This window comes from Lygodium microphyllum, chromosome 29 (genome assembly GCF_053477565.2).
Source record: "Lygodium microphyllum isolate KBCC chromosome 29, Lygodium_microphyllum_v1.1.10, whole genome shotgun sequence".
Lineage (NCBI taxonomy): Eukaryota > Viridiplantae > Streptophyta > Polypodiopsida > Schizaeales > Lygodiaceae > Lygodium > Lygodium microphyllum.
Window position 1 is genome coordinate 105,842,969 of NC_141163.1, and position 72,089 is coordinate 105,915,057.

A 72,089-nucleotide genomic window follows, 5' to 3' on the forward strand; every position below is an offset into this window, starting at 1 on the left:
CACAATATCAAGAGACCTATCATCTCCAAGTTTGACTGATCCAGATACAGTACAGTAAGAGTGAAACCACTCACGGTAAGGTGTCACATGGAAGGACGCACCTGAATCCAATAACCAGCGCTGTGCATACATACTAGGTGTCTCAATCAAGTGTGAGGCATCAGAAGAACTAGTTGCAAGTATGAACTCATCACTACCATCGGAATCCTCGGTCTGCGTGACATTAATTTATTCAATCTTGACACTGGACTTCGCAGGTACTATGCTGCGATCAGAGGACTTTTCCTGCACTTTCTCTTTCCCCTTATCCTTGTGCTTCTCATTGCGCAACTCATGACACTGTGGTCTGATATGGCCCTTTTTCCCACAATGATGACAAGTGACATTAGCGTTGCGCCCATGCGACTTTCCACGAGATTTAGACCAACCCTTCTGCGAGTCACGGCCACAGCCATGACCATGATCATTCTTGTCATTCCTGCCTCTAATTGTCAAAGCATGTGAAACACGAGAGGCATCCAAGTTTTTGCGATTAACCTCTTTTGCAGAAGAGCACTCTCAACATCATTCAGTTTCAAAGTAGCACTAGAGGCACATAGGGCAGTGCGGAATACATCCCATGACTCATTCAGAGTCCCAAGCAAGAAAATAGGAGTTACTTCCTCTCCAAAGGTGATATCCTGCGAAGTCAGGTTCTTCAGTATAGCATGGAACTGGCTCAAGTGAGCAGACATAGTCGCATTATCCTTCATGCGCAGATCCATAAGCTGCTTCAACCAGTACATCTGACTCGCCGGACTTTTCTTATCATAAAGATTCTTGATCTTATTCCATAGATCCCATGCACTCTGTGCTTCCTCAAATACATTATAATGTACCTGTTTAGTGAGAGATAATACAATCATGGACTTGCATAGCTCATCAAGTTCAAGCCATCATCATTGTCCATAGTTTCAGGTTGCTCCCCGCTCAACCGAAGTGGCTTAATCTGAGATTTCTGCACCAAGACCTGCCAAATTTGACTCTTCCAATAAGAGTAGTTGGTACCATCCAACTTTGTGATGTTAAATATGGCATTATCAGTCGAATAGGACACCATAATGCAGGCTGGAAATGCACAGACAATGTAAAATTGCTGGTTGTTTTACTGCAAAAAATGCCCAAAATCCACTAAAATGAGCTCCAAATGGCAAGAAAAGTGTGCCAAAAGATGTTGCCCACTTAGTAATAGGTGTGGTACACCAAATCAGGATATTTCAGCATAAAAAATACTGCTTTGATACCCGTTGAAAGGTGAGAAGGATCGAAGCTTGCACGCGAGCTATAGCGGGAGAGCAAGAGCGAGAAAGAGAGAGACAAGAAATGGAAACTCCAACAGTCACAATGTGTGACCGGGCCTTCCTTTATTTACTAGTCACTAAAATGAATGTAACGAATAAAGTGACGTGACGGGCGCCCGCCACCTGCAGTGTGCAGTGGCGGGTACTGTCAGTGTAGTAATACACGGGGCGGCACGGCGAAGGCGCCTTTACCCCAACGTGGCGGGTACTGTCAGTGTAGTAATACATGGGGCAGCACGGCGGAGGCGCCTTTACCCCAACATGTATCCAGAGAAGCCATTTAGAAAATTGTAGGCCTCTTTGCCCGCCACTCTCTCGAGCATGTGCTCAATGTATGGCAATGGGTAGTTGTCCCTCTTAGTGGCAGCATTCACCTTCTTGTAATTGACTCACACCCTAATCTTTCCGTTTTCTTCATTACAATGACTATGGGTGATATCTAGTCTGTGTGCTCAATTTCGTAGATGAATCCCGCTCTCATCAACTTGTCGATCTCTTCCTTGACCGTATGAGCGTGTTTTGGATTCATAGGGTATGGACGTTGCTTGGCGGGCATTGCATTTGGCGTCATGGGTATGTTATGAGTCACTACACTTGGATCTACCCCCTTGAGTTCTTTTAAGGACCAAATAAACATGTCTATATACTCTCCTAAGAGGGCAATGAGACTTGTCTCCTCTTCCTTCGTTAGGTCATCGGCAATAAAGATAGGTCAGGGTGTTTTCCCTTCCTGGGCTAGGTTTACCTCCTCGACTTTGGCAGGTCCCTCAATGGGTTCACTTACTTACCCTTGACGTTTGGCATCCGACAGGATTACTACCCTATCACCCTTTTTAAACTTCGTGAATCTCTTAGCAAGGTCCTATGGTTTTCATTGTTCATCCGCTTGCGCATCCTTAGACTATTCTGCCCTTTCTTCTTTCAACCGTCTGCGTCTCAGGTGGACGGGTAGGCTCCCCTTGGTACATCTTGTCTTGGGAGGCCTTGGTATTTGTGGGTCACTCTCTGAACTCACTTCCGACTCAGAATCGAACTCCCATCTTCACTAAACAAGGTAGTCTCCCCTATTCTAAGCACTGACGTGGTACCTGGTTGGGTTAGGCTTGCTTGATCTATGGCTCTTATATGTTCCAACCAAATGAGGTCATAATCCACGCGCATGACCCTTTGCTCTATCCTGAAGATGTTCTTTCTCTGTGGCATGGAGTCTTCCCGTATATGTTCTATCTCTCATCCTTCGGTGTTATATTCTATGGTATCTATCTCACCCTCACTCTCATAATAACTGAAGAAGCGGCAGTCCTTGTATTCATCATCGAAAGCATCTTCGTCTGACTGATGTCGTCTCCTAGGTCTGGATATGTCTCGTGTCTTTGATCGGGGACTAGGGCCCAATTGTACTTAAGGTTTAGGCATGCACCCTGGTCCATTTCCACCTTGGTTCGTTTAAGAGATCTTGGAGTGGCTTGAAATTTGCTGCTGGATTGCCAGCCCGCTTGCTAGTCAAATACTCTAAAATCTCTTGGATTTCCCTCCTATTGGTTGGCACTTGGAAAGTGACAGGGTTGGGTCTTCTACGAAGGTTTCTTACCATCATGTAGATTGGTACCAAGGGTGCACCCTTGGGCTCGGCAATCATTTTAATGGTCTGCTCGTACTCCTCATTATCTGAGAACGACAGGTCGATGGTAGCAAGAACATGCATCCAATCTCGCTCGTCTTCAGGACATGGGATATACTTAGTCAAGGGCCCATAGGATTTCTTGATCTAGTAATCACCCTTAAGCATCGCGGAGATGGCATCGAGTGAAAGGTGAGAAGGATCGAAGCTTTGCTTGGAAGTGAGCTATGGCGGAGAGCAAGAGTAAGAAGAGAGAGAGAGAGACACAAATGGGAACTCCAACAGTCACAATGTGTGGCCAGGCCTTCCTTTATTCAAACGGGTCACTAAAAGAATAAAGAATAAAGTGACGGTGACAAGCACCCGCCACCTGCAGTGTGCAGTGGCGGGTACTATCAATGTAGTAATACACAAGTAGCTAGGCAAAGGCACCTTTACCCCCAACAACCTCCCACTTAAAGGTGAATCTTCCCCAGTGAGAAGTGAAAAGAAAAAGAAAAGATAGTACAATGTACACATGTACAACAGGATAAGAAAAAATGTCATCTCATCCAACGCCCATCAATCTCCTGAGGAGGGCAAAGCGCTTAGTAGTGAGGCTTTTCGTGAGCAGATCTGTAAGATTTTCATCAGTGGAGATCTTGACAAGGTCAACAGACTTGTCCTCCACGACCCCACGTATCAAGTGATACCTCACCTCAATGTGTTTTGTCTTCGCATGGAAGACCGAATTCTTGGCTAGCTAAATAGTACTCATAGAATCCAAATGCAGGGTAGATATAGTAGCAATTCCAAGGTCATGAACCAAACGGCCCAACCATATGGCCTCCTTGCAAGCCTCAGTGGCCGCAATATACTCGTCCTTAGTGGTAGAGAGAGCCTACACTTCTGAACCATGGATATCTAAGAAACAACACCTCCATCATAGGTAAAGACATAGCCGGAAGTGGACTTCCTACTATTTGCATGTCGTACATAATCAGAGTCTGTGTAGCCCACAACTCCTGTATCCTAGTTACTATAGCAAATACACATATCTGTTGTGCTCTTCAGGTATCTCATGATACCCTTTACGGCATCCCAATGCTTTTTTCTAGGTGTAGCCATATAACGTGACACAACACAAATTGCAAAGGCAATATGTGGACGAGTGGCTATCATGGCATACATCAAACTACCCACGGTTGATGCATAAGAGATCTTGACCATCTCAGCCCACTGCTCATCTGTTTGCAGTTTGCGGATAATCGGCTTATGAAACCTTCACATAAGAAGGTAATGGATAGCCAATAGGCTTTATGTCGTGCATGTGGAAACACTCAAGGACTTTATGAATGTACTCCCTTTGTGAGAGGTAGAATAGTCCCTGATGCTTGTCGCGCTTAATGCACATACCAAGAATGTGAGAGGCCTGTCCCAAATCCTTCATCTCAAAGCTCTTCTTCAGCTGAGATTTAAAAACATCTAGCTCATCATGAGCTTTCCCTGCTATCAGCATATCATCCACATAAAGTACCAAGCTAAGCAATGAGCCATCGCGGGCTTTCTTCGTATAAAGACACTGATCCATAGCACTTTTGATGTAGCCCTGTGATTGCATAAAGACATCAAACTTATGATACCACTCCCTAGGAGCCTGCTTCAAGCCATAAATACTTTTCTTCAACTTGCACACTAGGTGCTCCCTACCAGGTTCTGCAAAGCCCTTAGGCTGCTCCATGTATATCTCATCATGCAAATCCCCATGTAAGAATGTAGTCTTAACATCCATCTGGTACAAGTCCAAGTCAAGCTATGCGACTAAGGCCAAAACCAAGCGTAGGGTGGTCATCTTAACCACAGGAGAAAAGACTTCATCAAAGTCAACTCCATGCTCTTGTTTAAAACCCTTAGCAACAAGTCTTGCCTTATAAGCTAGCTTAGGGTTTCCAGGGGTACTTTTCACCTTGTACACCCATTTGCAAGGCAAAGCCTTCTTGCCTTGAGGCAATGTAACCAAATCCCAAGTCATATTCTTGTGCTAGGATTCTATCTTAGACTGCATAGCCCTCTCCCATGAGTGACTGTCACCCCTACGCATAGCCACATCATAGGTGAGAGGCTCTCCTACATCTGTAACCAAGGCATAATGCATCGAGGGCTCAAGTCTATTAGGTGGACGTCTATCTCTAGTAGACAGGCTCTGCGACTAGTCCAACACCCTAGCCATGTGTACCAACTGCTGTTGCAGGTTGTCCAACTGGTTGTGCAGGAGTACGTGGCTCCTCCTGGAATATAACCTTGCGTATCTCTACCACCTTCTCAGGTTGTTTATGCATCTTGTCTTCATTGAAGACTACATCATGGCTGCAGATGACTTTCCACGCTTGCGGATCCCAGAGGTGGTAACCCATCGGCGTGCATCCCCATAACCAAGGAAAATGCATTTGACACTCTTAGGATCCAACTTAGTACGCTTGTCTTTGGGCACATGGCAGAATACCTCACATCCAAAGATGCGTAGATGCACATAAGATGGAGGTTCCCAGTCCATACCTCCTCTACAACTTGGAAATCCAAACCACTAGAAGGTGATCTATTTATGACATGCACAGTTGTACTGACTGCCTCAACCCAAAAGCTCTGTGGTAAGATTGCATGGCTAAGCATACTATGTACATGCTCTTGGATGGTTCTATTTATCCACTCAGCCAAACCATTCTAAGGTGGGGTATAGGGGGCAGTCAATTGACGCTTAATACCCCTCTCGTCACATAGTTGCTCAAAAGCACGTGACACATATTCTCCCCCATTGTCAGTCCTAAGGCATTGCAGCCTATGCCCAGTCTGGTTTTCAACAAATGCAAGCCATCTCTGAAATACAACAAAGACATCGGACTTAAGCTTAATGGGGTATGTGAGGTGCCTGCCCATCGGCATTCCAGGCACTCTTTTAGCGGTCTATCGAGAAACAAATTTAAGCGCCGCTGCCTGGCACTCCCAAGGAATGTTTTCGAGTTTTGTCGCCTAGGGTTTTTCGAATCCGCCTCGCAACGGAACATTCACGACCGAACCCACTAGGATCGACCTGAAATTCGGGTTCCTAGTTGTCAAGGTCTCCTATTAGCATTCTAGCATCGGGTTTTGGACATCCTACTTTACGCAGAGATACCCAACCCGAAGCAGATCTATGCCGCACTTGGTTCAAAGAGAATGGGAAACGAGAGGGATGTGTTGCTCAACCTCTCTGCCCATAAGGCATAGTCCCATTCTGGTCCCCTAAAACAGCATGAATCGGGTTCTAACCTATCAATATCTAAAGGTCGAATGACGATAAAAACTTGTGAGAAGCCTCCCAGTTCTCTGGGACCACCCTGCCATAGGACGGACCCGTCGGGGGTTCCGCCCACCCGCTTCCCTTAATAGCTTTAGTTTTCTAATTAGGTCCTACCACATTTATGTGTGACACTTAAAATCAGCTTCATTAATTAAGCCTTTTAGGGAACAAGATTCGTTCGCGTAAATTATAGCACAGACACGAAAACAGAGCAAAGCAATCTATTGACAAACAAGATCAAACAAGTTCCTTAACTTATCTTCAAGTTAATCTTTGTCTCCCGCCCATACAGGAGAAATTATGTTTCGCTTCTGTCCAACAGAAGTATCCATTCTGCCCTGCAGAAGTAACTGGTCCAATTCACATGGCACCAAAACTCAATCCTTTATCTAGAATAGGATCTCCCAACATGCCCAGATGTTGGGGGCCACGGAGGTCTTTAACTCCATTCTTGACCTAGCAAGGGGTGTCCAGAGCTCCAACTGACCCACAAGCTGTCTAGGAGCGAAACATCATTCCCGTGGTTGGCCTTTTCACCACTCCACCTTCGGCCCATGAATCGAGCAGTGCCCTCTCGGGTTACTACGCGGTGCGACCATGGAGGTGATCCACCCGTACAATATATCCTTCCTTAATTAAATCCTTTAAGAATCAAGCACAAACAAGGCATTCAGCCTAATATCATTTTCCAAGAAAACATTCCTTTATTTCCATGGCGTCTTGTCATCACAGACCCTTGCCATGCATTTACCATAAATCACAAGCACTTGGAATAATCATCCAAACAATAACTAACAACCAGTTGAATGTAAAAGCATTTAGGATATTGTTTGATCAATCAACAAAACCAATTGCATTCTTTCCAAACAATGCAAGAATAGACGATATAACATTTCCATCGTATATTTGCTCTCTCCCTTGGGATCTAAGAGCAATACCATGCAAACATGTTCTTAATACTTCCTTCCTTCGGCTAGGGCATATATTAAGGGTTCAAACACTATTCATGATGTAAGTTCTATAGGTCACTTACCTTAATTGATAACCCAACCCTGAATTTGGATTGGCAAAAGTCATCCTTATCCAACGGATCTCAAGACATCCTAGTTTTAACCCTTATGATCAATTTCTTGTACTAGCTCTTAGTCAAGTCATGAGGCAAATAGAAATTTATCCTCATATATCAAACATGTTATAGGCATAACATATAAATACTTGATAAGATAAGTGTGAGATGATCTCAAGTAATTAGACTCCAATAGGCCTCGCATTGACCTAGAATCTAGTTTTTCTTAATATTTGGCCTGTTAGGCTAAGTACTTTTGAAGTATCTAAACTTTAAACTAGTACTTCTCTATTCATGATTCTTAATGTCATATTCTCTTAGCAATCATGCTAGTTATAACCCTTGACTATACTTTAATCTAGCGCTTGTATGCCCAATCTTTTAATGTCGTTCTTTTGACGACTATGCCATTCATAACACTTGATTGATTCTTCCTTGTAATTGCTCTACTAGCAAATACGTCATATGTAACTGGATGCAATTATCTATCCTTGTTATATGCACTTCGCAAACTCCATCTTCCGAATAGGTGAGATGAAATTTATCCTTTCCCATTACCTATACTCGTGCAATAGTATGGGGCCTAACGTATCTCATACGAGAATCAAAGCAAGCATCAATCAATTTGAAAATACATTACTTACGACCGGAACCGTAGTTGGATTGATAGTGATGCCTTTGCCCGAAGCCTTGTTGTTGGTTGCGGGATTTTCATCCACACGCGACATTCCTTGCTTGGAGGACATCGTCCGCAGGTAAACTCAAGAGATTAAGAAGGTGGAGTAGATTCAAGATGGGAGAGCGTAAGAGAAGATGGTTAAGTCAAGGCTCGAGATAGAAGGAATTGAGCTAATTCTCTTCCTTGCAGCCTCTCGGGGTGACTCTTCTCTCTCTCTCTCTCTCTCTCTCTCTCTCTCTCTCTCTCTCTCTCTCTCTCTCTCTCTCTCTCTCTCTCTCTCTCTCTCTCTCTCTCTCTCTCTCTCTCTCTCTCTCTCTCTCTCTCTCTCTCTCTCAAGCTCTTCCTCACAATCTCTTGGAGGAGTATCCTCCTCTCTACCTCTCTCTCGCAGCCTCTCAGGGGCTCCTTTTGCTTTTTATGCCTCTCCCATGCCTCATATTTATAGTGAATTAGAGAAGAGGGCTTGTGGTTGAGAAGTGGAGCTCTTTGTGGAGGGGGATCTTGGAAAGATCAGTGATCTGATGCTCAGATCATAAATCTGATGGTTCCATTGGCTCCGAAAGGGGGGTAAAACCCCAAGACACTTGACACTTGGTTAGAAAGCTCTTAGTTCACTCCTTCTTCTTTTCTCTGTTGGAAGTGCTGTCTACTGCCTGTAAACTGCGATCGCGGCGCGCGCGATTTTGCCAGTCACTTTTCTTTATTTTTCTTTTTATAAAATCTTCAAACTAACTAAAATATCACTTGTCTTTTTTTTAATGACATCCAATTCCATATCGTTTTTTTAGGATAATATCTAAAATATCTAAAATATACTAGCTTTGCCCAAAATCTAATATTTTTAGACTATCCAAACTATGCATATTATCCTAGTGATTAATATAACTCATAAGTTTTATTCACGTTGTAATTTACGTGAAGGGTGACTACGGTCCTTGCCAATTCGAGAAAAATATCGAATTTATGACTCTTGATTTTTTTAAATAAAATATTTTAAATTAAATAAAAATTATCAATAATTAATGTTATTTAGTTTTTACCTTAGTTAGTCTTGAGTTAGTAATATTACTAACTTATTAATTGACTAACTAACTTACGAACCAACCAACTAACTTTTATTGTGCGGAGATATTACATCCTCCTCCCCTTAGAGAAATCGAGATGTCCTCATCTCGAGAGAAACAGGGGATATCATCTTGGAATATGTGGGTTATGGAACACCACGCTTCTACTGCGCTACTCTGATCTCTCATAGACATATGGTCTTTTTGAAAAAAACAACCTATGGTATTTGATATATTTGAGTCTTTGTTACAATAGAAAAATTATTGTAGCTACATCTCATGGATATCTTCTTGGTTTTTCCTAAGCACTTGGTATATTCTAGATCACTGGAGCTTGTATGGCTTATTTCTTGTAAGCTGAAGTTCTCTTCGAGTTCCATTGGGACAATTGATATAGTTATGTCCAATGTTGTGGCACTCAGAGCATCGATGTTTAGGGTGCTTTGGACATTCCCTTTTGAAATGACCTAACTCCCTGCAATAGAAACATCGCAGAGCTTTATCACTTGTGGTCACAAGATTCTTGGTTGTCCTTGGCAGGATTTTCTTCTTTAGACCAAAGTGTTCTAGGATTCTTTTAGCAGATTGGAGTGGTCCTTTATCTTGGAAACTACATTTCCAGATTGTCCTGCCCTTAGTTCGGGACTGAGCTCCATGGACAATTGGCTTTGCTTGTAATACTAAAGAGTAATTCCAAGCTTCGACATTCTGGTAAGACCCAATCTATATTAGTTGGGAAGAAATGACTTAAGAAAAATTCATTGCACATTATAACTATCATTCCTTGCCAGAGTATCTCTAATCATTTGCAAGTTCTAGGCTCAAAATAGACGCAACTCATATTACTCAAGTTAACTATAGTTACAAGAGTAAAGTTTATTCCAATACAAGTTGTATTTCATGTCGACAAAATTTCTAGGATTTCTAATAATCCTAAAGTGGTGTAGTAGGTTCTAAGTATTCGTCTTCATCTGATTCCTCTATATATCCGAAGGGCAGTCTACTTGGACATGTCCTAGCTCGTTGCAATGGAAACATTGACGGTAGGGACATCTCCTACGGATGTGCCCTATCTCTCCACATGTATGGCATCTCTTACCCAGATCTCGGGAGTCATCTTTACTAAAATTTTCCGATTTAAATTCTTGGACGATTGGATTCGCTCGGAGTAATGTCTTGCAAGTCTGTTGGACGCATTGCTTCAAGACGGTGGTTCAGAGGAGTGTTTAGGCCATGGCAAAACTTGGATACTTGCTGCGCAATATCCATAGGTGGTGCGTATTTTAGTAGGGTTACAAACTTTGAGTAGTAAGCTTCCAAAGTTAATTCTAGTTGCTTTAGCTTGAAGAATTCATTCATCTTCAAAGTCTGGTAGGTTGGCGGAAGGTATCATCCGCGTACAGCATCTTTCAGCTGAATCCAAGTAACAGCGGCTTCAAAAACACCTTGATCTTTGCACCATTGCTTCCACCATAATCGAGCCTGGCCAACTAACTTAAGTTTGGCTATCATTGCTTGATTGGTAGAGGCAGTTCCTGAAGCAAAGAAATAGTCATCCATCGACTCAATCCATATCTCTGCCTCTGCTGCAATGTCTATCCCTTCTCCATCAAACTCGGGTACCTTAATTTGCTTGAGAAGGAATTTCTTCTCTTGCATGTCAACATTCGTGGGTGCAGAAGGTGCCTAACAATCAAGCCATACTGCTTAGATTATTCTGTTTAGGATATGTCATTAATCAATCACGTATCATTACAAAATTTCGCTCTGATACCAACTGTGAGGTGCCTGCCCATCGGCGTTCCAGGCACTCTTTTAGCGGTCTATCGAGAAACAAATCTAAGCGTCGCTGCCTGGCACTCCCAAGGAATGTTCCGAGTTTTGTCGCCTAGGGTTTTCCGAATCCGCCTCGCAACGGAACGTTCACGACCGAACCCACTAGGATCGACCTGAAATTCGGGTTCCTAGTTGTCAAGGTCTCCTATTAGCATTCTAGCATCGGGTTTTGGACATCCTACTTTACGCAGAGATACCCAACCCGAAGCAGATCTATGCCGCACTTGGTTCAAAGAGAATGGGAAACGAGAGGGATGTGTTGCTCAACCTCTCTGCCCATAAGGCATAGTCCCATTCTGGTCCCCTAAAACAGCATGAATCGGGTTCTAACCTATCAATATCTAAAGGTCGAATGACGATAAAAACTTGTGAGAAGCCTCCCAGTTCTCTGGGACCACCCTGCCATAGGACGGACCCGTCGGGGGTTCCGCCCACCCGCTTCCCTTAATAGCTTTAGTTTTCTAATTAGGTCCTACCACATTTATGTGTGACACTTAAAATCAGCTTCATTAATTAAGCCTTTTAGGGAACAAGATTAGTTCGCGTAAATTATAGCACAGACACGAAAACAGAGCAAAGCAATCTATTGACAAACAAGATCAAACAAGTTCCTTAACTTATCTTCAAGTTAATCTTTATCTCCCGCCCATACAGGAGAAATTATGTTTCGCTTCTGTCCAACAGAAGTATCCCTTCTGCCCTACAGAAGTAACTGGTCCAATTTACATGGCACCAAAACTCAATCCTTTATCTAGAATAGGATCTCCCAACATGCCCAGATGTTGGGGGCCACGGAGGTCTTCAACTCCATTCTTGACCTAGCAAGGGGTGTCCAGAGCTCCAACTGACCCACAAGCTGTCTAGGAGCGAAACATCATTCCCGTGGTTGGCCTTTTCACCACTCCACCTTCGGCCCATGAATCGAGCAGTGCCCTCTCGGGTTACTACGCGGTGCGACCATGGAGGTGATCCACCCGTACAATATATCCTTCCTTAATTAAATCCTTTAAGAATCAAGCACAAACAAGGCATTCAGCCTAATATCATTTTCCAAGAAAACATTCCTTTATTTCCATGGCGTCTTGTCATCACAGACCCTTGCCATGCATTTACCATAAATCACAAGCACTTGGAATAATCATCCAAACAATAACTAACAACCAGTTGAATGTAAAAGCATTTAGGATATTGTTTGATCAATCAACAAAACCAATTGCATTCTTTCCAAACAATGCAAGAATAGACGATATAACATTTCCATCGTATATTTGCTCTCTCCCTTGGGATCTAAGAGCAATACCATGCAAACATGTTCTTAATACTTCCTTCCTTCGGCTAGGGCATATATTAAGGGTTCAAACACTATTCATGATGTAAGTTCTATAGGTCACTTACCTTAATTGATAACCCAACCCTGAATTTGGATTGGCAAAAGTCATCCTTATCCAACGGATCTCAAGACATCCTAGTTTTAACCCTTATGATCAATTTCTTGTACTAGCTCTTAGTCAAGTCATGAGGCAAATAGAAATTTATCCTCATATATCAAACATGTTATAGGCATAACATATAAATACTTGATAAGATAAGTGTGAGATGATCTCAAGTAATTAGACTCCAATAGGCCTCGCATTGACCTAGAATCTAGTTTTTCTTAATATTTGGCCTGTTAGGCTAAGTACTTTTGAAGTATCTAAACTTTAAACTAGTACTTCTCTATTCATGATTCTTAATGTCATATTCTCTTAGCAATCATGCTAGTTATAACCCTTGACTATACTTTAATCTAGCGCTTGTATGCCCAATCTTTTAATGTCGTTCTTTTGACGACTATGCCATTCATAACACTTGATTGATTCTTCCTTGTAATTGCTCTACTAGCAAATACGTCATATGTAACTGGATGCAATTATCTATCCTTGTTATATGCACTTCGCAAACTCCATCTTCCGAATAGGTGAGATGAAATTTATCCTTTCCCATTACCTATACTCGTGCAATAGTATGGGGCCTAACGTATCTCATACGAGAATCAAAGCAAGCATCAATCAATTTGAAAATACATTACTTACGACCGGAACCGTAGTTGGATTGATAGTGATGCCTTTGCCCGAAGCCTTGTTGTTGGTTGCGGGATTTTCATCCACACGCGACATTCCTTGCTTGGAGGACATCGTCCGCAGGTAAACTCAAGAGATTAAGAAGGTGGAGTAGATTCAAGATGGGAGAGCGTAAGAGAAGATGGTTAAGTCAAGGCTCGAGATAGAAGGAATTGAGCTAATTCTCTTCCTTGCAGCCTCTCGGGGTGACTCTTCTCTCTCTCTCTCTCTCTTTCTCTCTCTCAAGCTCTCTTTCAAGCTCTTCCTCACAATCTCTTGGAGGAGTATCCTCCTCTCTACCTCTCTCTTGCAGCCTCTCGGGGTCTCCTTATGCTTTTTATGCCTCTCCCATGCCTCATATTTATAGTGAATTAGAGAAGAGGGCTTGTGGTTGAGAAGTGGAGCTCTTTGTGGAGGGGGATCTTGGAAAGATCAGTGATCTGATGCTCAGATCATAAATCTGATGGTTCCATTGGCTCCGAAAGGGGGGTAAAAGCTCCAAGACACCTGGTTAGAAAGCTCTTAGTTCACTCCTTCTTCTTTTCTCTGTTGGAAGTACTGTCTACTGCCTGTAAACTGCGATCGCGGCGCCGCGATTTCGCCAGTCACTTTTCTTTATTTTTCTTTTTATAAAATCTTCAAACTAACTAAAATATCACTTGTCTTTTCTTTTAAATAACATCCAGTTCCATATCGTTTTTTTAGGATAATATCTAAAATATCTAAAATATACTAACTTTGCCCAAAATCTAATATTTTTAGACTATCCAAACTATGCATATTATCCTAGTGATTAATATAACTCATAAGTTTTATTCACGTTGTAATTTACGTGAAGGGTGACTACGGTCCTTGCCAATTTGAGAAAAATATCGAATTTACGACTCTTGATTTTTTTAAATAAAATATTTTAAATTAAATAAAAATTATCAATAATTAATGTTGGTTAGTTTTTACCTTAGTTAGTCTTTAGTTAGTAATCTTACTAACTTATTAATTGACTAACTAACTTATGAACCAACCAACTAACTTTTATTGTGCGGAGATATTATAGGGTAAGCCCAGACTTTACGCGAAAAATCATCAATGAACGTCACAAAATACTTTGCACTATGGGCCCACAGACATGCGAATGTACCAATGCCAAGGGATCACTCATGCGTGTTCTACCAAACTTCTTATGCATATTCCTAGTCTGCCTGCCATAAAGACAATGCTCACATGAATCAAAACATGCATAGTCAAGGGTGGTAAGTACTATAAAAACCACAAAGCATTTTCATTCCCTTCAAGGACATATGGCCCAAACGGGCATGTCAAAGAGATACATGTGGGATGGAGCCCATTGACAAAACGTGATCAACAGAGGATCCATCAACTACAAGAGCATAAAGGCTACCAGCCTTGGCACCTCTAGCAAGCACAAGTCTACCACGGGTGATCTTCCATGCAGAATCCCCAAAAGATACATGAAATCCAGCATCATCAAGCTACCTTGCAAACATAAGACTGCGTGTAAGCATAGGTACATGACGTATATCTTGTAACAGAAAAGTACTGCCAGTAAAGAACTATAATCGTACATACCCAATGCCAACAATAGCAAGTGACATGACATCACCCAAGCGAACTGAGCCAGAGAGTGCGATAGGAGTGGAACCACTCATAACCGCAAGGTGTAACATGAAATGAAGCACCAGAATCCAAAAGCCAGCATTGCACATACATAGAGTGAACCTCGGTCAATGGCGTAGCATCACAAGAACTAGTTGCAAGTATGTACTCCCCATCGAAGTCATCAATCTGCATGACATTTATCTCCTCGATTTTCACACTGGATTTTGCAGGCATAATGCTGCAATCAGAGGACTTTTCTTGTACTTTGTCTTTCTCCTTCTCTTTGCACTTCTCATTGCGCAACTCATGACATTGTGGGCGTATATGACCCTTTTTACTGCAATGATGACATGTCACATTAGCATTTCTCCCACAAGACGTTGCGCGACTTACCACGCGACTTAGACTTAGACTTCTGCGAGACTCTGCCACGACCATTCCCATGGTCATTCTTGCCATTACCATCTCTGCCTCTAACAGTCAAAGCATGCGACACACGAGAGGCATCCAAGTTCTTACTGTTGATTTATTCATGCAGAAGAGCACTCTCTACATCAGGCAAGTTCAAATTAATAGCAGGAGCACATAAGGCAGTGCAGAATACATCCCATAACTCACTTAGAGTCCCAAGCAAAAACAATGGAGTAACCTCATCATTAAATGTAATAGCGTACGAAGTCAAGTTCTTGAGAATAGCATGGAATTGGCTCAAATGAGTAAACATTGTCATATTCTCCTTCATGCACAGATCTATAAGTTGTTTCAACTAATACATCTAACTTGCTGGACTTTTCTTGTCATAGAGGTTTTTAATTTTATCCCAAAGCTACCAAGCACTCTATGCTTCCTCAACCACATTGTAATGCACCTGTTCAGTGAGAGACAAGATGAGGGTGGTCTTGCATAACTCATCAAGCTCATCCCATTCTTCATCAGTTATCGTTTGAGGCTACTCGCCATGCATCCTTAGTGGCTTTATCTACGATTTCTGCACCAATACCTACCAAACTTGGTCTTCCAATAGGCATAATTCATACTATCAAGCTTAGTGATGTTGAAGATAGCACTGTCAATGGAAGAAGAACCCACAATGCAGTCCAAAACAGTGCTGACAGTTCAAAACTGCTTGTTGTTTTCTACTATAAACAACGAAAAATACCACCAAAACCAAGGCAAAATGACCACGAAGTGATAGTTAATGATGCTACCCACCAAGTACCATCAAAAGTACATGAAAGCAAGATGTTTCAGCATGAAAATTCCACATCAGTCCATACATAACTGCTTGCTGTAATAAATTACAGCCAGGTTCAATGAGAGCAAACTGTAGGCAAAATCAATGCACCAAGTCAACCATTGACTATCAAAGCATAACCAGCATCAAGTGGGCATAAATCAACATATGACAGTCATACGGACATTGAGCAAACACCCAAGCATGTCAAACAAATCCGTCAGTAAGCCGACACACCCCCTATGTAGTAGGGCAAAATGTACACAACACTGGCACGACCTGACACAAAGAGGTGTATGCTCAAGAAGTGTGAAGCCCAAATTAGCCCAAGTACATGTATGCGAACCACGGCATATGAACCATGCAACATCCAAGTGAAGAAGATCCCAGTCTCGGAAGACTTAAAGCTCAATAGCATAAACCACCTACTCAATGTCTGTCAAACATCCAACGATGCTCCCACTAGCACAAAATCCATATGGATCAAGCCAAGAAGCTCAAGAAGGGTGTATGAGAGCACTAGCGATGAAAGATCCAAGACCAGACATTAATAAGACATCATGAGTATATAGGCTCTGTAGTCTCCAATTAGAGCATCCATAGACATCAACTGTATTCCAAATACAGCTCTAGCAAGCCAATAAATATCCCAAGTAAGTTTCCAAAAGCCAGATGCAAGCCAAGACAAGGTACTAGTAGCAATCAGCTCCAAACAATGTACGTAGCATGTAGTAGTGGCATAGGCCAAGCATCTCAAGACCGGTCTGACATAGGTAACATACATACCATATGTACATCCAAGACGGAGCATCAAATGCATTCCAAAGCCTAGCTCAAGCTCAAATGAAGATTCGAAACCAAAGACAAGTTGAATGTCGTACCCCGAAGGTCAATACTTCATTGCATATCCCAAAGATATAGCTCGAAACCAATAAGCATAACCAAACTGGAGGTAAATTAATCTGTCAACCAAGGTAGCATAAATCCCAACCATCGAAGTGTCTGTATCCAAATTAAGGCTCAATAGCTCTCAAATAGCATATCCAGGCATAAACCATGATGACCAAGCATCAATACATCCAACAAGACACCCGAATGTCAACAAAGAGCATTATGTATAAGCCGTCCCTGATAAAACCTTGCTGCCCAAACAATGTACAATAGTAAATCCCAGCATAAATTGAGCTATGGAAGCTCAAAGCAAGTCCCAAAGCATCTCAAAACATTGGGCAAATATCCCCAAAGATTCTGGGCATCAAATACCAAGCCGCAGGAGCATCACATAAGCTAAGAGCATGGCATTTTCTTATTGTAAATCAACTCAGATATGTTGCAAAAAATACTGTGATCAGAATTTGGTGGATCTAACATCGCCATCACGTCTTAAGCGTGCCAAAACCCCAAGTTAGACTCTTACCTTGCCTAAATCAGGTTCTAGATGCTCAAGATATGAGAAAAAATGGGATTTTTAGGCCAGATTTTGAAATAGACGCAAAAAAAAAGGTGAGCTGACTGTGGGGCCTGCTAGTTATGCTGAGGGTAAGGGGGAAAATGGGGACATATAAGGTGCCCAATGAAGCCAAGGAACACCTACAAAGAGCCTATGAGGGCCGAGGAAAAGCAGGAGATGAAATCTTACCTCGGGGGGGAAGAAGCCATGGTTGGCATTGAAGCTCCAAGCTCTAGGTCTTCAATCTGGGCTGAAGTAATCCGGCGGGCCAAGTTCCATGATCAAGATCTAATCCAAAGCTCTGATACTAGTTGAAAGGTGAGAAGGATTGAAGCTTGCTTGGAAGTGAGCTATGGTGGAGAGAAAGAGCAAGAAGAGAGAGACACAAATGAAAAATCCAACAGTCATAATGTGTGACCGGGCCTTCCTTTATTCAAATTGTCACTAAAAGAATAAAGAATAAAGTGACTGTGATGGGCGCTCACCACCTACAATGTGCAGTGGCAGGTACTATCAGTATAGTAATACATGGGCGACTAGGCAGAGGCGACGATACGGGCGGCTAGGCAAAGGCGTCTTTACCCCCAACATCGAGGTCGACTGGTGCAGTTTTCTAGGAGTCAATTTCTACCCTTACGGCTTATATTTTATTGCCTAGGAAGATGAGACCATTTTCCCAATCTTTGATCACTCTAGTATTGTGCATCCATGGTCAACCCAATAGGATATTGTAGTCCACTCCCTTCATGACTATAAAGTCAACTGAGATTTGGACTCTGGCAAATTTTAGTGGCCAAATTTTTAACACCCGAAATGGCTTCACTTTCATTCCATTAGCTAATGTGACATTGAACCTAGCAGTCTTGGTAGGTGGTTTGCCCCAAGTCTAGAGCACTGCGTGGCTCAATACACTCACTCCCGCCCCTGTGTCTACAATCCCTTTCGTTGTTGTGTCGCCTAGGGCTAAGACCAGTAAGACCGCATGCATCTTAGTGTTTTCCCAAAAAGCATTAATGCTCAAGGATTTAGGCATGGAGTGCAACGTTAAACTTGGTATCTGCATCTGTGCATCATGTTCTTGTAGGTCTGCGGTGGCAGCTTGCTCTTGTGACCCTTCAACCCACTGCTTCAAGTCTTGCCATAGGGTCGGGTGTTGCCTAAGTAGATCTCCCAAGCTTAACATCACAGGGGTAGTCACTAGAGTGGTAAGGAGGTCATTGGCTACTCATCTTTCTCCTATTCTAGATTATCCTGGCCAATGGCCATGACTGGGTTGCTAGCCCATAGCGTGAAGGCTTTGCCTAAGCGGTCCTGCTTGTGGCATAGTCGCATCTCTCGGTTTCGGTGGAGGGGGTGAGACTGGCATGCTGATGCTAAAGAGATCCTCAATCTCATCCTCTAAGATGAGATCAACATCTTTTAGGTGTTCTTGGGCCTCCTTTACCCACTCCTTTACCTTCTCGATGGCCTCTAGTTGGCGCTTTAGGTTGGGGTACTCCCCTACCTTAGCACTTCCCTTTTTAGCCGTCTTTGGGGCCGATGTCTATGCTTGAGCATTAGTGACTTTCTTTCCAACAAGTAGTGTTGTGGCACTCTCAGTTTTGAGCGTGACTTTAGCTTCGGGTCTCTTCTTCCTTCACCTATGGCTCCTCTTCCCTATCAAGGTTGCATCAAGATTGTTAGAACCTAGTAGTGATATACTAGGGTCTACTTCGTTTGTGCACGGGTCATGACATGGAATGAGATAGGTGTAGCCTCCTCGTCAAGATTCTCGACACCGAATAGTCCCAATGGGATGAATGACACATTAGCTGAACTCAAGGATAGTTTTTGCTTTGGACAGTCAACAAAGAGATGAGTGATTTCACACTCATGATATTTTAGGTCAGCCTTGTCTCTATTTTGTTGCTCCCTCTCAAGATAGTGGGATGAGACGTGTCTCGGGTGACCGCAAGTCCAACACATGATTGGATTTTGGGTCTGCCCTCCTAGGCCTCTACCTTGTCCCCTACCTAACACCATCACCGATACTAGTCGATAGTCCATAAGGACTGCATTGCCCTCATCGTTGTGCGAGACATAAGGGTATACGTAAGTCTCTTCCTCATTTGGCTCTTCCATGTAGTGGATTGTTGCTCGTTGGATGTGTCACATAGGGATCAGGTGGTCTGGGTATTCTAGTAGCATTTATATCCATTCTAGGAACAGCCGGCTTAACATCATTTGGCATGGGAAGGGCCAATGGGGCTCCCCTTCTGAAGAATTGTTGCGGCCTATTCGCTAGGTAAGGTTGACTATATGGTTGTGAGTACAGAAGTCTCCTAGGCAATCTACAATGCGCAACGTCATGACCAAACCTTCCGCAATTAGCACAAGGTCATGACCCAGGGTCTTGACACTCGACTGGCAAGTGGTTCCCGCCATAATACACGCATTAGACATGTGGTCGTGTTGGTCGTCTTAGCAAAAACTGCATCTTGGCTATTTCCATTTTCATGTCAGCCAATTCCTAGTTGGTGTCCGTGGCCTTTCCCTTATCTTGGGTACTTGAGCGAGATTGCTCACTAGATGCTAAAGCTCTCTCCAAACTTCTAGAGTTGGTCTCTTCTTGGTTTGAGTTCCTAGAGCTCCTCTCCTTCAATTGGTCGTCTACTCGAATGGCCTCTTCAAACACCCTAGCTAGCGCGTCTCGCTACAAGCTCGAGTTGCTTGCCAAGGCTTTATAAAGCCCCTCATTTCATATTCCACTGATGAATACCGTTGACATTGCTATTTTGGTCGCCCATTGGGATTCTCTTGAAGAGACTCCTTACGTGGGTCACATAGCCGCAGATGTCCTCTTTTTCTTTTAGCTTGACATTCATAAGTTGTACTAGCAGGTTGTCAGAGTATCTGGGCTTGGAAAATCTCTTAATGAAGATGTCTTTGAGGCCATTGAAATTCACTTACTCTGCGGCATCTAGACTCGTGTACCAAGTTTGACCCTTGTCACCTAAGCAAAGCCCGAATGCTTGAGAGCGTTGAGTCAAGTCAGTGAGATCGTTGGCCTCGTAGACCTGCTCGAACTCCTCTATAAAGCTATATGGATCGTCTTGGGACTAGTACTTATCGAGTTGCTTAGCGGTAATTAGTATCTTAGGTTGGCTCTCTAACCCTGCTAGTAGTGATGTAGCTAATGCTGCAGCGCTCTGCTCTGCTATTGTGTTGTCTAGAAATCGCTTCATGAGAAGCTCACTTAGTGTCAAGTCTCCTTCTAGCGCTCTCTCATGGTCAGTTCAATTCCTGCCTGGTAGGTTCATCACTTGTTGTATCTCTTGCATCTCTCTATTCTGCCTCAGACTCCTAGTCTGTTGGTCTCGGTTGTATTCCAGTAATGCCTAGCAGTGTTTTGTAGGCTAGTCTCCTTTCCTCCTCTAGGTCAACTATGATGGCTTCTACCATTCTACCACGATGCTCATACCGAGCATGAGAATCGTAGCTATTCACCAATTACTAGATCACTTCTGGGAAAACTCCTAAGTCAAGTTCCTCGTTCTGTTTGTGGTCTAAGCTCTCTTTTGACATGCTTGCATTCTTGTGCTCCACCAAACTGTCAATAAGGTTAAGCAGGTTGGGTAGATCCACATCTTTGTCGCTATTCGCTTAGTCCTACGTTGGGCTCTGATTGCTCATCTATGTCTTGGGATCTTCTCTTATTGGTGGGTTTCTTCTCGTTCTTTATTTAAGTGAGTTCCTTAATTATTATATACAATCCTCTAATTACCTCCACTCATTGAGTGTGTTCTTTTCCGTACACCTGTGCTCAATCAGACTTTCAGCTATTTTTACATGTACTTCAAGTACTGGAAGTCAAGGTGAGTGCAAAGAGCAAGTGTCTAAGCGGCTTGCACACTCTTGTCTCATCTTAGGCTTGATAGGTTTGTTCGATCAATTTCTGGCCCTCTTGCTAGATTTTAGGGTTTCTTGTTGTGCTGTCTTACTCGATTTAGGTTCGTTTAGGATCTAAGCCTCTAGTAGTTGGTGTTAAGGCGCTGACTCTCTCGACAACCTACTCAAGCCGCTAAGCAGCTGCGTCTTGTGAATTCGCCTATTCCTTGTGCCAAAATCAAGCTATGGGCATTGGGATGGCTCGCAAAGGTTTGCGTTGTTGAGATCTAGCTGGGTCTGGTGCAAATTTCCACAAAATTTGCAAAAGTCTGACTCGGTCCAACTCGTCCGAATTGCAGGGGCCGAGTTGTGGACTCGAATGAGCCAAAGGCCGAATAGGAATAGTGGCCGAATTTGTGGCTCAGATGGCTGAATGGATATGGCCAAGGGATGAGTTAGGTTAATGGGTCGAGTGGGCCGAGGGTCAAGTGCTAAGTTGGGGCTGAATTGAGTTGGCCAAATGGTTGACTTGGATGGACCGAGGGATGAGTGTCCGAATCAAGAGGGCTGAGAGGTGGGTGTCCGAGTCAGTTGGGCTGAGTTGTTCGTTCAGATGGGTCGAATTGCCCAAATGCACAAGGGCCAAGGGCCGATTTTGGGACTCGGCCCAAAACCAAGCCACTCAGACGAGCCAAATCACACGTGACAACGGCAGCGCAAGATGATCTCATTGAATCCAACGATCCAAGCAATCACTAGGCATGCCGACTTTCAGATTACAACAAATACATAGTAGGAAGGGTTTGATATACTTGAAGCGTGCAAAGAACTCCCCGATAGCAAGATCGAATCAAATCACCAATGGAAACTGTCTCCCTCTCCCTCTCTCTCTCTCTCTCTCTCTCTCACTACTAGGGTGAAAGATGAGCTCTTCTATGGTCTCCTGGCCCTTAAACCCCTTCCCGGGCAAGGTCTTGCTATCCCCAATCACTCCCTTCCTGGTATTAATCATTTCAAACACTCTTTTTTTTTTCCGTTTACCCTGATTTGTGCCCTATTTTACAGCAATAAACCCTACACCTCTCCAATCTGATTTCTTAATCCTAACCTATGCTAAATGCAATAAGAATCAAAAGAAAATAATTGAAATGATTTCCCTTTCTTTCCCAATCATCGAACAACCAAAATAACCAAAATACTTACTTGTATCGAAGATTAAAAAGCCTGAACTTCCTGCCTATCTCAAGCTCCATTTCATGGATGAATCCCTTACTTTGATGCTCGATATGAGGCACGCAAGTGCTCAAGCTTGAATTCGTTGGTCCCCGCAACAGAACCAAAATGTAAAGGGAGCTCAAGCTCAACTGCCAAGACCCATGGACCGCTTATTGTTCAAGCGTTCCAAGTGAGCTCTAATGGCTATCTCTCACCTAGCCGATGTGCCTTCAATCCTATGAATGTAGTAAGCTTACCTCGATGCCGAAATGAGTTGCCTCCTCCTTTGCACACACCGATAGCTCCACGATCCTAGATGCTAGCTCAAGCATCCTCAAGTCTCCTCCATCAAGCTCCATCCGCCATAGCCATGTGCGCGCGAGAAAAGAGAAGAGAAGAGAAGAAGAGAAGGGGAGATGGTGAAGAGCTTCACCCTCTTGATCCCTCACTCCCACACACTCACTCCCTCACTCAAGAGCATACACACAAGCAAGGTGAAGAGAAGAGGATAAGGAGGGAGGTCTCTTGTTAGCCACACACCAAAGAATGATCTTCCATTCACTTTTTGAACTTTATATACAAACCTCAAAATCCCATGGGAACCCATCCCTTTTCACATGACCAGTCATTGCAGCAAGGCCCTTTTTCCTATTTCCCTCTTCTTGTCTTAAGCCTACACCTGTTTATTCTTTTACAAATGGCACAGGAGGGAGCTTGGTGCTCTTTTACAAGAGTTTTTGGAGGCGCCTTCCATTTAAAATTATGCTTTTTGCCTCAACTTAGCATTAGGGGCCACCTTTGCGCCTTTGCTCTTTTTCTGTCATTTTTCTGCTCCTTGGTTCATATTTCTGCCATCCCGAACTGAGTTTAACAACAAAAGTACTATGACATTGCATTCAAATGATAGGCAAGTACAATACTTTACAATCTTCTGGGTAGGTAGCACTTTCCACCACTGTGCTTATGGGATTCAACAAACTTGTGTATCCGTAGCCCAATTGCTCCATACAAAGAGGCTACATCGGGTGTGATTGCCTAAATTCTGAACGGTGCCTTCCTAAGGGCAATAGTTGAGGCTCTTACACTTGAGCCTAATTTTTATCCACCTACTAGTGCCTAATCAATGTTTAGGTAGAAGGTCTTGTGTGAGAACTAGAGGGACATTGGTTTTAGTGTGCATTGTAAGCCTGAAACTATGGGTAGGTGATTACCTTCCAACAAGGTGGATTTTTTGTATATATGGTTCTTTATGAGTGGAATCGGTATTGTAAACATCAAAACAAATGTTATGGGAAAGAATGACTTACTTGTAGTAAGGTGGATCTTTTGGATATATGGCTCTTTATGAGTGGAATTGGTATTGTAAATATCAAAACAAATGTTATGGGAAAGAACGACTTACTTGTAGTAAGGTGGATCTTTTGTAGATATGGCTCTTTATGAGTGGAATTGGTATTGTAAATATCAAAACAAATGTTATGGGAAAGAACGACTTACTTGTAGTAAGGTGGATATTTTGTATATATGGCTCTTTATGAGTGGAATTGGTATTGTAAATATCAAAACAAATGTTATGGGAAATAATGACTTACTTTTCTTTGTCTATATGTATTTAATAAAGACGTAAAATAAACCTTGTGCTAAGGGATAATTAATGATATTGTTGTTATATATCAAACAATGTGCATAGCATGTTATGCTTAGAAAACTAAGAATACTATGTCCATAAATGGGAAAGTGGCAAGTGAATTTTCCTAATGAAAATACTAAATGGCTAGGTGGACTCGATTAGTTGGATGCTTTTCAACTAATGGAAAATAGGGCTAGGGTGGCCGAACAATAACTTCCTAGGGTCAAGTCTTAGGTCCCAACATAGCACCATTTTAGGGGGTTGAAGTGGAGATATTGACTCGTGGATAGAGGGGTTGAGCTCGACTTTGTCTTTCACTCTCTTTGAATCAAGTGCAATATATTAGTTCATTCTCAGCCTTGGATGCTTACAAAGTGATATTCAAGGTTAGGTGTTGGAATGCTATGAGAGATTATCAGGTCAGTAGGACTCCTCGGGTTGATTCTCGTGAGTTGAGGCCAAACGCTTTATTGTGAGGTAGACTTAGGATCATGTAGTTCAAAAAGTTTGAGAATTGTAGTGGAGTTGGGATGACAACGAGTGGGAGTGGACCTTGAATGACTACTAAATATTACCCTAGGCTTAGGCTAGTGGGTGCATTACATAAAGATATCTCAAATGTAACATGCTCCCTTGCTCGACGATAAGAAGAAAGATGAGTAAAGTGAAAGTAGTAAAAAGGGAAAGCACTAATTCACAACTTCATCTTCAATGGTATTAGATTCTTCTTATTATCTTATATTTATTGTGGAGGGTTTAATGAATCTATATGTCAAACTTGTTTCTAATAAAAGGTGTTAAACATCTTGCATAGCATTTTTACTTTCCTTTACCATGTCTTATTGTCTTAAAATGGAATCTTCTTGGATGGTAGTGTGATTTCTCCATGCATGGGTGTCCTATACTAGGATCGACTCTTGGGTAGGATACAATGGGGAATGGGGATCTAGATACTATTGACTAATCAGCATGACATCGGCTAGACAAATTGGTTCTAAGTGAGCATTGACTGCCAATAATGCAACCTCTTTATCATCATCCAAGGCATCTACCATTTTGACTATCTTAGCCACCATTGATCAATAGGATATTGATGGAGGTATAATCCCTTTTAAGAAAATTCTAATTAATTATGATCTTAGTGAATGGTTAGTCAATCACAATTCCAATTATGATTGATCTGTGCTTTTTTGCAAACAGGGATGTCCAACCAAAAGGCAATAATCTTCACTTGTATGCTCCATATTTAGCGCTATATACTTACCAAATAGAATGTAGTATGTTTTCTTTGCACGAGTAAAGAAGGTAATATCCCTACCAAATCGAACGCAAGATATTCTTCCACCCAAGCGGCCTCTTAAAGTAGATCGTGCAAAAGCCTAGTTTTCAATTGAAATGCCGGAAATTAAAGGCTTAGGTAATAAATTTGTGTTGCACTGAGCGCAGAACCACCGAGGTATGACGGACGAGGGAACGGGCCGGGCTTAGTGCTCGAGCCTCGAGACCAGGGCTGAGAGAGAGAGAGAGAGAGAGCGCGCGCAGAGATACAGCGAGAGAGCGAGAGCGAGGTTGTGGCGTGTGTCATGGGGATCGCCGTGGACTCCGTGGAGGACGCGTCCGTGTCCAATCCCTTGCCTCCTCCTCCCCGCCCCCCCAAGAAGGACAAGGCCAGCAGCAGCAATGGTGATCAGTACCTCTCAAATGCTGACTTCCGCCGCATGATCATGGAGACGCCGCGCAGAGCCGAGGAGCCACACCACAAGGAACGCTCCCGCAGGTTAACCTTTTCTCTGTCTGAAACTCGGGATTTCTCCACTGTTCGAGAAAAACGGAAGGGTTAACGTCACATGAATTGCACGTTTTCTGAGAGGGTCGTCGAAATCCTAAGAATTCACAAGATTTTTTGATCATCAACATGGTACCACATGGAATTTGATTTGAAAATTCATCCAAACTGTTAAGATGAAGGCCATTGTAACTGCTACCAAAAAATGTCTTTCGCGAACATTGAGTTGCTCATAGGCATGTGCATGGTGGAAGTCCTGCGAATACAATTCATGCAGTCGAACAGGTGCCATATAAAGCTCTTGGCTGTTTATGGAGGATTGAGTTCACTACATGCTTATCAAGCCATTCCAAACCCTTTTGACAATTTTAGAATGCTCCCATACTTTACACATTGTTGACACCTCAGTGTCATAGCTGTGTCTATTTGGCTATTTGCCAGGTTATACACAGATTAGTGCAGCAATGCTTTTTCAGAGTCAGAATCCTTTATTCAGACTAGTATCTTCTTGCAAAATCTAACTGTTAGAAGGACGAGGTGCTCAAAAAAATTCAACTTCTGGTATGGTTGGTTCAACCAATAGAGTCTTTGGTCATTTTTGTTTGGGGTGACAATTCTTTTGAATTGCTCATATGCATGTGCATAGCAGAAGTACACACTATGCTAGTGGCTTTCTCAGGATGCTCTCACATGTTGCCTACTGGTGGCCTGGAAGTGTCATAGCTGATCTGTACAGATATTTGCAAGTAGAGACATGTTCAGGCAGCAAAGCTTGGGGGACTTGCAATCCTTTATTTTGACTGATTTGTAATTGCAAAATTCAAAGAAGTTGTGTTAAAAAAATTCAACTGCTTGTTTTGTTGATTCAAACGATCAAGTTTTCGGTCATCTGTGTTTGGGACAATGACTATTTTTAACATTACACAAAGCATAATTCTGGCAAATTTTTATCGATATTGAAAGTGTAGCTTTATGTTTTCTCACTTTGAAGCTAACTGCACCTTGGTTGCTGTCATTCTGCCTGAAGATCATTGTTTTGTATTAACAATGGGGCAGTTTTACTAACATTGATAAATCTTTTGCAGTCGTGTTAAACGTCCTGATGACGCTGCAGATGGTGAGGGTGAGAAGCGGCATCAAAGGAAGTACCGGCCAAAGCCAAAAGAGTGAGTATTTACTTGCTGTTTTGTTGTTCTCTGGTTGACAAAGATGACTTTCTCCATGTTTATGCTCAAAGGCTCCAGGTTTATGTTCAAGTAGTATCAAATATATAAATATCCCTCCAATTCAAGTGCCATGTTTGTTGCTCGAACAATAGGACAGCAACTGATCAGAATTCTTTGGAATAAGTTTATGCACTTATTTCACTCTGTTCAGTAATAAGGTGTGGAAACTTCTGCATTTGAAAAAGTTAGCTGATGGAGTGAGTGAAACAACTTGGTAGATGGGGTTTGCAGAACCCTGTTTGGGTAAGAATAGCTAATCTTAGCCCTGGTAAGTGCCATATTCTCGCCTCACTGACTCATAATTGTGCTTTTTTACTCAGAGAAGAGAAGAAAGAAGAGCCAGAATTACCAAAGTACCGTGACCGAGCCAAGGAACGTCGGGAAGATCAGAATCCAGATTATGATCATACGGCAACAGAACTAGGCTCCCTTCATGCAGTTGCACCTCCTGGGACTGTGGATCTGAGGTACATTACATCACCGTTCACAACTTGCATTTCTAATAAGATTCAAGTCATCATTTCATTTGGTGACACAAACTAAAGGTAGAGCAAGGTAAAATGATGAGGGTTGAATTTTGACTGATGCTACTATAATAGGGTTGTTTCAGTCTTGTTTGTGGCTTCTAGTACAAGCATGGTCAGCTAGGCTCTTAATCTAGTCATGCAATCGGGCACTTTTATCTCTGGTGCACCTTCAATCTGCACTACTTGCTCAAACAAGTTGGAAGGGTGCCTGCTGGGTCTGGGCAGTATGACCAGTCTCCAGAGTCAGGTCTGACCTTCTAGTCAGGTGCCCTGGTTGCCCATGGGTTTGCTTTTGGTTTGAACATGCTTGGTAGAGTGCACATGTAAAAGAGGAGAGAGAGGATGTAGTTGAACAAATTTGGAGAAGAGCCAAAGCTGAAAATGTCTCTGCAAAAAGAGGGGAAAGTGGCCACACAATCTACCACCTGATACGCGACTCTATTAACATTCATTAATATGTAGTATTGCAACTAAGGTTAATGCTTGTCACATCACCTTAGATTTAATGGTCCTAAGCCTTATTCACACATTAATTGGCGTTAAAACTTGTAATTGGTTGTCCAAGCCCCTATTTACACAAATACAAGTGTGCATAACTAGTTGTATCCCTTGAACCCTGTATGTGCATCAAAATAATACACAGATGGTTGCAGCTCTCAATGTTTCCCATAATGTCACGTAATCGACCTCACGTTATTTCATGTGACATTTTCTCCCCCTTAAGAAATGTTTTAAGTTCTTGAGAACATTACTAGGAAGGTCTAATTGTAAGCTAGAATTTAACCTTTGTAATGTGCTCACCCGCTCCCACATTGAACCCTCTTCAAGCACACCCTTCCATTTTACCAAACACTCTTGGTAATATCATTCCTTGTTGTCTATGACAAACATCTAAAATCCTCTGCGGCTCACGAGCTGCTAGCAGTCATGTTTGTCATGCACCGTCATCTCTTGTCTGTGAGCCTTAGTTTGAGTCAGATGGGTGGTTTAGGTGTGTTCACATTGTACATTATAGCAGCTAAGAAACGCATTTTGTTGAATTTGAAACTTACGAAACATTTCTTAAAGTATGTGTAAAACGTGGGCGTTTTTAAAATTTTTTATTTTTTTGGTGACTTGGAACCTAAAACATGGTTTTTTTGACAAAAACTAATGGGCAATGTTAAATATGAAGATGATGATGTGTAATGACTCGTGAGGGCTCATGATTTTGAATGAGAGACTGATTTTTTTGTGATTTTGTTTAGTTATTGGACTTTGTCAATCTAGTATCTATTCTTGTCTGATTTGAATATTATAGGACTTTAGTCTCATTTATGAGTTATTTATGATACATTATGATTCATTCTTGATTTTGATATTTTGTCGATTTGTTTTGAAATAAAAATCATGATGTTGCAACTTGACTCAGTCCATATTATAGATAGACTATTTACATGTTAATTTCAATTTTCTTTGTATGATATATATGAATCATAATGTTTGAGTTCTAAACCATAGTATGGCTCTAACTTTGACATAAGTGACAAGTCAATAATGAATTATGGATATGTAATATATCATGTATTTTTCTCAATTGACTCTATTATCACTCAAGCTCAAGTAGCCATTCTTTGTTTAAGAGAGTTCCATAGAGATTTAGGACCTCTTTCCCCAATCAAAACTATTAAATATCCCTATATAAAAAAGGAAACATGTTTCTGACATTTCATTTCTAAACGTTTCTGACGTTTTTGGTTGCTATGCTGTGCATCCAACGAGTTCTCAGTTTTTGTAGTGGCTAGTAGACAATATGCATGCGATTGGAGCAAGGTGGCCTATCTTCCACAAGGTGGTATTATTTTGTTATTCAGAGGGGGTTGGTCGGTGAGTCTTTATTTGGCTAACTGCATTTTAGAGCCCCTAGGGTATTGGTCGGCTAGTTTTAGGGCCTTTGGGCTAATAGCCAGCTCTCCTTTGGGGAGATTATTCTCTTCTTCCTCTTGTAGGTGCACTCTCTGTTTCCGTCACCGTCTATATCGTGTCACTGTCATTGTCTCCAAGCCTGTTGTCACTTTCTAGCTTGATTTGAGTGCTCTCACTGACGCTTTGGGCTGCATACAGAGGCTGATCAATTTGCCATTGTATTCAACATTCATTGCGGATTCAATGCATGTTTTTCTTTTCTTCTTGCTGTCTTTTCTCTCCGTGTTCATATTTCTCTTCCATTCCGCACTCTCACATGAGCTACTGATTGTCTTTCAAAGAGTTCTATAATCTCATCCATTAAGATAACATTATTAGTGTCCTCGAGTTTCTTCTTAAGCTTACTTACATGCAACATTGGATGGACCTTACTAGTGGTAGGAAGTTGGAGCTTAGCGTAAGCTAGTTCTATTTCCTTAACTATTGTGAATGGACCATGATACCTTGGCGATGACTTTGGACATGGTCCTATTTTCACGGTCTTAGAATGCTTGGGCATCCTAAGGAAGACTTGTTCTCCTTTGAAAGAAAGAGGTCTTCTATTTGGGCTAGCATAGGCTCTTGCTCTATTTGTGCCTTTTAATGTTGCTTTTAGCTAATCTTAACATTTCATTTGTATCTTCTAAGAGATCGTTGGTTGCTTGAATCTTTTCCTTTTGCAATCCCACTACATAAGGAGCTCTAGGCTGAAATACTCATAGCCTTTTACAAATAGTAGATGATGTTGTCAGGAGCTATGATCTATAGCCTTTAGGAGTGAACTAGCAGTTGGGTGATGACTAGGGATTGCTACATCACTAAAACATAGCCTACCTTACTAATGGCGATAAGCAATACAAAGAGAGCAAGCTGGGGGCATTGCCAATTTGAAGCAAACATAGTAGTGGATGATGTTGTCAGGAGCTAGAGCCTAGAATAAAATGTAGATGTGTCCAGCCTCCAGATGATTAGGGTTGCAGTAGCTAATGGTTATAGTAGTTACTGGAAATGATGAGGAGCAGCCAGTTGATGAAGATGACAGCCATCAAAGTGGGTAGATTGATGAAGAACTAGGATACAAGACTTAAGTAACCTAGTACACACTCTATTTATGGAGATGAAACCTACTGGAGTTTAAGATTTTGCTTATGGGACACTGAAGCTGAAACCAGCCATTCTTCTGTAGGTGGGTAGTAATTCCTTGATTACAACTTAGTTACAGCAGTAACATTTCTTTTGGCATTTCTTTAACTTAATTGAAAAAGATGTTGATGTACAATGAGATTCTCCCAATCCCTTTTGGTATTCCAACTCCCCTTGCTGTCCAAAATGACAAGCAAGTCTTCAATCTGATTTGCCCCTTGATTCAGGTAGTCAATTGGCCTTCATCCACTTTGATGGAGATGGAAAATGCTCCATATTCATTGATTTTCTAGTCCCTCCACTTAATTTTGATTAAAAACAACTTCAGTCCTGTTGAATCCAAGTCTTGGAGTTTCCAATTTTTGGCACACTTCTTGAGGCTATTGCTAAACCCTAATTTTTGCGATTGGGTTTTATAGGAGAGAAAGCTGAAATTTCTCAGCCTTTGGTAGGTGGGAGATGAGAGAGAATGTTGAGAAGAGAGAAAATTCAGGCTTTCTTTGTGAAGAATTGAAGAAAATTAGTCATTCATTGTTGTTGCCCTGTCTCAACAGCTTGTAGATGCAAAGAACTAAAGAAAATCAATCATTTACTATTACTGCCTTGTCTTAGTAGCCTGTAGATGCTATCACTTGTTGTTGATTAGTCTTCTCCTGTCCCTAGTTGCCTCAGAAGATCCTCCAATGGCTGCAAATTAGACCAACAACATCTCCTCCCTCTCTCTTGTAGGCTGAATGCATTAAAATACCTGTCTCCAGTCTCTAAAGACGTTTTTTGTCTTGCACGGACATTTTTGGCAGTGGCAGCCTTTCCAAATGGTTTCTCTAGCATTATCCATAATTAAATATTACATTTTAGTCTTTAAATACTAAAAATTAATCTAATAATTATTTTGATACCGAGAAAAATAAATTGAATGACTAATAATTAAATTGGCTAGGCAATTTCCATTTCTGAGTGACTCTGCGCCATCTTTGACCATCAACTTGATGTTAGGTACCATCAAACGTCACTTCTCTAGTGTCACGAAATGACACTTATGGCCACATGAATGACATAGGTCAATAATTGGCAGTAGATACCACTAAGTGCATGTGTGGCATAACTTACAATAACTTTTGCCGTTGACATCTCGTGATTTCCTTGGGTCCCAGGCTTGTAAATTTACTCTTAACCCTAGTTACACCTCACATGTGCAACACTTAACCATGTGATTAAAAATCAATCTACATGTTAAGTGAGGTTTCAAAAATACATGTCTTTATGATAGAAGCATACTTGTGCGTTTGAGTTTTGGGGCTGTTTAATGAGCTTAATAAGGGATTTAACTTTAAGGCACATTCTTTAGCTTAACAAAGTGAAGTTGTAGAAGATAGGGCGAACCTTTTTCTAGCTTGGACAAAGGTGTTGAAGGTTGGGTGAAGCTGATCATAGTTGGGTTATGTTGGGAATAAAGGGCCACTATGCCTTTTATGCGTACTCGGGTGCGAACACACCCTTAGTACTGGTACTTTACATATATCCATCTAAAAAACCTAAAAGAGATACATAACTCATTGTATTGACACATCATGCATCACACACTCTACTCTCTACTCTTGTTCACTCACTCTCTCTCAGCCATTACCATTGTTAACCATCATATCTCCAGTGTGCAACTGTCACTTGAAATTGGTATCAGCACTGAAGGTCATCGCGAGTATGCTTCCTGGAGCGAGTTCGAGCTGTGCCAATAGTAGGTATTCTCCAGTTTGGATGAGGTGCTAGTACACAGGTAGTGCGCAGGCCACAGGTCGCAGGTTGTAATTAATCGCAGGTATTAGGTTGCAGGTCAAGTGTCAAACAGGTCACTGGTCCGCAGTTCAGCGAAGGCAGTCGATAGGCATGCAGCGACATTGCAGTAGCTCCCAGGTCGATGCAAGTCGCAAGCGGCATTTCGTTAGCCAATGTTAAAAAAAAAAAGGCTTTTTTTCAAAGGTTTATCCTTTATAAATTTTGGCAAGCTATCATGTGTGTAAGCACAATTTGACAATTTGAGAGATTGAGCATGCATTTACTCTTGGAAATTGAGGCTTTTGGCGTATGTCTGAAGATTTTACTCGGTTGAGTAATATTTGTGGAATTTGCACACATTTGGGTCTCAAAAATTGTTGGTATTTGTGGAAATTGCAGTGGGATGGGTTTTTTTTTTTTTTTTTTGAAATTTTGACACATTGGACCGTGCACAATTTGGGGCTTTTGCAGAATTTGCAAAATTTGTGTCAATTTTGGTCTTGGTATGTACTTGCAATGTAATTTCTATGCAAATTGAGCACATTGGACCTCAGACAAATTTGGAGCTTTTGTAAAATTTGTGAAATTTTGGCAAAATTGGATTGTGGAATCTTCTTATATGGTGATTTGCATGATGACATATATATGCAACATCCGAAGGTTTTGTGGCCAAGGGATAATAAAAGATGATATGTAAACTCAACAAAAGCTTGTATGGGCTGAAATAGACACCGCGTGAATGGTATCATACATTGGATACATTGATGCAATCTCAAGGATTCAAAAGGAGTCAAGTGTGTCATTGCTTATATATCAAGAAGACAACAGATGGTAGCCTTATTATGTTGGTTTTGTATGTGCATGATATGTTGATTGGTGGTAGGGATGTTTATGCTTTGGACACATTGAAGTAGAATCTACACAATAGTTTTGACATGAAGGATCTTGGCGAGGCAAATCACATTCTCGGCATGCGTATACTCGGGGACAGATCAATAGATCTTTATTTGTCACAACAGGAGTATGTATCCAAGATTTTGTAGTGTTTCAATATGAAGGGGGGAAAGCAATTGGCATACCATTGCCTCCATATGTGAAACTCAATGAAGAGGACAACCCTACATTTGATGATGAAAATGTTGAAATGGCCGAGATTCTGTATGCTTCAGTTGTGGGTAGCTTGATGTATGCTATGGTTGCTACACGTCCTGACATAGTATTTGTGGTGGGAGAGGTTAGCATGTACATGGCACATCTTGGTAGAAAGTATTGGAAGCAGTGCAAGGTATCATGAGATATCGTAAGGGCACGAAGGATTTGTGCATTTGCTTTGGAAAGTAGAAGGCATTTGTTGTTGACTTTACGGATGTAGACTTTGTTGGTCATGCAAGAAGTCTACTTCAAGGTATGTATTTGGGGGAGTAGTTTCTTGGATTTCCAAGCTATAGAAGTGTGTTGCATTGTCTATTACAGAGGTAGAGTATATAGCTACCATTGAGGCATGCAAGGAGACTTTATGGCTTTCACGTTTGGTGGTAGAGCTTGGCATTACCGTGACCTTTGTCCTTTATTGTGATAGTTAGAGTGCTATCATGCTAACACGGAACCCCATCTTTTATGCAAAGATGAAGCATATATAGGTGAAATATCACTTTATCAAGAATGTACTTGACAGCAAGAGTATTGAACTTGTCAAGGTACATATAGATGATAACCACGTAGATCTTCTCATGAAGAGTCTTCTAGCAGAGCGGTTTGCTCATTGCCGATAGATGATGGAAGTTGGATAGTATATGTATTTCAACTTTGTACATACTTAGACTTAGCCGATTCTTTTCTTCAACCTTAAGGCACGTTGCCCTTAGGTGGGAGGTTGTTGGGAATAAAGGGCCACTATGCCTTTTATACATGCTCAAGTGTGAACGCACCCTTAGCACTTGTATTTTACATATATCTATCTAAAAAACCTAAAAGGGGTACACAACCCACACGTCGTGCATCTCACACTCTCTACTCTCTACTGCTGCTCTCTCTCTCTCTCTCTCTCTCTCTCCCACAGCCATTACCATTGCTGACCATTGCATTTCCATTGCGTAATCGTCACTTCAGGTGAATTTGTCTGGCAGCCGTGGCCGAGATTCAGTCTTTTTGGAGAGATTTATTATGACCAATTTATCAGATCATGTTTTTTGACAAGATCTAGTGTCAGGTGTGTTGGTTTTCAGGTGCCATTGTGGGATCCTAGTCAGTTTGGTTCAGATTTGGTGCTTTTGGTCTCAGCTAGTGAGTGTAGTTGGTGACATGTGCAAAAGCGTGACAGATCCATGAACAGTTGTCATGATTGTTTAGTAATGATAAAGAAATACCGAAAGAGATGCCAAGATTTGGGGCCAATTGGTCTGTGTTTTGGTGTAGGAGCTTTCTAGCCCCATGGTTTATTCTGATTTTCTGTTGCTGAATTTCTGTGTTTAAGTGTATGCAAAGTTAAAGTTTACTGCCCTTTGATCCACCCAAAGGCCAGTTTCAGGTACTGGCGCCGTTGAGTGATATTGGTGCAAACTACTGTAGTGCTGATGTATCAGCCACCTAGTGCCATCGGAGCCATGGCCTCTTTAATGCCACCCTTGCATATTCATTCTACTTTAGTACTTTCAATCTTCTTTGTGGCTGTTATTCCATCTTCAGAGTTATGTGGATGCCTTTTGACTTTTTATTCGCAACTTGTGTAGACTAGGAATTTTTGGTTGTGCTGGATTTCTAAATATAATCAAAACATACTGGTTACAAGCTCTACTGATTTTTGTAACTTCTTAGATATGGATGATAGTAGATCGGTGATCGCTGTGTGGTCACTGGTCGATGCTGTTGTAATGGAGGGATTTATTGGATCTAATATAGCTCTTGTTCGGATACAGAATGACAGATGCTCACAGAATATCTATAGAAAATAGTAAGTTTCTCGGAGGTGATGTTGAGCACACTCACCTTGTGAAAGGTCTGGATTATGCCCTTCTACACAAGGTAAGAAGTGAGATTGACAAGAGGCCAGAGGAAGAGGATGATGCAGAAGATGCAAAACACAGGTTGGTAGTTTTGAAAAGACTTATCCGCAGGTCCTGTTTTTGTTGGCTTGAGAATAAGTGCAAATTTTTCTTGGATGTCACAACAGGTTGCGGAAAGAAGAAAACTCAATGGTATTTCGTACAGCACAAGCAAAAGTAGGTGAATGCTTGCTCCAATACTTATGGCAGGCCACAGGGCTGTGCATTCAGGATTATGTGAATTCACTGGTTGAACTGGGAGTTCTACTACCTTCAAAGTGAAAATCTTTGTTGTTTGTGCAGCTCGTTTATCAGTGGGCTGTCAATCCTCAAGTTTCTACCAAGGCAAATGAAATGTTTTTACCAGGGAGGACAGCCTTTGTCTACAATCTTGTAATGACACGTTATTTAATCAAATCTTTATCAATGCCATGCTACCTTATTGACTCTGTAGAATTTAACTTAAGGAACACTTCCAATTTGTTGGGTTTGGATGTAGGACGAAGAAAATTTTCATGATATTCCTACCACTTTACATCGGAGTAAAGCTGACTGCCCAGCACCACAGGTACAAATATCACATAATCTCTTCTACTTTGTGGTTGTCTGATTGGTATAATGCAAAGTTGGGTGATTTGTTGCTGGAAGTATCGTGAAGGCTTAGATAGAACCCATATGGAATTGTATATCACAGTGCAGTGTTGACATGCGTGTTTATTTGAGGTGATCACGTGTGAACAAGTTGTTCTCGAGTATTTGCAATCAGAGATTTACCTATCAAACAAAACCATTTTTTGCAAATGTGCTTATTACCAGATGGTAGTTGGAAAGACAAATTGGATTCAGAGAGTTGTTTTCAATGAAACCCCCCATTAAGAAACTTTGCCCACAATTGCACATTGAAGTATTTTCTTCAGGAATCTGGCCCAACTGTTTTCTCCTGTCTGCATAGGCTGTGACTCTGTAGCAGGTGGGTTCCTTTCTCCTTGTATTCCTGCCTATCCTGATTGTGTCCTCCACAAGACTTTAAGAGCAATACTTTGACACCTTGGAAATGTGACTTGTGAGGCTCAAAACCAAGGAAATTTTATGAATGCATTAACTATATCAGACACTGTACTTTGTCTTTTTGAAACTTTGAAAGTTCAAGAGGCCCCAATTTTAGTTTTCAAATGATCTAAATGTCACAGACTTTTTGACTAGAGTCAAGAGACCCTTCACTTTCAGATTGCGATAAGTGGCAGATTTGACGATTGACAGTAAGGCCCCCTGCCCTTCAAAAGTCTAAGTCGCTTGGGGGCCTCATGGGTTTAGATTTTTGAATATTTGAAGCGGCACATCTATTGAAGAGTTATGTTTTGCTATTTCCATTTTTTGTTGTGCTTGATCACAAAAATTGGTCTACTCTTGGTCTTTCCTCTCTTCTCTCCCCCTTCCGCCCAACAACAAAACAAAACCAAAAAAAAAAGGTTTTAATTGCTGATTATAGACCATGCCATTCGCTAGGTATTGCAGTTGGTATTTTGTGGATAGCAGGCACATGCTGCATTTTGATTTCACAATCTTATTGGAGTCTTAATGGTTTGAATCTTCTGGAAATTTGGCTCTCTACTTTAGCATTGGTTATGTCAAATCCAAAGTGTTTGATTTGGAGTGGTTTCTGATTTGGTTCATGAAATGTATCCTCTGGTTTGCGAATATCACAACTTCACAGGAGATGGTTACGGTTGGAGTTGATGGTTCTGTGTTGGAACGAATTGCAAAGATAATGACGTATCTACGACTGGGCTCCTCTGGCAAGGTGAAATCCTTTGTTATAGACATTCTTTTTGTGTATAACATAAGTTTTTCCATAGAACTGCCAGTTCAGCTGGCAAATTTAGCTCAATATAGTCGTAGTAAGGCATCTTAAGTGTTGCTGCAGATTTTGAAGAAGAAGAAGAAAGATAAGACTGACAATTCAGGTACTTCCTCTACACTGCTATCAGGAGGGCATTGTTGGTATTGCACGATTATGAGAAGTTCCAAATTTTAGCAGGTAAGGGAACATCTTCGCTACCTTACGAAAATGGAGGTAATGAAAGGACGGCAGAGGTAGGACCAGCAAATGGGTTATCTAAACAGTCAGATCAGGAGCAACTGCCACCCCCACCACCACCACTGAAAGGGCGAAATCTGGATGAGAATAAAGCCTCTACCTTACGTAGGCAGGAGGAGGATATTTTTGAAGGTGTAGGTGTGGATTATGTGCCTAGCAGAACTGATGGTTCTCGAAGTCCACTTTCAGAAGATATGGAAGAGTCCCCAAGGGATACTCAGTGGCCTTCCTATTTTGGTGAGCCAGGCTATGGACCTGCACCCCCACCTCCAGCAAATCAAGATTGGTCACAGCAGGTAATTCAGTTTCTTTCTTACTTGTCATTAAACTTTTAGGCTTTTTGCTACCAAGTGTACTGAACGTGGCTTTCACAGGCAGGATATGAAAGTATGCAGGGGCCACTGTTGCCTTCTGCATATACAGGGGAATGGCATGAATATCCCGCTGCACCACCTGAAACTTATGCTGGTCCATGGCTGCCGGATCAGTTACCCTATCCTGAACAGTATCTACACAGTCAGGTTCCAGATTTTAATACACAAGTAGCTCCTTTGCCAGCAAAAGACCCGAGGTATATGACCCAGGAGGAGAAGGATCGTGGCTTTGGCTCTGTTTTCAAACGTGATGATCAACGACTTCAGCAGCGAAGGGAGATGGATGCTCGGGAGAAGGATCCAAACTTCATTTCTGCGAGCTACTCTGAATGTTATCCTGGATATCAGGAATACAATCGCGAGATCGTAGACAGTGATGAAGATGAGGACTTGACCAAAATGGATATGGGTGGACGGGTATGTCTTATCAATTCTCTGGTAAATCTTGACTTCATGAGCAGTGTATCCACCTTGCATGTAGACTTACAAATATTAGAAATTGCTCTTTGCAGGCCAAAGGACGCTTACATAGGTGGGATTTTGAGACCGAGGAAGATTGGGCAAAATACAACGAACAGAAGGAAGCAATGCCCAAAGCTGCTTTTCAATTTGGTGTAAAGATGCAGGATGGACGTAAAACTCGCAAGCAGAACAAGGATCAGAAGATCAACAACGAACTTCATAAAATTAACCAGATTCTTGACAGAAAGAAAAAGGAGAAGTCAGGTGCATTTGATGATTCAGTGCATTTTGATGAGGAGATTCACACAGGAAAGCGGCTACGTGTCTGAGGTATGTACTCCTTATGAGACATGTTGCTGTGCAGATCATCTGTCTGTATGTACAAGAGGCATCACACATGCTATAGTGAAATCCTATTTTCTTATTTATCACCTATTTGGGTTTTATTTATCCTTTGCAAACTGGGACTGGACTTGTCTATAGATTACAATTTCAGAGGTTTATCACTTTCTGTTCTATGCACCTCCACATGCTGAAAATTTTTGGAGGTTCTCTGAGAGCAAAAGAAAGTTCTGGCAATAATTTGTATGTGGTACAGAGGGTTATCCCACGATTTAATGTCATGGTAGACACTAGGCTCCATTTAAGCTTCTGGGGGGCTCTGCATACTTGCACAGAGAGAGAGAGAGAGAGAGAGAGAGAGAGAGAGAGAGGGGGGGGGGCAGCAGCAGGAGGAGCAGAAAGTGGAGAATGAGAAGAAGGCTTCAAAGGGTAGGAATAATCCCAAGCTGCCTTATGGCATATCCCATTTTCTAGGTTTTGAACCCTTAACAGTTCAAACTTGAAATAGTTGCACTTGCCGCTAACACTTCTTTTTCTTTTTGAGATAGGACACCTCAAGTGGCCACAAGGGGGGTTCTTCCCTCTAAATATTAGCCAAGATTGTGGGCAAGAGCAGTTGGCATTTTCTCTATATGCAAATAGGATTGCCTGCAAGCTGGATGAACAACAGACATTGATTGCATTGGGGCCTTCCTCCAAAGTGGACCTACCATTCTATATGACCATACAGGCAATAAAATAGTTAGTGTAAGGCATCCTTTTTGTTTTAAGCCACCTCTTATTTTGTCTTCTATTTGTTTTAGTTGTAGGTGGTTAGTCACACCCATCATACAAGAATGCTTTTATGTGGTAGGCATAATCCCAAGATTGCCTTGCAGGCATATCCTGTCTCAAGATGCCTCGAGCCATATCTCACTTTCTAGGCTTTAAATCTTAATAGTTCTAGTTTGAGAGTTGACAAATTGTGTACTGACCCTCTAGCACTGAAGACAATGAATTAGTTAGTGCAACATGACATTTTTGTTGTAAAACACTTCTCTTTGTTTCAGTCTTTATGCACATGTTTGTGCGTGCATTAGAGAGAGAGAGAGAGAGAGATTAATGTTTGCCAAGGCTGAAAATGGCCTGTCATAGAACTTTGTAAAATGGTAATTGTCGTTGGACATCTAAGTGTGATATGCTAAAAGGTAATCAATGATACATAGTGTAAAGCAGAGAAGTGTAAAGTTGTGTGCAATACAATGTATGCTATGAATGAGCTCTATTTGCTGAAGTATGTCACACCCCCTAATCTTTGGCAAGCTTTTGAGCATTTTGGTTGAAAATAGGCCAGACATTTAAGCTTTCATTATAGATGACGGTTGAGTTGAAGTGTACTCGTATGCAATAAGAAACCTAATCCTACTTTTGAAAACTTTGATTGAAGCATTATCGTAAATGCTCTAAGAAAGCTTTAAAAGCCTTAGCTGGCTAGATAGGAAGGATTACAGGTCCCACTCCATGGTATTGGAGGTCTTTAACCCACTCCATGGTATTGGAGGTCTTTAAAATTAACCTAATAAGTGTTAAGACTTTGATAGTCATATTGATTTTATGTAGGTTGAACATTTGGTAAATTATATAGATGTGATTTATAGTTAAGTGTTGTGAAACTTGTGAATTGCTTCATAAAGAGAACTCTATACCATCCACAGTTGTGCCTTATTGCCATGCTCAACACCCAAACGTATGGCAAAGGTTTGCATCCTCATACACATCATCCAACCCCCAAGTGTATACACATTTGGATGTAAAAGAACATCTAATTCTAGTGAAGAAAACAACCACCTCAAGGTGGGGGTAGAAGGTGGCCTTGTATATCATAGCTAAAGACCACGGCAAAGGTTTGCATCCTCATACACATCATCCAACCCCCAAGTGTATACACATTTGGATGTAAAAGAACATCTAATTCTAGTGAAGAAAACAACCACCTCAAGGTGGGGGTAGAAGGTGGCCTTGTATATCATAGCTAAAGGCCAATTGTAGGCCATCATTGTGAAGGTCCTAAGTCAGGGTGTAGTGTCATGTCTTTAATGATACCAGCAACCTTATCCAGGCCCCATATTATCTTTATCATTGGCATGATGCACACCATCAATACCCTTGTTGAAGGTTGATGTAGTTGTTTGTCTAAAAGGTGACTAATTAAGCTTGAAAGGCTACTACAAGTAGGGCCTCAATTTGGAGGGTCACAATATTTCATAATTTGAAAGGTGCCTAATATTTCATGTGACATCTCAATTTTGTGAAGTTGTTTTCATTTATCTAGATTAAGTCTCAAATTGTCTACAAATCTAAAAAATGACAAACATGATCTTTTACACGTCAATTAATAGATACAAACTTTTGAAACTTGTTTTGATGGGCTAAATAGCAAAAAACAAGCATGATAGTCATCAAATTTAGGCCTTCATTTTCTACGATTGTATCAAATTCAAGGAGCTAGGATTGGTTGGAAGCCATTTAAAAGAAAGATGTAGATTATATGCCATAAACGTTATAAATGCAAGGTTTTTGTAGTTGTTTGAAGGTTCCACAAAAATGGTGATGTTTTGAACGGAACTCTTTTTCCTCATTCATAGAGTCTTTTTGTTAAGTCTTTGTTGGCTTGTGAGCTACCTCATATCTAATATGATCAAGAATGGTTGTGCAATCTAGATCATCAAAGATGCCTTAACTTGTATTGTAATATATCCCTATCATAGGCCATCAATGGATTTACATCTATGAGCATCTCTAAGCTCCTCTACCTAAGGTGATGTAATAACAACATACTTGGCTTTTTCCATCGCATAGCTCTTAGCCTCAATACCAAACAATGCTTTTTTAAGTTTTGAATCACTTCAACACTCATGTTGAACCTTGGGTTGAGTACATATGATGATGGCTTTGTCGGTCCCATTTATCTAATAGCCATATGTCTATTGTTTCCATTGATTCGACATTATATATCCTCTTAAATGTTCGTATAATTCATAAACAAAGACATAAACCATATATATATAGGGAATGAATATAAATCTTTTCAATCAATAAAATTTTAAAACTAAAGCAACCCCTTTTAACTTGAAGATGAAATAAACTAGTCAAACTTGATTATCATGACTAGATTTGGTATAATTTGCATATCGACAATGTCTTTTGAGTCCATTATGTGAGTGTTCTTCTTGAATTTTGTAGAAGTATTTTCTTTGACGACCTCCTTTCCTTTGTGGCGATCATCAGGGGACTCTATTTTGGAGTAAATTTTTACAAAGCTTCTATACAATTGTAAAAAAGAGAGAACTATTTTGGATGAGTTTTCCTATCTATGGGATGCACTGGTGAGACTGAGACGTAGTCATATGGGAGCTAGTTGCAGTCTAAACGAGGGTCTGGACATCAGCATGTTTTAGAACATATTTTACACACACTAATTTTCAGAATTCAATCACCTACATGGGGTCAAAGTACTCTTAGGTAGCTACATTTTGATATATGACACACCCTATTTGGATACTTCTATCAGAAGTTATGGCAGCTTTCTTCAGCATGCCTTGTTTTTTACAACAAGCTATCTACTCTTTATAGAGACTATTTCTTGAAGATTTGAAGGCTCCAATTTCCTTTTGAACACATCCGATTATGTATATGCCTGAGGCTTTCCTTTATATCTTCATTTAAGCAAATAGCTATTCACTATTTGGTTCCTATTACATCTTTTGTATAGTTGAAATCAGAGTAGTACTCTATTTCATCCATCCTTATTTGCCATTGTAACCTTGTTACTGTGGGAAAAAACCTTTGAGCAAGGATGGATTGTTAGAAGTTGGGGATGCATGTGTTACTGAGAGAGTTATTAATAGTACCTTGTCACACTTACATAGGTATTAAAGGTGAGGCATGTGATTTTTGGTATCTTTGATCATAATAATACTACTCTCTCTTATCTCACTTGCTTGTACTCAGCTTTAATGGCTTCTTTCTCTTCTTTTCTATCTTTTTAGTATTTCTCTCTCCTCCTTTCTCTCTCTTCTACTCTTCTTTCTCTCATCTCAGCTCTCTCCTTGACATGGGATGTGTTTTCACAGGAGAACAAATGCGTACTGAGGCAATTAAAGAAAATGTTTTGATATATGGACACACACACACACACCCTTACATCCCCCCCCCCCCTGCATGCATGCATGCATGTGTGAGTGAAAGAAAAAAAAAAACTTGGAGTTACTAGTATAATTTCTTTGAAACTTGGATCCATATAAAATATATATAAGAATGCAAAATTTGTGATTTTGATCCCAAAATTGAGCTCAAAAGGTTAAAGAACCTTTAAAAATGACTATAAACATGACCTTTTGGGCTTTACCTCCTCATTTTGGGAGGTCAAATTCACACTTTCTAAGCTAAAGGGGTATGTGCATCCCAAGGCTTTAAAAATTACATCCTCAAAACTTTATCTAGAGTTGAAATAGGTCATGTTTACATTTTGTTTAAGGTTTTTGGACTTTCTGAGCTCAAATTTGGTGGATCAAGTTCACCAAAATTTTGCAATCTTATATATGTTTTTTGTGGAGCTAATTTTTGAACTAGTCTTTGGACACTAGTATATCTAAGTTAATTAATCCAATATTAGCATTTGATTTTTGCAAAACAATCAATAAAAATTGATTTTCTAAAGCCCAAGAGTCCTTACATGCATAAGTAGGTAATAAATACACTTGTTATGTCACTAAGGAAGTGATTTGACCTTAAGAGAGGTTGAGAAAAATGGAAGATTAGCACTTGAAGCTTAATGAGAGTCTTCCACAAGGAGTTATCACTCGTACCTTTTAAAGCTCTAGTGTGGTCTACCCTAGCCTATAGCGAGGGTTATTAAGAGCCAAAATAAATATGTTGGGATGTGCTTTTATAGGAGAACAAATGCATAGTGAGGCAATCAAAGAAAATGTATTGATATATGGACACGCTCTCACACACACACCTCTATGCATGCATGCATGTGTGAACGATAGAAAAAACGTTAAAGTTACTAGTATCCTAAAACTTCTTTAAACTTTGAATGCACATAAAACATATAAAAGAATGCAAAATTTGTGATATTGACCCCAAAATTGAGCTCAAAAGATCAAAAAAACTTTAAAAACAACTATAAACATGACCTTATTTTAGGCTTTATTACCTCATTTTCAAGGATCAATTTCACACTTTCTAAGCTAAAGTGGCATGTGCATCCCAAGGCTAAAAAAATTTCATCCTTGAAACTTTATCTAGAGGTGAAATAGGTCATGGTTACATTTGGTTTTAAGGTTTTTGGACATTCTAAGCTGAATTTTGGGGTCAAGTTCACCAAATTTTATAGTCTTCTGTATTTTTTGTGTGGAGCTAATTTTTGAACCATTTATTGGATACTAGTATATCTAAGTTATTTTTGCCAACATTAGCATTTGACTTTTACAAAGCAATCAATGAAAATTGATCTTGTAAAGTCGAAGAATCCTTACATCTATAAGTAGGTAATGAATACACTTGTTATGTCACTAAGGCAATGATTTGACCTTGGGAGAGGTTGAGAAAAATGGAAGGTTAACACATAAAGCTTAATGAGAGTTTTCCACAAAGCTCTAGTGTGGTCTGTCGCCCTAGCCTATGGTGAGGGTTTTTAAAAGACAAAATAAATATGTTGGGATGTGCTGTTATGGGAGAAAAAATGCATAGTTAGGCAAGCAAAGAAAATGTTTTGATATATGCACGCACACGCACACGCACACGCACATGCACACGCACACACCCCTCTATGCATGCATGCATGTGTAAGTGAGAAAAGAAATTTGAAGTTACTAGTATCCCAAAATTTCTTTAAAATTTGGAACCATATTATATATATATATAAGAATGCAAAATTTATGGTTTTGTCCCCAAAATTGAGCTCAAAAGGTCAAATAACCTATAAAATTGACTATAAACATGACCTTCTTTTGGGCTTTATTACCTCATTTTGGGGAGTCAAATTAACATTTTCCAAGCTAAAGTGGATAGTGAGAATGCAAAAATTATGGTTTTGTCCCCAAAATTGAGCTCAAAAGGTCAAAGAACCTATAAAACTGACTATAAACATGACCTTCTTTTGGGCTTTATTACCTCATTTTGGGGAGTCAAATTCACATTTTCCAAGCTAAAGTGGACAGTGCATCCAATAGCATGCCCTTCTCCTCCTTTGTCCAATCTGTAGCACTCTATTACCAAAAAGCTCGTAGCTTTTCTTATAAAATATTTTTCCAAAGCTCTTATGTCGCCTTCTTGTTCTGTTTTTCTCCCTTTTGGAAGAGTCAAAACAAGGAACATATTCATGTACACATTCTTGCATCCATAGGGCCATTACACAGTCTTGCATCAATAGGGTTTGTATCCCTTTAGCATGTCTTCATGATCACCTCCATGTTTATAGTAAGACTTATACCATTTTACAAAAAGTTGCAAGCATGTGTCCAAGTCTGTAGTGGGGTTGTATCCAAGAGCAACTTGAGTCAAGAAACCATAGATACCTTTCATAATGCCATGGAGTTTGACATTTCCATTATGACAGCCAAGGCTATGGAACAAACATATGACAAAGAATGCAATCCTCATGGACTATTGCCCTATTCCAATCACAATAATAGGCCATGGAAGAGAGAAGGAAGTAAATTGTTGAGTGTTGGAATTTCCACCAACTAGGGCAAATGTTAAATGACTAACCCATAGAACTCTCTTTTTGCTCTTCTCTCTCTCAACCCTCTTGCACTTCAGGGCTTCTACCTCATATCCCACCATCGCTTCCCTCTCAAAGGGTATTAAAGCTATGTTTGGTATTCATGGAAGCTTATTCTTGGAGCAAGGAGCATGAGGGATGAAGCTTTGTTGCAAAGGTTGAGGATTTAAAATTCTTCTTTGAGATTGATGCTTGTTGCATGCACATTGATAGAGGTGCTATTCTTATCATCAGGATCTAGATTTGAGTCAAGCAAGTGCTGGAGCCATGATTTGTGGCTACAATAGCCCACTTTGGTATTGATTTGAAAGCCATTTATGGTTGTGTTTGGAGCAAAATAGCTTGCCTTGGATGCCCAAAAAGAGATCTTTGTACAAGGTTTTTATGCATGCAAGCACAAGGGCTACTTAAGCACAAGGGCATCTTCTTTTTTGAAAGTAAGGGGTTTAAGCAAGGGGTCTACTTGGATCTAGCAAGGGGCTTGCTTAAGCTCAAGCTCTACTTTTTTTAAAGCAACGGGTCTACTTGTGTTTATAACAAAGAAACAGAAAGAGGGAGAGACTTGATGATTTGCCAAGATAGTGATGTTTATGGATCATGCTACTAATCCAGATACTCTAAGATGCTGTTAATGTTAAAAATGACATGAGTAAATGTATATTTATCAATCGTTCTGCTTCCCACATTTTTTCATTATTTGGAAGCTACATTCCATCTATTTTATGATAAAACCTTTCTGTAAGGTCTAAGCATTAGTAGTCGACAATGATTTGTTTGCATCGAGAGGCTCTTAAATTACTCTAGGCTTTGGAGTGCACACAAATTTTGATGGATTTGTCATCTTTACAGATTTTCCATGCTGGATTATGCTCATTTTATAGAGATCATGGGGGTTGAAATTGATTTGTGAAGGTAATTTGCATGTATTTGGTTTCTGGTGACGGTTTTATGCTTAGAAGATAGTTGAAACACTTGGGACAACTTGTAAAAAATTCATGTGCCTTTGGGAGTACAAAATTATCATTTTTACATCAAATATATGCCAATTTGATATTTGACTAGCCATTGTTTAGCTTTGTGGGATATTTCATTTGCTGTCCATTTGTATATTTTGACCTTGCAATTTGGTATATCTTGTTATTTTTGGTGTGCAAACATACTTTTATAATTATGAATTATTCCTCAAGTTCAAAGAATGCATATTTAAATATTAAAAATCTCAATTGCATAATTTTTTTATATTTGTAAGACCAAATATACAATGTATTAGTCCAAAAGAAGTAGGTAAATTCAATCAAATGTAGTGGGATTAATCCTAAGAATATGGGTGTATACGTATGGAAGGAATTAGATGAGCTAACATGCTCTACTATTATATTAAGACTCTCACAATTTATTCATTTTAATGTGAAAGGCATGACAAGTGCATTTGGTGTATGGAAAAAGCTTCATGACCTATATGAAAAAGAAAGTGTAGCATTGCAGGTTTATTGGTTGAAAAAACTCATTGATCTCTACATGGAGGGGGGGGCTTTGATGTTTTATCACCTCAATGAGTTTAACACTATTTTCAATCCAAGTAACATCTCAAAAGATCATCTTTCATGATTTAGTGAAGGCCATGTTCTTGTTAGTCACCTTGCTTGAGATTTGGGATACTTTTAGGATTGCCATTAGTAACTCTACACCTACAAGTGGTCTAACAAGTGCTAATGTATAGCACTTGTTGAGAGTAGCCTGCTCACCAAGGAGGTGAATAGAAAGAACGATGCAAGGTCAAAGAGGTCTAGTGCACTTATGGTGAGGGGAAGATCAAATACCATAGGGAACTCTCATGAGAAAGGTAAATCAAGAAGCAAGTCACGTAGCAAAAATGGTGTAGAGTGCTACTTCTATAACAAGAAGGGATACATAAAAAAGGATTGCTACAAGTGGAAGAACAAGGAAAAATACAAGAAAGTAAATGAGGATGATGGCAAAGAGAAAAGCAAGACAAAATTTGAGGAGATTAATGTATGTGGTAGTGATGACGGTGATGTCTTATCTGTATCCTCTTTTGTTCATTCATTCTAGGTTACCATGGATAATGGCATGTCTTAGAATTGGCTTATGGATTTTGGAGCATTATTTCATGTTACTCCTCATTGGGAGTGATTCTCTACTTATGATGCTAGAAAAAGAGGATGGTGTGTCTTCGAAACAACTATGCATGTAATATTGTTGGCTTTGGGAATATACATTTGTCATTGCCAAATGGTTTTTCTTTTATCTTGTGGAATATGCAACATATTCTAGACTTGACAAATAGTTTGATTAGTATAGGATAGCTTGATGATTGTGATTTCAAGGTAATCTTTGGTGATCATGTTTGAAATAACTGAAAGGGATCTCTTGTTCTGGTCAAATGGCTGAAAACTACTACTTTGTATCCTTTGTATATTTCTGATGTTAAAGACTATGATGTAGCTATCATTGAATAGCCATCTGTTTCTTTATGGCATCATCATTTGGAGCATATGTTAATCAACTAGAGTTAAAGCTTTGTGCCATTTGAATGATTTTCCGTGTCTAAATGTTTCTAATCTTGACTTTTCTAAGAATTGTCTCATTGGAAATAAAACTAAATTGTCACATAAGAGAGATAGTGGGAGTAGACTATTAGAATGTCTTGATTAAGTTCATAACAATTTGTGTGGGCCAATGCTGATGATTTCATTGGCCAAAGCTTTGTCCTTTGTCAATTTTATAGATGATGCCACACAATGAAGATTTGTGCTTATCCTCTTTGCAAAAAGAGTGATATGTTGGATACATTTCAAAAGCTCACATGCCTTTACAAAATCTTGTGCAAGTCGTAGTATTAAGAGAGAGTTGATAGCTCCTAAGAATCCTACTCAAAATAGTGTGCTTGAGAAGATAAACATGACCATTCAGGAAAGGGCTTGTATTAAGCCCAACAGATCTCCCAGCAAGCCATTTGATAGCAAGATTTTAGAGTAGCTATGGTGTGGCGAGAGACCTAGTTATGAACACTTGGTTGTTTCTAGCAACAAGGCATTTATGTGTATATCTAGGTATAAGGCAAGTGAGTTTGATCCTAAGTCTAATGAATGTATTTTTCTTTGCTCTAGAGAATCAAGTGAAATGGGCTATCACTTTTGGAATCCTGAATCAAAGAAAGTACATAGCCATGATGCTATCTTTAATGAGGACAAAATGCATAAGTGACCCATTAAAATGATCGAGATTTGTAGAGTATGTTTTTTAAGAGGATGGGCAGCCAACACACGAGTAGATTGTTTGGCCTATTCCATATGATGCATGGCTTGGATAGCCAACAAACGCTGAGGTGCAAGTGTCATGAGATGGTGGAAAGCCTCTTGCTTTACAAGATAGATAGATGGGATAGCTAAAGGCTCATATTGTTGAGCCAGTCTTACGAAGATCTAAGAGGGTTTTTAGACCACCAGATAGACATACTTCATCTTTAGACTATGTCATAGTGGTCACGGATTGTGGTGAGCCTTTTTGTTATACAAATGCAACAACTAGGGATGACAATCATGAGTGAAAGAGAGCTATGCAATTAGAGATGGATTCTTTGGAAAAGAATGCTACTTGGGAGTTAATGCCTAAGGGAAACGTGCATTGCCATAGAAGTGCATCTACAAGTTGTAGGTATCTTCATGTGATGCATTGCCTAATATAAGGCAACATGGGTGGCTAAAGGATTTCAACAAGAGAAGGGGATTGACTTTAATGAGATCTTTTCACCAGTAGTCTAGATGACCACGCTTTGTACAATTCTTACTTTGGTTGATAGGGATCATATGGAGTTGGTTTAGATGGATGTAAAGGCCTCTTTCTTGAATGGGGATTTTGTTGAGATGACAAGCTCAACACATGCGGACATTGATGATGGACCGCCTGGTTAGATGGGTCCACATGTCTACACTTAGCACGTCGGTGGTCATTATGACTCTCACATGGCCACTGACTCATTACTTATTATATTTAGGTTGTTACACCTATTTATAGCTGGCGTAGTTATAACGCCAATCGACTAGTGTAGTCGGTTATGCATTGTTTGACTTAGTAGGCCACTTTCCTTTATGTTGTATCTTATCTATAATTTGTGTACATTGTAAACTGTGTGGAAGAAGAAGAAGAAACCACAAGAAAACGTTTTGGTCTCCATCTCTCTTCTTGTCTCTTGAGTGAGCTTCTCCTTATGCATTCTGTGTGTGTTTGACGCAGCATCTTGAGTAAGTTCCCCCACCACACGATTCTTGACATGGTATCAGAGCCACGCCACTGAGAGAGGCTGATTTCGAAGGCTGAAGTGAAGGAGAAGAAGCAAGGTTCGAGCAAGCAAGCCACGGGTAAGAAGCTCTTCCATCCTTCCACTCTCTCTCTTGGATAGTGCCTGTGGAGGCACCGGAAGCAGGGCAAAGCAAAAATCTCAGATTGCAGTGAGATTTGGTGTGCGCGAAGAGTGCTATGTATTCTACAAACAAGCCCTTTGGTGTATTGCTGTGCACTACAGGTCGAGGGTTGCAGAAGATTTGCTTGCTATTTGGTATTAGTTTTGTGATAATGGTAGAGAACAGTGGAAACCCCATCATTGAGAAGCTCGACAAGAACAACTACCCTTCATGGAAGTTTCGTGTCATGAACTTCCTCATTGGAAAAGGCCTCTACGAGTTTTTTTTCAGGTGAAGAAAAGGAGCCGGAGGTGAGTGATCCTCCAACTGCAGAAGAGACAAAGGCACGGAAGGAATGGAATGCAAAAGACAAAAATGTCATGTATTGGCTGTCTGCAGTAATTGACAATAATATATTGGGACATATTAGAAATGCAGAGAATTTATATGCAGCTTGGACCATACTTGAAAGTATATTTTTCGTAAATACAAAGGCACGAAAGATTCAACTCAAGCAAGAGTTGAATACATTGAAGAAAGGGAAGATGTCTATCAATGAGTATGCACTGAAGGTAAGGAGCATTGCAGATGCCTTGGCAGCGATTGATGCAATGCCCAATGATGATGATTTGGTGTCGCCTACCTTGGGTGGACTTAACAATGAAAAGGCTTGGAAGTCTTTTGTAACTTTCGTATATGTCAGAAAGCCATTTTCAGATTTTGATGAGCTGGTCTCCCTTATGATCACTAAAGAGATCAACATGCAGAGTGAGACATCTGAAAGAAGTGGTGAATAGTTCCAAGCTTTCTACTCCAGTCCAGGAAGGGGACGTGGCAGGTTCTCTTCAAGAGGCCGTGGTACAGGACGTGGTAGTGACAACCAGCAAAACAGATTGAATCAGGAATTTGGCGATATGTAGGTTTCAGGAGGTTGTGGTAACTTTAGAAGCAGGGGGAGCTTTAGAGAAAGAGGTGGATGGCAGAACAGAGGTTCTAATAACTCTGGTATTGTGCATCACTACTGTGGCAAAATAGGTCATATTGCAGCTCAATATTATGCTAAGAAAGATGATATTCACAGTGGTAAGTTGCAACAAGGAAACTATGCATCTTCTTCACGACAGAATGAAGATAAAAATGAACGTCTGTTTGTTATGCAGCATATGCTGAATGCTGTTACAGGAAAGGGAACACATGGTGATGTTTGGTATGTTGATTCAGGTGCATCCAATCATATGACCAGCCATGCAGAATGGTTTGGAGAGATGTAAGATTTGCAAAATGCAGATTATGTGCAGACGGGTGATGATTCATGCCACCCAATTTCACACATTGAAAAAGTTTCCTTGTCCTTGCATGATGGTAAGACAAAGAGTCTTTCAGATGTATTACATGTGCCATCTATTACAAAGAACTTGGTGTCAGTCGGTCAAATGGTAGAGCAAGGGCTGCAAGTCAGATTTAATGCAAAGGGCTGCTTTGTAGAAGACTTCAATGACAAGTGCAGGTTGGTAGCAAAGGGAAGTAGAGTTGGACGTATGTTCACTCTGGATGCTGGAATTCCTACTATGAATGCTGCTATGTATGCCAAAGGAAAAGGTGTTGTTGCAGATATTGAAATTTGACACAAACGCATTGGATATGCAAATGTACAGAGGCTGAAATTAATGCAGTCCAAAGGGTTGGTTACAGGTTTGCCTACATTTAGAGTTGCAGAATTTCATAAGGTATGCGAAGCATGTCAGTTTGGTAAGCAGACAAGACAACCCTTTTCACATGACAGAGATGTAAGCAGAAATATCCTTGATGTTGTGCATACAGATATTTGGGGGCCTACACAAAATGTATCTCTTGGAGGCAGTTCATACTTTGTCACATTCATTGATGATTGTTCTAGAAAGCTGTGGGTATATTTTATGAAGGAAAAGAGTGAAGCGTTTGAACACTTTAAAACTTTCAAGGCTCTAGTTGAAAGAGAAACAAGCTTGAAACTAAAGTGCTTGAGGTTAGATGGAGGGGGAGAGTACCTCTCGAATGAGTTTAGTGATTTTCTGAGGTCTCATGGGATAAAGAGACAGTTCACATGTAGGTATACCCCACAACAAAATGGTGTTGTAGAAAGGAAAAATATACATATTGCAGAAGTTGCACGCGCCTTGATGGCTGAAAAGGATATGCCTAAGCATTTTTGGTATGAGGCTGTTCATATTGCTGTTTATATTATGAACAGAACTCCCACAACTACAGTTCATGGGATGACTCCTGAAGAATTCTTTACTGGCAAGAAGCTTGATGTATCGCACTTGAAGGTATTTGAGTGTGTTGCATATGTTCATGTGCTAGATGAGCTACAGAAGAAGCTTGATCCAAAGGCATAAAAATGTGTCTTTATTGGATACTCTTTAGAGCAGAAAGGGTATCGCTGTTATAACCTGTCATATGTAAGTTTAGAGTGAGCAGGGATGTCATCTTTGATGAAATTAGCAATTGGTATGCATCTAGTGTTGATGCATTGGATGATGATGATGATCATGACACTCATGTGCAGGCTGAAAAGCAAGAATCACGGACACTTAGTGGACCAGAGACATCATCTGGTAGTCCATGGTCTGGGAGACTAAGGAGTAGCTCTACATCTTCAGGTGCATCTAGTAGCACTACATGTAAAGACAAAGGAAAGAATAAAGTGTCAGATAGCATTGATGTAGTTCTTGGTGGAGACTCCAGTGATTCAGAGAGCTTGGATGATGAGCTTGGCATTCCTTCTGTCAGGACACTAGGTGTACAGAGAGCTCATAGTAATGTAAAGGCTCCATTGAGTGATCTGGTGGTACGCAGATCTAGCAGGGTCAGATACCCTGTTAAAAGATTTGGTTTTGAAGGTTATGTAGCTCACCATTATGCTTATATGGTGAAACTAGTTGAGGATGTTGAGCCCACTTGTTTTGAGGATGCTATTGGTTATACTCATTGGGATGCAGCAATGGATGAGGAGATGGCTGCATTAGAGGCCAATAAGACTTGGGATCTAGTATAATTGCCGAAGGGCAAGAAAACTACTGGATGTAAGTGGGTTTATAAGATTAAGCACAATGCAGATGGTTCTATTAGTAGGTACAAAGCTAGGCTGGTTGCAAAAGGCTATGCCCAGACATATGGCATAGATTATGATGAAACCTTTAGTCCACTTGCTAGGATGGCAACTGTCAGATGTGTGATTGCTTTGGCAGCAACCAAAGGTTGGAGGTTGCAGCAAATGGATGTGAAGAATGTCTTCTTGCATCATGATTTGCAGGAAGAAGTGTATATGGATCAACCGGCAGGTTATGAAGATTTAGAGCATCCCACATATGTATGCAGGTTGAAGAAGGCGCTCCATGGGCTCAAGAAAGCACTTAGAGCATGGTCTGACAAGATCACAGAGTATCTTGTCAATATTGGCTTTTATGTTTCTGATGCTGATCACTCACTTTATGTAAGAAAGGGAGATGCAGTTTGGTCATCATAGTCATCTATGTGGATGACTTGATTATTACAGGTGATAGTGATAGTGGGATTGCTGAAGTCAAGGAATTTTTGAAGAAGAAGTTTAGATGAAGGATTTAGGTGAGCTAAGGTACTTTCTTGGCATTGAGGTGATCAGATGTGATGATGGTATATGGCTGTCCCAAAGACAGTATGGCATGGATATGTTGTCCAAGTATGGTATGACAGCATGAAACCACTTTCAGCCCCGTTGGAGCAGAATGTAAAGTTGAGTGCTGATGTTGGGGATGCGATAGAAGTCCCTACTCTGTTCAAGAGGATAGTGGGGAGTTTGATCTACATGACCATTACAAGGCCAGACTTGAGCTATGCTATTGGTCTTTTGAGTCAGTTTATGCAAGTACCTAGAAAACCACATTTGGATGCAGTTAGACAAATATTGAGATATGTGAAGTTCACATTACATTATGGACTTTTCTATGAGGCAGGTACAAATGTACAGGTGTTTGGATACACAGATGTAGATTGGGCTGGTAGTATGTCTGATAGAATATCTACCAGTGGATACATGTTCTCTCTTGGTAGTGCAGCAGTTACTTGGGGCAGTAAAAAAGCAACTTACAGTTGCTTTGTCGAGTACAGAGGTTGAGTATAGAGGTGTTGCTGTAGCAGCATGTGAGGTAGTATGGCTACAAAAGTTATTGGCCGATTTAGATGTGCAGGTGGAAGGTCCAGTTGTCATTTATTGTGACAACATGAGCAGTATATAGTTGGCTAGGAACCATGTGTTCCATGCTAGGACAAAACATATTGAGGTACACTACCACTTTGTGAGAGAGAAGGTACTAGCAGGTGAGATTGACTTGGTGTATATCAGCACACAGGATCAGATAGCTGACATCTTCACGAAGGCATTGGGTATAAAGAAGCTTCAAAAGTTTCGAAGCTTACTTGGAGTTGAAGAGATGCAGTTGAGCTTGAGGGGGAGTGTTGAGATGACAAGTTCAACACATGCAGACATTGATGATGGACCACCTGGTTAGATGGGTCCACACATCTACACTTAGCACATTGGTGGTCATTATGACTCTCACATGGCCATTGACTCATTACTTATTATATTCAGGTTGTTACACCTACTTACAGCTGGCATAGTTATAGCGCCAGCCGACTAGTGTAGTCGGTTATGCATTGTTTGACTTAGTAGGCCACTTTCCTTTATGTTGTATCTTATCTATACTTTGTGTACATTGTAAAGTGTGTGGAAGAAGAAGAAGAAACCAGCAAGAAAACGTTTTGGTCTCCATCTCTCTTCTTGTCTCTTGAGTGAGCTTCTCCTTGTGCATTCTGTGTGTGTTCGGTGCAGCATCTTGAGCAAGTCCCCCCACCACGCGATTCTTGACAAATTTGAATAAGGATATTTACATGCGATTACCTGAGGGGTTTGTTGTAGAAGGCAAGGATTAATTAATATGCAAGCTGCATAAGAGCTTAGGGGATGGTACCATAAGTTTGATGCCTTCATGCAGTCTTAGGGTTACACTAGGAGTGAGACCAATTGCTGCCTATACACAAGGAATGCTAGGGATGGTAGCCTTATGATCTCAATTCTTCATGTGGATGACATGCTCATTTGTGGGAAGTCAATGAATATGGATGCTTTGAAAAAAAGGTTGCATGAGACCTTTGACATGAAGGACTTGGGGAATGTTGGTCACATTCTTAGTATGTGCATTATGCAAGATTGATACAAAAAGATATTCTATTTGTCTCAAAAGGAATATATTGGCAAGGTATTGGAGCGGTTCAATATGGAGAGGGGGAAGGCTATCAGTGTTCCATTGCCTCCATATTTGAAACTTAGCCAAGAGGACATCCCAAGTCATATAAGAAATGGTTAAAATGGTAAAGATTCCATATGCATGCACATTTGGTAGCTTGATGTATGCCATAGTTGGTACATGTCTAGACATTGCCTATGTAGTGGCAGTAGTTAGCAAGTATATGGCAAACCTTGGCAAGAAGGATTGGGAGGCAAATATATCATGAGATACTTGAATGGCACTAGGTCTATGTGTATATGCTTTGAAAGAAAGGATCCATGTGTTCTTGGATATATGCACATTGATTTTATAGGGAATGTAGACTCTAGGAGGTCTAATGTAGGTTTTGTCTTCACTTTCATAAGTGTCACAATCTCTTAAATCTCTCAAGTGCAGCCATGTATTGTTTTATCTACCACTGAGGTATTGAGGTCTGAAAGGAAGCTATATGGCTTACTCATCTAGTGGGAGACTTGGGCATTATAGGAGAGGTACCTACATTGCTCTATGATAGAGTTAAAGTGCCATTTAGTCGGTATGGAATCCTATATTTCATGTAAAGACAAAGCACATTGAGGTGAAGTATCGCTTCATTAGGGAGTTGCTTAAGGACAAGCATATTGAGGTTATCAAGATCCATATAATTGACAACCCTACAGATCTTTTAACAAAGACTTTACCTTTAGAGCACTTTGCACACTGCACATTTTAGTGAGAGGTTGTTGGGATAAAGGCCAATGGCCAATAGCTAGGTAGGCATCCCTTGTATATGTATACACTATATAGTCATATAAAAGTAAAGACAACAAAGAATAAAGGTACCATTCATTTTGTAGCCACATAACTCTCGTGTTCTCCTCTCTTTAAACCCTTTTGCACTCCATAACCTCTACCTTGCATCCCACCATTGCTTCTCTCTCAAGATCTTCTAGCCACATAACTCTCTTGTGTTCTTCTCTCTCTAAACCTTTTGCACTCCATAACTTCTACATTGCATCCCACTATTGCTTCTCTCTCACCATTGACCCTAAAGATAAAGAAATGATACTACTTGCATATCTTAGGATCAAACTAATCACAATATGAGAGCACATCATTGAGGCTCTCATCCATGAAGGAGCATATTATAAGATTCTTACCTATGATGTAGGGACTCAAATTGGACAACTCGAGCTAGTGTCAATGACCAACATAACTATCAACACATACAAAGGATCTCCATATTCACTTTTGGGTAGATGCAAAATTATCATGACTATAGAAATTGAAAGCATACCCATCTTGTTTTATATGCTTTTGAATTGAGAAGATGTATGAAAGGGAATCAAGCTTGGAAGAACTTTCAAAGTCGATTATGAAAAAGCACATTGGGTACACCTAATCTCAAGATAATCAAAGCTTTTGGCACAAGTAACCTTGCCAATTCTCAAGGAAAGGGGAAGAATCATGCCTTGAGTCCAAGGAAATCCTAGAAAGGGATAAGAAGTATGTTCTTAGGGATTAATGAATGCATAAGAGGAGAAGGGAAAACCATTTAGTCAAAATCCTCCAAGTACAGAAAGAAGATTCTAGCTATCAAGATCCACACAACAACTTTTAAAGCTAACAAGACAAGGCTACCACACAAAAGGAAGTGAAGATATTAGGAATACAATCACAAATGGAGACTAAGCACAATGTTGTGATGGGTCTCCAAAGTGTTGCTGCATACTCAAGGGTCTTATCTCAAAAACCAATGGATCTGGTTGCCAAAACCACTTGCACAACTACCTCCATTCACCACATCCCAAGTCTTTTCCAAAACAAGAAAAATGAGAAAAATAGCTAAAGATAGATCAAGATTAAACAAACAATTGAATAGACCAAAAACCACTGAGTTAGAAATAAAAAAGGCAATCTTTATCTACTAGTGAAAGACACTAGAGTCTACCTTGATTGAGGTGCAATTGCTTGATCTACTTGCCAATTCCAAAGAGAAATTCAGTGTCAAATGAGCCATTATTTCCTATTGAGAAGACAATACAACATCCTCTTGATGTTGCTCAAGTTGAGAAGGAAAGCTCAAAGGAGTACAAAATAGAACTATCCAAGAAAGATAGGCAATAACCCAGGGCAATTGCTAGTTCATCTAAAACCCCAGAGTCTCCTAAGTCCAAGGAACATTCATTACTAAAATAGAAATGGAAAACACAAAAGCAACAACCTCATGCCACTGCTCAAGCAACCATAATAAATCCCAAGCAAAAGAAAAAGAGCCTTTGAATACACCATAACCAAAAGTGTTGACAAAGCCATAGTTGAATCCTCTAAGGGCATGCTGGTTCTCCATGAACCCAAGGATCCAAAAAAGCATTCATTCATGACTACCAAATGGAACCAGTCCATTGAGTCAACCATTTCTCCTTCCAAATCCAAATCATAGCCTTCAGTGTTGTCACTGCGACAAAATTTGTCATCTCAACCAAGAAACAAGTCCCCAACACTTCAAGGGAGAGGGAGGCAAGCTCTAAAATAACAAGCACAAGAAATTCAACAACTCACAAGAGAAATAATTTTCTAGACTAGAACCTGCATTAAACTTAAAGCTTAAATTGATAAAAATTTATGTTATGGAGATGGAAAAGGAAAAGTTGCAAAAGGAGAATCGATCGATAATTGAGTGTGCCACAAGAAACTCCATAATAAAATAAAATTGCTTGCATATGTGGCCACTCATGTCGACTTAGGAAGTATGGCTTTGTAGAATAGAAAGAATTTTTTAAATGGTCATTGATGTGGGAAGAGCAAGAATAGGTTTGTGGTGATACCTGAAAAGAGTTTCCATACACATGTAGCATATGTCAAAAGTGAAAGATGAGCTTTTCTTGATTCTCTCTTTCCACACCAAGAATTGTGAAAGAAGCTTGGGAAGCATTAAGACAAAAAGTAGAAGGGAAGAAAGAGTGCAATAAGAAATGGTACACTGCTTTAGTCACCAAAATTGGGGGCTTGACTAATGATTCTTCTTGAGGAAAAAGGGGCTATGTGGAATTTTAAGAATGATCTAACATATATATCTCCCACTTTAACCAATTGGACCAAGGGAACATAGTACTTGATGTCATTTCTTATATAGCATTCTTCAAAAAAGTCCCCTAATTCCTTGATGTTTACTTTGCATTCCAATAGGTTCTTAATTTCTACAAATGGCTTGTGGACTAACATTGTACCATAGCTCATTAACTTCCATACAAATGATCAATTCATTGAAATTCCTTTATATAAATGTATTTCTAAGTTTATTTTAAAAAAAATCCATGCATACACAAGAGCAATACCCTTGCAATGCTCTAAATTATTGTAACATTTTTGTGTGGGAAGAGTGACCAACAAATGGGCTACTAATGAGTTCAAAACTAATTAAAAACATTTTGGAAATAAAAATTTCAAATTGTCAAAATTTTTGAACTCAACCACATATAGTCTCAACTTTTATCAAGCAAATGTAAGACAAAAAGTGTGACAAGAGGTACACTTGAGCCTAAAGAAGACATTAATGAAGCAACAAAGTAAATAATCAAGAATGAAAAAATGCCGAAGACATAAGGATGCTCAGGATCCTTAACTGACCTTCTTGAGAACATGCAAAAAGACAACTAATATATTGAGGATCTAACTTCATCCAACATAATCTAGCTTAACTTTTATCTTAAGTTGCCTATGCTGGAAGGAAAAGAAATGGCACCTCTAGAAGTTCAATCCACTAATCATGGTTCTTCATTAGTAGAAATCTCTTCCACACCGAGACTTACGCTTCAACTTTATCAACACTCATTTATCACATTGGCAATATGATGAAGCAAAAGCATTCTCACAATTAGCCTCTCGACATCTAATATTTTACAATTACTTTTGTAGGCTAAAAGCCTAATTTTATTGGGCTTTTATATTAAAGAAAATGAAATAAATATACATGCATGATCATGGCACTATACCTAGGGGACCTCAAGTTAGGTATGTCTGATGGCCTCAATAGGCCGGTTCTATCTCTAACCCTCTACCGTTCTTCTAATTCCTCCACATCTACTTAGAGCACATCAAGGGTAGGGCATGCCTAGAGATCTCAACTTACCTATGCTTCAACCTATCTCCTTGAGTCACTTACACTTTTCTTTTTCTACTTCTCATTCATTTTATCTCATTACAAAAATAGTGGAAGAAAGACAAAAAAGGGTAGCATTAGTAGAAAGCAACTTCTATAATTGACACATGTGGTTTCTACCACTAGAGACTCCATGCTTCAAAATCACTCAATTTGGATACACTACCATATCTAAACTTCTAATATTGTCTTCCCATAATCTTTTCGAAGTACCCTTTTCCTCAACATTAATAATTCTTTCATCATCAACTATCAAGCTCCCTTTCTTCATCGACTATGTAACTATAAAGAACTAGTGACAGGCCTTGTAACTAGGTAATACCTAAGTATGCACATGTACCCACATCGTGATTGCATGAAAGCCTATGCACTATTTGGGTCATCAAGTATAGGATAACACTTCAAACTTGCTTGGAGTTCGCAGCTTGGAGTTCAACCCATCTCCTAAACTAAATAAACATGTCTTGTGCACAAAGAAGAAGACCAATATTTTCCCCAGGGCCATCAAAGGTACAAAAGATTGCAAGGATCTTCATGCCATCACCTCTTCTTCAACAACAACACTTTTTTTAATCTACAACTTTCAATCCAATCCTCTCGTCTCTTAATGATAATCCACCATTGGAAATAACCAATCAAAGATATTAGAAGTCTCATAATCTTTAGTAGTCTTGTTACCCACCACCTCCAAACACCATTTACCGAGCATCAAGCAACATTACCCATTAACAAACACCAAACTCCTCCAAAGACAAAATTATGATATCCCTAGCATCCATGTCTTTGGTGAAGCTAAATCATGCCACTTGCGATAGTGAATACCATGGGATTGTCACTCATCTAGGAGGGGGGATAATATTAATCATAAATAGCAATGAGATGTAACTCAAGCAAGAGTCCAATATGATAGCATTTTATTGTAATGGATCATAGTTTTTATATTGCACAATAGTAATTAAGTGCCATCATTTGTAGCATGCAACAAAGTAACTACATTACTCTTTTATGATACAAATTTAAAAGTTGGGTCGCTGTCGTACAAAACATATTGATATAATAGATTCCTAATGATAAACCAAGGTTTTCTACTTAGTTTTTATCTTAGGATGCCTCATGGACCTTAGGGAAATCATGCAAATAGGTAAGGACCAGCCATGAGGCCATAAAGTGGGTCGGAGCCCAAGAGAGGTGGAAACTGTATAATTCATGTATATAAGTGATGAAAAATAATCAAGCAAGCTATTCATGTGTGTGCAAACTTGTTTCTTCTTGCTTTTCACTACCTTATTGTATGATTTTTGAGAGAATGAATGAGAGGAAGAGAACGAGAGTGGGAGAGAGTGAGGGACTTGGCAATTGAAACCCCTTTCTCCTCTTCTTTATTCCATCCATCCCATCTTGGTGAGAGTTGAGAGAGAGTGTGTAAGGTTTCTTAAGAGAGAGTGATGAATTCTTGCCATCCTCTTCCATTTATATGTAGACATGTTGGTGGCAAGTTGACGTGAGGAGCATCACATGGATCGTGGGACAAGCAATGAGCCTTGGAAAGTGACTACAATGAAGAGGTAAGTCCTTGTTCACTATGACTCAAATATCGGTTTGCATCTATTGTTCTTGGATAGGGATGGTAGGTGATAGATTGGTTTATAGGTGAGTGCTGGCTATGGTTATGTGAGAGGTAGCCATATGACATGCGTGAGCCAAAGCTCTTGAAATAATAAGGGTAAGCCAGAAGTCTCACATGTTGCACATGTGAAGCATGATGAGAGGTTGAATAAGACATATCAATTAAAGATTGAGAAAAAGCTCACCACAAATCTTTGATGATCCAAAAAGCTTACCTAAGAAAGCTCTCCAGAATATTTCCCCCTTGATTGAAGGAGTACATGTAACATCATGTTACACATTCTATTAGAAAATCAAGATTAAAAGGGAGAGGTTGAGTATAGCTAAAATAGATTATGTATATGTGTTGGTAAATATGTCTAAAATTTGAACATGATTAAGTGTAAAAATCAAGTGATCTCTTGCATTGATTTTTTTCAAAGTTTCAAGTGAAAATTTTGCACAATAGATACATTATTGGCATGAAAATTTGAAATATTTTAATAAAAATTGCATAATAAATGAGCATGGGTGTTTCAAATCCTTTATAAGCTAATGACTAGGCAACCATTTGAACTTTAAGATTTCTGCCCAAATTTTTTTGCTCTAAGACATAGCATTATTTATGTAATTTAATCAATGACAAACATGGAATAGTACTAATTTATAGGTGCCCAAAGAAAACATTTACTTGAAGTTACACATGTCAAGTTTTCTAGAAACCATATAGATAATGATATGGTGAACAAAATTCAAGAAACCCTCCTTTTAATTGGGACTTAAATCTTATTGTGTAGCTACAATGGGAGAAATAAATCAAGATGCCCCATCAAGGGGAAATTGGTCAATTACGATAAGCCATGTAATAATATAATGGTCAAATGCCACTTTTTATGTGACAATGTTTATAGCATAGTTGCACATACTAGAATTGGGATCATGTATACACATTTCTATGACCTATTATTGGCATGATTCATCTTATAAAGAATCCATCAATGTTCAAATTTTGATTCCAAAAGCACAATAGGGCCTTAATAGCCATGCAAATTGATAGTGGCGTACATTTATGATACTAAGGTTTAAATCAATAAACTTCAACAATTTTAGATGTATATGAGAAAATACTTCATAGGAAGGAGCCACGCATAGATAATACATGGTTCATTTCATGCATACAAAGAAGGGATAATGTCAAGATCCATTGACTCAAAAAGGGTTCAATAATAATTGTTCAAGATAGGGAAAGACAAAGGAGCATGTATTCAACTAGTCATTCACCTATTTTGTCTCTTAGTACCTCATTGAATGAGGACTACGCATGAGGGGGACCATCGTATGTGTAAGTGAATCTTGTACAATTGAGTTGTTTCTCTAAATATTGTTATGGAGCTTGAGGTGGCTCAATTAACCAAAATGTAAGTGAACTTCTTAAGTGCCACTAGTTTGTGATGTCATCCAAGCCATGGAAGAGAAGCCCTTATGCCATCTATTCTAAATTTCTTTATGCATTTTGACTTGGAACTCTTTAAAAGGTCTCACTAGTACCTTCAAAGTCTAAGTTTGTAAGTCATTACATAATAAAATCCTAGGAAAATCCCTCACTCTTAGGCATAAAATGTTATTGGTTAGGGTGATCATTCAATAAGATACATAACCCTAGGCATAGAGTTTTCCTTAGGCTAACTCTATCATGTACCTTAAAATTCTCAATGGATCACAAGAGCATCCATATTTCAAGTATCAAGAAACTAGTTTTCAAAGCACTAGAATGCTATCAAAACATGTCAAAGTTGGCAGTACGATGTTTTAGTTATGTTGTTCCAATGAGTCTGTCTATACAATCCAAACATTCATAATAGATGAAAAACTAGTATCAATATAAACTTGTTTTTTTGTGTTTCTTTTCCTAAACAAGAAATAGATCTTTTAAAAAAATATCTATGATTGATGATGATACACCAAATGAGGCTAATGAAATAGCTTTGTCAAATATTGTTGTTCCAATGAATCTCTTTATAGGCCCAATGATACATAGTGGACACTCACAACTCTTGTCAATATAGAGTTGATTTTTATGTTTGTTTGCCAAAACAAGAATAATATTTATAAAAAATGCATGTATGATAAGTGATGATACAACGAACTAGGCTAATGTTTTAGGCTTTTCTAGTAATGTTGTTCTAATGAGTCTCTCTATACAACCCAAAAAACACACAATTAATTGTCACAAGTATTGTGTATGTAGAGTTTCTTCTTGTGTTCCTTTTCCAAGTAAGACTCCTTTTTGGTCAGATACATAGTTGATTGTCTATGTAGATTTTTTTTTTTGGTGTTCCTTTGCCAAATAAGAATGATATTTATAAAAATTACATCTATAGCCAATGATATTGAGGATGAGAAATATAATCAAATTCCAGTATCGTATATATTTTTACCTCCAAAATTGAGAGAAAATGTTGCATGGTTACTCGATAACCTCCTTAGATGGTAAATGTAACCCCTCCATCCTAAATCAACTCCATGAATTTTCCAAAATATTTAAGATGCTTGGTAATGACCTTGCTCAAATTCCAAAGAAAGACAATACGTGGACCCCCCATGATTATGAACCCAGACATCTAAGATGCTTTTACCTTCTTTTGATTCAAAATCATCTAATTGTTTACATTCTACAATGATCTATCTTGATTACATTACCAAAAGATACAATAAATGTAATTCTTCTTTAGCTTACTTAATAGCTCTTTCACAATGGTGCCAATCCTATATTGAAGGATTTTCCATTCCATAAAGTGTAACTAAGGGCATCTCATCAATTACCAAGATCCTTGTACCAAATTAGAAGCTAGGCATATCTTTTTTAGACAATAGTAGGGAGTCCTCAAGGCCTAATTCTTATGGGCACTATTTATCCGCATGCTTTCCTTAACTTGATTCTTCTTCTCTATAGACACCAAAAAAACTTTCTTAGAAAGTTCTAATTGTTTGTAACTATCCATGTATTTTATCCTCTTTGACAATATATATAAAATAAAAAATATCTTACTTGATGATATTAATAATATCTATTGTGATATGGAGAAGTTGGCCATATGTGATTGTTACAAAATCACAATCCCAAATAGTGTGAGTATCAAACTACCAATACCATGCACATCACCCATTGTTTCCTTAGGACTATGGCATTCCCAAATGAGTTCTTTAAAAGAGTTGTCTATACTATATTTCCTCTCTAATACACAAAATTTTTTGAGTACAATCTCCTTTTATAAAGTAGATTGTGAAGAATTATAATCCCATGAGTCCCGACAACAATCCTTGATTATATTTTCAATGAATTCCAAGATCAATACTTGATGAAATAAGAAAAGCACACAAATAGAACATGGTTGAAAACCGTACTTGATCACAAGCACATAGATAGACAATGGTTGCAAGCTCTACTTGTTTATTAGATATATGCTAGTTGCATTAGTTTATAACTAAACTCCTCAATTTTCAAGTTTGAGAATTAAATTAATCTCAAATAGGCATAGAATATTTGGTTAAAATGGATGGGATGATTACTATATCCAATCAATAAAGTGCAAGTGAGGGAAGAGATTTTGAGGCTCAATTTCCATTAGTGTACATATACGTCCATATTAGAGGCCTTTAGATCCTACAACACTTTTGTTGATGACTACTAGTATAATGGATTGATTTGGACGTGGTCATCACATCCATCTCAACCCATGTAAATATTTTGTAGCTCTAGCAACTAAACTTGAATTGAGTAGCACCTATTAGTGGTTAGTAAGGAGGCTTGAACTCATGGAAATGAGGCCCATGCTTGGAAATTGCATTTTGTGCACTGTTTATGAAAAACATTTTTGTAGTTAATAAACATCCCTCAACTTAAAATTTTGATAGACATTTGACTCAAACTATATGTTTTCCATTTTGAAATTAAAGATTTTTCAAATTTTAAGGTTTCGACCTTTCCTTTTAATTTTATAACAAGGTCACTTCACTTTCTAGAAACATCCTTGAGATTGGCTAATTGCTTAAAATGATATCTTTTTACTAATACAAATCCCTAACACACACTAACAAATTTTTTGAAAGCCTTTCTAAGATTTGAAGCCTCTATTTTGAAAGAATTGTACCCCATTTCACACTAAACCTTCCATGTGGCTTAGTTTTGTGAGCACTAGGGTGAACAATAACAACCATATGTGCACATCATATTAGATGTAAAGGGCAACAATCCATTTGCTTGTATAAAAAGACAAGCCTACAATATAAGAAAATAAAGTGACCTCACTTTTTAGAAATTTCCATTGGATTGGAAAATTTGCATTGAATGCTTTCATTCTACTAATAGAAATGCCTAATGCTACTAAAATCAAAACCAATGGATTGGGAAAGCCCATGGGCATGCATCAAAGCTTATACTAATGTATTATTATGAACCTTTTTCTAATATATGGTTGCCTCAAATTAAGTCAAAAGACATATATAATCAAATAATGGATCAAAGAAGCTTTGAAACTATCATGAGACTCTAACTTGTTGCCTAGTATGGAGAAAGTCTCATTCCTAGCACTCTCCCATTTTCATCAAGAATTGCCTACCTTTATAGCAAAAAACATGAAGGAACCATGCCTCTTGTATATTCCTCTCATGATCCTGCTACATAATCCTTCTGAGAGCTCCCTATATCATTCTAGCTACATATTATTTATTTACACAAGTTTAGGTTTAAGAATTCTACGGTGTAGACATCTTCATATGCTTCACCTTAGGTCCAAACATGCTTACCACAAGGCATCACCTCATCTATCTTGTGCCACAAAACATTGTTTGTTGCAAATTCTTGCTAGCATTGAACTAATAGTTGGAAACTTGGAAGTCTTTGAGGCACATCTTAAACTTTGGGAAAACCATTATGTCATTCGATATTAAACCACATAGCCTCACATATGAACATGAGTCAACAATAGGACTTCACATTGTATTTGCTCACATATAACCTCTTAAAGAGGCCACACCACAATCTCTTGGCATTTGTAACCAAAGTGTCCAAACTAGCCTCCCTCCCCTCCTTGCATTTTCTAAACATAAGTGCTCCCATGCAATTGCATCTCATTATATAATTTCTCCAAAAATTTACTTTGAAAAGACCATAAAACATAAACTTATCCAAAGAAGAATAGCATAGTAGTAAATACCATAAGTGGATTGAGTAAAGACATAGGAATCACTAATTTGCTAGCTAACCGAGGTTGATAACTTGCCCACCTAATAAGTTCAAACATGCAATCTTTTTCCGATAAAAATTTATATGATTCATTAGGAGCCTTTCTTTTTATAATGACTCTTAAACCTAGAGCACATCCTAAAAATTTTATAATATCTTTCTGATCAAGCACTAGAAATTTCATCTTCTTTATGTTGGTGATTGAAATAACCTCTACAAGTAATCATACACCTTCATTAAGTCATGGAATGTGTTTCAATTGCTATTATGTTTGTGTTATCAATATCAAACATTACAAAAAATATATCACCAATCGGCATAAGTAATACGTTTAATGCATCTTTGTTGCACCTTTAGTCTTATGTTACTTAGAAGAGGGTGAACAACCAATAAAAATAATAATGGTGCTAATACATTCTAGATAGCCTTGACATGTAGATCTTCTGAGTTGAAATCCTTTGGTATGATAATCATTGGTGCATATCATAATAGAAACATTACCAAATAGACTCAATCATACCACAAAACCATTTATCAAAATAATGGAGATCATTAAGAATAAAGGGCTAAATTATAAGATGATCAAAAGATTATCCTATCCATACCGATCAACTAAAACTTCCCACCAATAGCCAAAGACAAATCGATTTCAAGCACAACGTTCATGATTACATCACATATCTTCCTACATCTTATGATGGTCAAACCCATATTGATGTCCATTCCTCCCTTTTGATAGGATAACTTCATTGTGTACATTAAGAATTTATTCAATGTATGCTAAGCAATGTTAAGGGTGTCCAATAACTTGGGTTCCTCCTTGTGTGACACATAGGAATCACACATTAGATGATGGACTCTTGATATGTGCCTTTTGCAATTAAGGAAACTACAAAAGTAAATTGTAAATATCTAGATGGCTTTACAAAATGTAGTAGACTTTGTTTAACCCTCCACTTGTAAAGATGTGGCTTTCCTAGTAGCTTCATCAATGTTGCCAACTAAGTAAAAAGCTTGCTTTTGGGAAGATTATCTGATTCCCTAAAAAGAATCCTTTGAAATCCTTTGATGGTTTCTACCAAACTAATGACGTATTTGCTCGCGGATCCAATAAAGACTTCTACTACAAAACAATTGTTGACAAGAAAAGCTTTATCTTTTGGGCCTGAGCTATCATTAAACAATCCTACTTTGATGATTCATCTAGTCCTAGAATGGCTATAATATCTTGATGTTATTTGTAGTGCTACAAGATTTGCTTAACCCCTTGTGCAGTTTCCTATTACTCTTCCTCACCCATTATCCAAGGTTGTAACATAGTCGAAGTCAAATCTAAGGGATCTACAATGGGGTAAATATCTTTAGTAGCTAAACCTCTAAATGGTACAATTGTAGCATTTGAATGCACAAATGTTGTAGTGGGAGCCAGGTGAGTGAAAAATTATTTTGCAAGCCCTTAATTTGGAGTTTTTTGGGAGCATTGTGGACACATTGGAGTTGTTGCATTCAAATTTAGAGTTTTTGGGGAGTATCATGGATGCTACACACCTTCATAATATGTTCAATTTAAAGTTTTTGTGGACACATTGGAGTTTTTGCATTCAAATTTAGAGTTTTTGGGGAGTATCATGGATGCTACACACCTTCATCACATGTTCCATTCAATTACATATTTCTTTTTGTTTTGAAATGTTTTTCCCAATTTTCTACATTTATAAATGAGAGCCGTGCATTAATAATCATGCCATTAACAATAGAAACCAAGACAATAATCAACAAACGATGAATGTTAAAGTGAATATTCACATAGTAACAACTTCAGATAATTTTTCCCAACATTAAGTAATATATATTTTCATTAATACATTGATCAATAGCACTACTCATCGATGCTATGTTTGCACTGATTGTACATATTGAAGTCTCCCTCTAGACACATACAGTAGTAGTGCAATTTTGAACACACTTTTCTTAGCCCTTCGTAGCCTGTAAAACTATCCAAGATATAATCCAACTATTTGGTGAAGGTTGCTAGTAGCCATTTGCAAAATGATATACTATATAAGTACCGAAGCATTTTCACAAAAAATGATGCAACACACTTACTTAAAAAAAAATCCAGTGCCCATTTTGCTCCATCCGTGTACAAGGCTCCATCCACCTTTGTATGCTTAGTTCTATTTGACTCTAGGAGGAAGCTCTGAGTGTGGTAAGGTACTTGTATGTTCCCCCTTTTCTCTCCCTCCTCATGATCATACATGGAACATGAACCCCTCCTCGATAGAACAATCCAATAGTCAAGTTTATGACCTACAAATTTTGTCCATTGCAAATTTAAATATAATATAACCCAAAAGCAATGTTGTGCATTGGGAACAACATAGGCATTGACCTTACTTCTCCCAAGTAGTTGGATGCTTATAAGCACCATTGCACATGAGTACCCATGTGCAATGGAGCTTCAAGCATGCACTCCAAGCACCCTTTAGAAACTTTTCCAAAGTGTTGTGCCAAACATAACCAAGACTCCTTCATCGGCCAAGAACTTATGGGCTAGATCCATAGTTTACTTCACTAGTTTCATGGAAAATTTGTTCCACTTAGGAACACCTGCAACTCATTTTAATGCAAGAGACATATCATTTAGTTTTATCTTGTATTGCCTTTTAATTACATCAAATGAGGCATAAATTCAAAGTCTAAGAGATTCAAAAAACTCGCTCCTCCTTTCCTATAACAAGTAAGGATGTAGGGAAGTCAATAAAGAGGAGACATACCTGCTCAAAGGAGGGCACCTTTTCATGGCTATACATGTCATGTGTGTTGCTCTCCATGAAGCGCAAAATGCTATATCAACAACATGCATCCCAAATAAGTATCATGTATTGTAATTTGACATAATACTAAGAAACAATGTAAAAAGAGAGAAGGTTGTCGCACACATCCCATGCAAACATATCCAATGCACATATATCAACCATCAAGACATCAACAATAGTTTGATATTGGAAGCCTTCCAAAAAAGTAACTTATGTGTTAGACATAAGATTGGTTATCATGCTTATCAAAGTGTCATGCTTTGTCTCAAAGTTTTATTTTCTTTAAGGAAGCCTAACAATACTTGTTTTTCACTTGGGTGGGTGCCTAATAGATTGCATATGGCATGGATGTCAATGATACCAAAGAGCAAGTATGTGATGGAGTTTGTAGCATCATCTCACAGTGTACCCCCCATGGCTATCTTTCTTTTTCCATTTTCTTTTTACTTGCAGTGTAAACATGAAACAAATTGTGACTTAATAAAATAGTTATACATATAATTCCTAAATATTGCTATGTTTTATCATTCCTCACTCTCAGGGTCATGTATACAAATGGATTATGTTGGTAGTTGTGATTGATGTAGCCCCTCTATTTGTATTTATCACTTTTTTTCCATGTTGATGATATCAACAACCCATTTCCTGCCAAACACAACATTATGACTTGAATACAATGCAAAAGAATCACAAAGCATGGCCTATATACATCTTTGAATGCCTTGCATAGTCTCTATCTTTGACAACTTGATGCTCTGCATTGGCATTGCATTTGCTATTTTAATTTTCAAAGACTCTCTTTCTAATATAGAAATATTGAGAGCGGAATTTTGGTGCCGAGAAGTGCTTAAAAATAGCTAAAAATTATGAATATCAAGGGAAAAATATTCAACGTCGAAGGCGGCGGCTCGATCTAGGACGATTTTAAGCGCCAAAGTGCTTTAAAGGCGCCCGAGCGGCACTTGTTGATTTTTCATAATTTTTTAGATAGTTGTGCGGATTGATACGAGTTACTGGCCAATGCGGGATGCCGAGCCAGACGCCCAGGATTTTTCAGAGCTCAATTCCGAGTCCGGACGGGGAAATGGCCAGGAATTGGTCAAGATTTGAAGAGGTGGACATGAGTTGGGCCAAGTGGTAAGTGACCCTTGGGGTCTTGGAAGCATTTTATGCCAAACAAAATCGTGGCATGAAAGATGAGTGAAAAAATGTGGAGAAAACGTGGAGGAAGATGACGCCCGAAAAATGCGCCATGGAGGATGGAGAGGCAACTTGCCTACTGCAAACAACCCCCCCAATGGATTATGGGGCTTCATTCCCCTCTGTCTGTGGACTCTATCGCCGCCTCTCACCCATCAAATGGTGGTCTCTATGAAGAATTCTGATTTTAGTCTTTCTCTCTCCTCCCTCTCTCTCCCCTAAAGGCAGATTCATGTGGTGAAGAGAAAGAAGAAGAATGGATGATGGATGCTTGTCCAATGAAGACCGGGTTGTTCCATGGTGTAAGAAGATTGAAGATTGCTGAATGTGGACTGTCATGAGTAGTAATGGTGGCTGGAAATCAGTCCCGAAATATGGCAAATAAAAACCCGCAACCCGCAAAAGAACGGTAATCTCATTTTTATGAAGGAAAATGGTGTTTTTATGCAATTTGCTTGATGCATTCTTGTTCCCATGAGATGAAGATGTATTATGATGTTGTCTTCAATGTCTTTCAACTGTTTATGATCAGAAAATCAGAGAATCATAAGTGTTGTGGATGAAATTAGTAGTGAAAAACCCATAAATATGTAAAATATGGAAAAATTGGGTGTGTTTGAGATATCAATGGAAAATATCATACGACACACCAACTAAACTTGTCTTTTTGCCGCAAATGAACCTAAGGGCCACAGCCCATAACCCATTTTGAATTTTCAGTCATTAAATATTGGAAAAAATACAAGGAAAATAGGAAAAATAAGAGAAAAATAGGGGAAAAATAGATTTTGAGTGCCAAAAATTAAGAAAAAATAAAAAACCATGTTTGTGGATGTATGGGGGGTCTGAAGTATGAGGTTTAGCCTCAGTTCAGCCCTAGCTCTATGTTTTAGTGAGTTTTATGGCTTTTTATGCAATAAAAATGTGGAAAATGAACCCTAAACCTATGCACCATGCACCACCTAAACGGATGAGGGGGTTGGAGTGTATGAAAAGTGTGTAAATGTTGAATGAAATGATAAAAAGTTTGCTGGTTTTTTTAATGCATATCATATAGATCGGACGATAATTAAAATTAAGGACTTAGTAGCACGAGGGTTTCTCGGTGCTAGGTTCATGCAACGCTGCATACAAGTGATAGAGAAATCCATTGAAGGAATGTTTTTGCACTAAGCACCAAAGCTGATTTTCTTAATTGTTTGAGCATGTGGACATTTACAATTTGCATGAAGCATGAAAGTTAAAAAGTATCAGATAATACCTCCTGGATGCATAGCAATTGCTTTTTAGAGGAATATGACCAACGTTGAGTGAGTAAGGTTGTCCAAGCTGTAGGCTAGGTGTTGGGTCTAAAGGGAAAGTAAAGTGAGGAAGCATGGTATATCTCCTGGAAATACGCGAATCATAAAAGAGAGAAGTTTGTGTGCATATGTTATATATGTTTAGCGACGCATTGAGGGGCCAATCCCCAAGGTGTAGGAGAGTCACAGTGAGTTAGCGGCATTTAGCCCGTTGGAGGACCTCCTATGTTTGTGCTTCGTGCTATTTGGCAATGTACTGGGACTCCCTCTGAGGAGTGTTGATTAGGTTAGAGTTGGACTACAAGACGTCATACAAATGCAAGATGCTTAGGAAGATAATGTATGTGTCATCCACGCTCCTGGCCGTGAGGCCGTGGGGTTGTTGAGTGCATGATAGAGATCCGGCTAGTGCATGAGCCAGTGCCGGCTCGTTTTAGGTCCCATCAAATATGTAGTTGTTACTATTTTTAGAAAACATCCACTCTACATTAAGATTTTACAAGATACTGGTGGTGCAACCAATCAC

At 39.5% G+C, this 72,089-nt stretch overlaps 1 protein-coding gene across 3 annotated transcripts; it reads left to right on the forward strand.

Annotated features, from left to right (window-relative positions):
• Nucleotides 1-25,437: 25,437 nt before the first annotated feature.
• Nucleotides 25,438-40,935, forward strand: SMU2 (RED family protein). 3 transcript variants are annotated; one of them, XM_087671357.1, is made up of 13 exons: nt 25,438-25,811; nt 26,906-26,986; nt 27,367-27,513; nt 35,349-35,516; nt 35,603-35,651; nt 35,778-35,867; nt 35,974-36,042; nt 37,189-37,275; nt 37,399-37,438; nt 37,513-37,868; nt 37,947-38,363; nt 38,459-38,738; nt 39,295-40,935. In XM_087671357.1, the coding sequence occupies exons 1-12, from the start codon at nt 25,618-25,620 to the stop codon at nt 38,735-38,737; spliced, it is 1,977 nt and encodes a 658-aa protein (XP_087527483.1). In that variant the 5' UTR covers nt 25,438-25,617; the 3' UTR covers nt 38,738; nt 39,295-40,935. The 3 variants fall into 3 exon arrangements, with proteins under 3 accessions (XP_087527483.1, XP_087527482.1, XP_087527481.1); XM_087671356.1 differs by having other exon boundaries at nt 39,299-40,934; XM_087671355.1 differs by lacking the exon at nt 39,295-40,935 and having other exon boundaries at nt 38,459-38,839.
• The last annotated feature ends 31,154 nt before the right edge of the window (nt 40,936-72,089 follow it).

Coding starts and splice junctions, on each gene's coding strand:
- SMU2 (XM_087671357.1), top strand. CDS start 25,618: ATGGGGATCGCCGTGGACTCCGTGGAGGACGCGTCCGTGTCCAATCCC. Junction 35,868..35,973: donor CAGCCTTTGTCTACAATCTT/GTAATGACACGT, acceptor GTTTGGATGTAG/GACGAAGAAAATTTTCATGA. Junction 37,439..37,512: donor AGATAAGACTGACAATTCAG/GTACTTCCTCTA, acceptor AAATTTTAGCAG/GTAAGGGAACATCTTCGCTA.